The sequence below is a fragment of the Petaurus breviceps genome, unplaced genomic scaffold (assembly GCF_028583685.1).
Source record: "Petaurus breviceps papuanus isolate PSGF00001 unplaced genomic scaffold, PetGlider_PUasm1.0 189, whole genome shotgun sequence".
NCBI lineage: Eukaryota > Metazoa > Chordata > Mammalia > Diprotodontia > Petauridae > Petaurus > Petaurus breviceps.
The window spans coordinates 4,196,418-4,268,506 of record NW_027185809.1 but is presented as its reverse complement, the minus strand read 5'-3'; the positions used below and the strand labels follow the sequence as shown (position 1 = coordinate 4,268,506).

Sequence of the window (72,089 nt, the reverse complement as noted above, 5' to 3'; positions counted from 1 at the left end):
GGAAATGAAGAAAGGAAGAGAAGCAAAGGGGCTTAGGAAATGTGTCTACAAAGAAAAATATACTCAAAACTGCAGCCCTTAAATTTGATGTTCATTCCTCCTATCACTTTCCTGGCATCTCTTAGGGTTTGATGATGACATAGCACCTGTTGCGTATTGTGATCTTGTGTTGGTTGGCAATATATGACAGACATACAAGTTGGATTCAGGGTCTTAGAAAATTAATAAAATAAGTAGATGGTTACACATGATCTGTTTAATGGAATAGGGACCTTTATGTTATGGATGAAGAAGTCTATGATACTGAGATGAGGAATAACCAAATACGTAAGTAGCATCCAGAAGCACTACTTTGTAGTAGGAAACATATCACATGTTATTTCTGTACTCTAGTCCAAAACTCTCATCATCTCCTTTTAGTGACAGCTCTTCTCATGTACTTTTCTAAGATTAAACCAGAAGCTTGGAACTGCTTTGTAGAAGGATGCATTTTTTCAGTTACTCGCATCATCTTTTCAATTTTTCAAATTCTCCTACCTTAAGGTTAATAATTTAAAACTGAAGAGCATTTAGAATGAGCATCCTGAGAATTACAGTGGGTATATTATCAAGGGACAGATTCTATTAAAATTATGCTCCACTTAATGTTGGTTTTGAAAAATCCCCTTTTTTTCATTCTGCCATCTAATCAAATCAAACAAATTATTTATTTTTTTTTAAAGCAATCGGGGTTAAGTAACTTGCTCAAGGTAACATGGCCAGTTATTTCTGGGTGTGGTGCTAAGTATCGGAGCCCAGATTTGATCCCCAGGTCATCCTGACACTGGAGCCGGTGCTCTTACTTGCTGAGCCACCTGGCTGCCCCTAAAGTATTTATTTTTAATATATTTTACAGCATTCTTTTTTTTGCCTTTTTTTTGAGGGGCAGTAGGGGTTAAGTGACTTGTCCAAGGTCACATGGCTTCTTTTTATGTTACGTTTCTGAGGCTGGATTTGAACTCAGGTCCTCCTGACTCCAGGGCCAATGCTCTATTGATTGTGTCACCTAGCCACCCTTTTGCTTTTCCCTTGCCTCTATTTCTCCCCATATTTTCCCCATACTGAAAGACTATTTTCTTAAAGCCAACTCTTTCCTTAAAAATTTAAAAAAAAAGACATTTGAGTGAGAATAGCAAAGTTTAGTAGAATAGACTGGTACATTGAAAAAACTCATCCTATTTGGAATGCCCCAAATTTGTTGACCTCCTAATTTTTTTAAGGAGTATGGGTTTAGTTATCTTATTCTATCTCTTTGGAATGGAATAATTTATTATTGCCTACTATGTGCCAAATTCCTTGATACATCCTTGGCAAATGAGAATAAAAAAAACAGTCCCGTCCTTCAAGCATTATTTGCAACTCTATAAATGGAGTAGGTTAAATATCTATGAAGACTTAGAATTAATTCCCTTGAATGGTAACATGTGAATATAATTTTAGTTTCATGGGAAAATCTTTATAAAATTTATTGCTGCCTTATGAATGCATTTAGTATATTTTATTTTGGTAGGTCTTTTTAGAATAGGTGATTTCACATCCCCAAAATTCAAAAGCCAAAGTTGTATTCAGTGTAAATATGTGGGAATTTAGACATGCTGTGAAAGGTGATAATCCTTTCTAAGCTGTCAACCTAGTTAAATATTGTGGTATAACTTAATTCCTGTTAAAGATCCCCTTACATATTTGTTGGGGATTTTCTCAAGCTATGTTGCAGAGGAGCCTAGGGAGAATCTCACCTGGAAGATATTTCTGCTTATTAAAAGTGATCAAAATCTTCAGATTGAGTGAAAAGGAAATAATTCTCTTGAAAGGTAATTTAGGAGCCACTTGCTAAAAAAATGGCTTCCTCCTCCCAGTGATGTGCTACTTTATATTTATTATAGCCTATATATTAGCTCAGACACTTACTAGCTATGTGACTCTGGGGAAGTCACTTAACCCTGTTTGCCTCAGTTTACTCATCTGTAAAATTAACTGGAAAAGGAAATGGCACAATACTCCAGTATCCTTTCCTAGAAATACCCAAATGGAATCATGAAGAGTCAGATATGACTTAAAAATGACTGAATAACAACATACATTTTTGCCTATACTCACTTGCGAAAGTTACATGGCCAACATACAACATTCCTGAGGTATTTAGAAACCAGTAACATTTAGGTGGTTTGGTGAATAGAGTGCTGGGCCTGGATGGAGTTAGGAAGATTTGACTTCCTGAGTTCAAATCTAGTCTCAGACACTTACTAACTGCGTGACTCTGAGCAAGTAACTTAACCCCATCTTCCTCAGTTCCTCATCTGTAAAATGAGCTGAAGAAGGAAATTACAAGCCTCTCAAGTATATTTGCCAACAAAACCTTAAATGTCATCACGAAGAATCAAACACAACTGAAAAACAACAAAAATTACCATAGAATGTGTATGGGATAAGTTCATTAAAAAAAAAAATATGAGTAATATGTATATGGCTGGACCTGGGTCTAGATGAACTAGAGATAGAATAGTTGCAATTAACTTTCTTTGATGGAACTTGCATAGGAATGATGGCACTATTAATGAGGCTTTCTTTATTATCACTGTTGGTTTTGTACTCTATGGCAGGAAAACTTTTTCAAAATGACTTCTCAAAATTCCTCATCATTCCAACATTTAACACATTCATTTGAAAGATTATTCCATGAAATTTTTTATCTATTATAATGTTTATTAATTTTTGAAAGCCATATAGATATCATTATTTATATCTTTATATCAGTGTTCCATCTAATAGAGAGTGTCCCACATCTCCAATTCTTACAAGTTTGGCAGAATCTGTCTGATGCAGCAGGGAGATGCAGTCATTACTGGATGTATAATTTTCGATTTGGAGTTGGAGCACTGGGTTTGAATCTTAACTCAGCCAATATTGCCTGGGCTTCCTTGAAATGTAGTCTGCTTAATGATCCAACAAGGTTCAAGGAATGATTGGGTCAACATCTATCCAAAACTGTAACTGGAGTGTCTATCCATTGCTTGTATTTCCTCAGTGGCAGAGATTAAGACTGAGGTATGTATGATGCTTTCATTGTATATCCTCAGCAGCTATCATAATTTTCATGCAGATTATTACCCTGTGGCTTTACTTCAATTAGAGGAGACAACATGGAGATACTGACTTGTAAGTCCTTCATTTTTCAGCTATACTTTAATAATATTTTATATACATTTAATATATTTTTATAATTTAATTCCTTACACTACTTTATAGTATCATAGATTTAAAGTAGGAAGTATCCAAGGTTACCTATTTCAACCCTTCCCCAACTGCCCACCAACATACATTTCTCTAATGATTAACTTTAGCCTCTGAGGGACTGTGAACTAACTTCTTTTAATCTGGGACTAATATTGGTTGTCTCAGAACCTACCACAGTGCAAGCCATAGAATAGTGGTAACTAGGAAGTCAATTGCTGTCCAAAGTCACAGAAGGATCAAGTATCAGAAATTAGACGCTACACTGGCTCCTCTTACTCCAAATTTATCACTTTTTATCTAGTGTATCTTGAAGGATCTTGACCTTGAGGCTGTCAATTATCATTCCTGCTCCTGTTTTCCTAACCACAAATCAGCAGGTTCATCTAGACAAACCATATCTAAACTCCCTTCTAGTTAATGATATGTTTCTGTGAACTGGTTGCAATAATTTCTTGAACTGGTATTATGAACTTTGTTTGGAAGCTTTTATACTATTATCATTAATAATTTGTTATATACAATAATGGGCTTTAACTTGAGTAATGGAAATGAGCAAATGAATTCTCCATGTCTTCCAGCTCCCTCATGATCAGATGCTGAAATTCCTGCATTGAAGAAATGGATAATTAAATATTACTGTGGTCAGCTACAGACTATAAAACTATATTCCTTTTATAAATAGCATTAGAATATTTAGTGTGGGGACAGCCAGGTGGCACCTTGAATAAAGCACTGGCCCTGGAGTCAGGAGAAGCTATGTTCCAATCTGGCCTCAGAAACGTGATACTTACTAGCTGTATGACCTTGGGCATGTCACTTAACCCCAACTGCCCTGCCTTCCCCCCTCCAAAAAAACAAAGAGTATTCAGTGCATATTGTTTTCAAATTTCTGAGTTCTAAGAGTTCAGATTGTGTGCAGTCACAGATCATACTATCCCATGCTCAAAAACACGTCATGGTCAGTGATTAAAACTATTTCAGATTCAGTGTTGTTGAGTCTGATGTATAAGAGATACCATACAAGAATTTTGTATTCTCTTGAGATTCCCAAACATTAATACCAGAATTTTAAATTTAGCTAATAGTCATTAGTCCATATTCTATAATGGCATGAAGAACATTGTAAATTATAGAGTAACATTTTGTTCCTTATTATTAAATATATTTTCTGATACCTTTATTCTGAGAAAATTAGCTATCTACATGTAACTTTATTAGACATTGTGTGATTTGAATATCTTAGAACTTTAGATTCACACTTCACTTAGAGTGACATTCTCTTAGTTCATATATTAACCAGAACATTATCTTCACCATAATGAGCTCCTCCTCTGCATGTTATTAAATGTCGTCTGGCACATATTTATAGAATAAAGACATGATAAAAATGACATTTTTGATCCATTATCAAGTATTAATTAAGTGCCTACTATTTGTCATGCACTTTTCTAGTTAGTAGGAATAAAAAAACTAGCTCAAAATAGTCGGGTCCTTCAGGAACTCATATTTACTTCTGATTCCTCAGTTTTGGTTTTACTTCATTATATAAACTATGCCAAAATGTATAAATATGCAAAGTAACATTTGGCAGTAGAGCTTAAATAATTCATTAGGGGAATTAAGAAATGTTTTGAACTGATCCTTAAAGGATGCAAGGAATAGTATAAGATGAGTGTAAGTAATAAAGCATTGCAATTATGGAGGAAAATCTAAACACTGGTATTGATGTTGGAGTTATATAGTATGACATATATAGGTTGCAGTAAATTAAAAGTTCCTATAAAATATCAAGCATGTCAATATGGATAATGTGTAGTAATGCCAGAATGGTTGGTGGGATCCATATTGTGAAGGCATTTTAGTGTCATATAGAAATGTTTGCATTTCATTCTAGAAATCAAAAGATACTACTGCAGCTGATTGAGTAGCAGAATCACAGAGGTCTGGCCACTATATTACAAATATCATTTTGGCAGTTGTGTGAATCATTGAAACTGATCAGGACACTATTCTAATAACCCATATATGAGGAGAGGGAATTCTTAATTAAGGGGTCAACTCAATGAATGGAAAAAAATTGGACCAGGTGCAAAATATTTTGTAGAAATGGAATTATGATCATGTGTCACGGGTGAGGGAAATGGATGCATGAAGGATGAATCCAAAGTTGTTAACCTCAGGATGGGAGTACCCTAATCTAAAAAGAGCAATTGGAAAAAAGGATCCTTAGTGAGAGATTGAAACTTATAGAAAGTGTATGTATGGAAAGATATAAACTTATTTGAATTTGCAATTTACCTATAGGATTTCCAGTCTGCATTTTCCATCCATTACTTTTGGAGATATGAAACTTGAGGTCAGATAAGAAAACAGGCTTACAATTTTGGATCTAGGTGTTCAAGAAATATACCCAAAGTTAAGCAATATACCATGGATACTGAAACAATAAAGCACATTTTCAAATAGCCAAATGGAAAGGATAAAGATTAACAAAAAGTAGAATCATAAACATCTAAAAGCGAGAAAGCATCCAGGAGGGCAATATGGTTAACAATGTCAAATATTGAAGAGAAGTGAAGAAAAAGAAGGTAAAGAAAGCCATCAGATTTATCATTTAAGGGAAAATTTATAATCTTGCCTTGATGATTTTTTTGCTGTGAGGAAGCCAAAATATCAATTTCATAGATTGAGGAAAAAGTAGAAATTAATTCAAGGAAATTACCCTGACGAGGAGGAGCTGGATAAGATAATGGGGTCATAGGACCACAGCATAAAGTAAAAGTTTTGTTGTTGTTAAGGATTCTGAAGGCATTATTTTTGTAGGCAAGTCGATAGAAAAGAGGATATTGATGGAGATTGAAAATCAGAGAGAATAGACAGGAATGAGGGGGTGAGGTCATAGAAAAAATGTATGTGATAAGATTTATTTCAAGTAGAATTGTACGATATACATCATAAGGAATAAATAAAAAAAGGACCCATACAAAATTTCAAAGCTGCCTTGTTTCTGGTAGAAAAATTTTGAAATAAAGTGCCTATCAAATAACAGTTGAAGAAATTGTGGGATAATAATATAACAGAATATTATTCTTTTGTAATAAATGAACATGAGGAATTAACAGAAATATGATAAATTATTTCATGAACTGCTACAATGTGAAGCAAGCAATAGGTTAAGAACAATATATCTTAGTCATCAAGTCATGTAAATGAAAAACAACACTTAAGATGTACCTGAATTTAGATGAATGGTTGTGATACATCTCATCCCTGCAATACACATGATACAATGCATTTCCCTTTTCTTGGTAGCAAATTGTAGAACCACAGATACACATTATTTCCTTTCAAATCAGATATAGTTATTTTCAGGGTTGGTTTTACATAAGTGTTTTTCTTCCTTACATAGAGAGTTTAGCATGAACAGAGAGAATGTTGTACATCTTGAAAGTATTGTTGTGTTAAAAAAAAAAGATCATGCACTAATAAGACTCTACTTTTTTTTTTTAAAGCAATTGGGGTTGGGGCAACCAGGTAGCACAGTGAGTAAGAGTCAGGCCCCAGTGTCAGGATGACCTGGGAATCAAATCTGGGCTCAGACACTTAGCACCCACCCAGAAACACCTGGCAGTGTAACCTTGAGCAAGTTACTTAACCCCAATTGCTTAGGGGCAGCCAGGTGGCTCAGCGAGTAAGAGCACCGGCCCCTGTGTCAGGATGACCTGGGGATCAAATCTGGGCTCAGATACTTAGCACCACTCCCAGAAATAGCTGGCCGTGTAACCTCGAGCAAGTTACTTAACCCCAATTGCAAGTAACTCGCTCAAGGTTACATGGCCAGTTGTGTGTGTGTGTGTGTGTGTGTGTGTGTGTGTGTGTTAAGTGTCTGAGGCCAGATCCAAACCCAGGTCCTCCTGACTCTGGGGCTGGCACTTTACTCACTGCACCACCTAGCTGCCCCTGAAGATTTCTGCTTTTTTTTGAGGGCAATTGGGGTTAAGTGACTTGCCCAAGGGCACATGGCTAGTTTTTGTGTCAAGTGTCTGAGGCTGGATTTGAACTCAGGTCCTCCTGACTCCAGGGCTGGTGCTCCATTCACTGTGCCACCTAGCTGCCCTGACTTTACTTTTGTTTTGAGGGGCAATTGGGGTTAAGTGACTTGCCCAAGGTCACATGGCTAGTTTTGTGTTAAGTGTCTGAGTGTTTGAACTGAGGTCCTCCTGACTCCAGGGCCAGTGCTCTATTCCCTGCACCACCTAGCCACCACAAGACTTTACTTTTAAGAAAGGATACAAATAGCATTTTTTTTCAATTTTTTTCCTATTACATTTTCAGTTGGTATCATCATCCTATCATTTCTTCAAGTCTCACCTTCTTTACATTTTGAAATTTAGCTCTGTCAAATGGATACAAATTCCCCTTAATGTTGCAAAATGTTCAGAATGTTGTAAAAGGGTGATTACCTGTAGATATCCAAAACTACCTTAGTACCACATTGCAAATAAGATGAGAATTCATTTCAAAGTGCTGCTTTCAGCCTTGAAGATTGTGCTGTAACTACTCCTCTTTGCCTTTATTGATTTGATCTTTATTTATTTGATGTTATCTAGGTTTCATTTTGAATTTTCAAAATATTTTCTCAGTTGGAAATATCAATACTAGTAATAAAAATATTGATGTCTATGTGTATGCAGTGAGTTAGCTCTAGAAATAATTGCTCATGGGATTTCATTGCTTAGCCATGACCAATTATACTATTTCATCTAGGCTCTCTTTGTTTTCTAAGAATCATTGGGTGCTTTGAAAATTCTTATCATTCCTCACATTTTGAGCCCTAACAAAATGGAACATCCTTGGGATAACTTACTTTTAAAAAATTGAATTTGAGTGATAGTGCCAAGATAGGATATATAATTAGATATTTCACAGCAGGGAGAAATCAAATTAGAAAGAATATATCTTTAACGATATCTTCCATCACTGTTTTAAACATACAGGAAAAAAACACATTTTCCCCTTAAAGAAATTCAGTATGTTGAGGATGTGTTTAAAGTTGAAAAAAAAACTAAATACACCTTTATTTGGTGGATTCATATGGCTTCTTGTATTAATTCACCATACTGAATACTTACTGAATAAAATGTCATGTAACCACTTTTTATTATAGCAGTTTTTGTTTTTAAGTATTGTATGTGTTGCTATAAACTTCTTTTATTTATAGAGTTTTCACAACCATATAATAACTTATCCAAGATGATCATCCTGTTTGTTCCCAAGCACACTTCTGAAATTCATTTCCATGTATTTATTCAGACTTTGTTAAAGATATGTTATTATTTCCATTGTTGTAGTCAGTGAATTTATTTTTCTTCTGGTCTTGATTTGTTCACTCTGTATTTTTTTGTAATCTTCAAATTTATTGTTTTCCATGATGTTCTTATGTTGGAATTTTTTTTTTACCAATTCTCCAATCACTTGACATTTAATTTTATGTTTGTTTTTATTTTTTAATCAGAAATATTTTTTAAAACATAAGTTGTTGGTTCCTGTCAATAACACCTTAGGCTGCATTTGTCTTCTTCCATTCCCATTCTTTTCCTATCCAATGCATACACAGTTGCCAAAATACTCTTTCTTAAGTATAGGTCTAAACATAGGTGCTCAAGTGCTCAAAGATTTTCACTTGTTCCCTCTTGCATCTAGGAAAAAAATAAAAATCCAAGTATCATGCTTCTCTACTTGGCATTCAAAGTCATTTATTTTATGTTTCCACATTTTATTTTCAGACTCATTTCACATTATTGCCTTTCAACCCCTACAATTCTTTACTTTTTTCTCAACTTTGAAATTCATCTCCCATCTCCCTGCCTTTGTACACATTGCTTTACTTAGGATAATGGTTTTCTATTCACCACTATCTATTAGAATCCTCGATCTTCTTCCAATTTTATCTCAGTTACCAATTCATAGTTGTTAATGTTTTGTCCTGAAGTTCTTTATCACATTTTTAAAATTTATTTTTTGTTTATTTTTAGTTTTCAACATTCATTTCCATAAGATTTTGAGTTATAATTTTCTCCTCATCTTTCCCCTACTCCCACTCCAAAATAGTGAGTCTACTGAATACCCCTTCTCCCAGTCTGGTCTCTCTTATATCTTACCCCACATCCAGTCCAACTTTCTAGTAGGGCAAGATGGATTTCTATACCCCAGTGCCTGTATAACATTTCCCAGTTACATGTAAAAAACATTTTTTTAACATTTGTTTTTAAAACTTTGATTTCCAGATTCTTTCCCTTCTTCCCTCCTCACCCACCCCCACTGGGAAGACAAGCAATTTTTAGACTGTACACATGTAATTATGCAAAACATTTCCATGGTAGTTATATTGGGAAAGACTAGCTATATTTCCCTCCATCCTATACCACCCCCCAATCCACTTATTCAGTTTTCACCTTTCACCCTGTCCCTTTCCAAAGGGGTTTCCTCTTAACTAACCTCTCACCCACTCTGCCCTCCCTTTTATCATCCCTCCCTCTAATCCCCCTCCTCCATACATTCCTGTAGGTTAAGATACCCAATTGAGTGTGTATGTTATTCCTTCCTTAAGCCAAATTCAATGAGAGTAAGGTTGAAACATTCCCTTTCACCTTCCTGCTCTTCCCCTCCATTGTAAGTTTTCTCTTGCCTCTTTTATATAAGATAATTTACCCTAATCTATCTCTCCCTTTCTCCTTCTCCCAATATATTCACCTCTCACATTATATTTTTATTTTTAGGTATCATCCCTTCCTATTCAACTGATCCTGTGCCCTCTGCTTATGCATACATGTCTATATACACACACCCTCCTATGCATGCATATATATATGTATATATATATTATATTATATATTTCCTTCAACTATCCTCATACTGAGAAAAGTCTCATGAGTTACACTTATCATTTTTCCATGTAGCAATATAAATAGTTCAACTTTAATAAGTTCTTTATGATTTCTTTTTCCTGTTTACCTTCTCATGCTTTTCTTGCTTCTTATATTTGAAAGTCAGATTTTCTGTTCAGCTCTGGTTTTTTCATCAAGAACACTTGATAGTCCTCTGTTTCATTGAATGATCATATTTTCTCCTGAAGCATTATACTCGGTTTTGCTGAGTAGGTGATTCTTGGTTTTAATCCTAGCTCCTTTGACCTCTGGAAAATCATATTACAAGCTCTTCTGTTCCTTAAAGTAGAAGCTGCTAGATCTTGTGTTATCCTGATTGTGTTTCCACAATACTCAAATTGTTTCTTCCTGACAGCTTATAATATTTTCTCTTTGACCAAGGAGTTCTGGAATCTGGCTATGATTTTCCTAGGAGTTTTCTTTTTGGGATCTTTTTAAAGAGGTGATTGGTGAACTCTTTCCATTTCTATTTTGCTCTCTGGTTCTTGAATATCAGGGCAATTTTGCTTAAGAATTTCTTGAAGGTTGATTTCTAGGTTCTTTTTTTTTATCATGCTTTCAGGTAGTCCCATAATTTTAAAATTATCTTTCCTGGATCTATTTTCCAGGTCAGTGATATTTCCAATGAGACATTGCCTTCTATTTTTTTCATTTGTTTGGATCTGTTTTTTAGTATCTTGATTTCTCATTAAGTAATTAGCTTCCATTTATTCCAGTCTAATTTTGAAGGAATTGTTCTCTTCACTGAATTATTGAAATTCCTTTTTCATCTGGGCAATTCAGCTTTTTAAGGCATTCTTTTCATTGGCTTTTTGGGCCTCCTTTTCTATTTGAGTTAGTCTATTTTTCAGGGTGTTATTTTCTTCAGTATTTTTTTGCATTTCCTTTAGAAGGCTCTTGATTCACTTTTCATCATTTTCTTGCATCATTCTCATTTCTCTTCCCAATTTTCCCTCCACTTCTCTTACTTGATTTTCAAAATCCTTCTTGAGCTCCTCCATGGCCTGCAAGCAGTTCATATTTTTCTTGGAAGCTTTTGATGGCAGAGTTTTGGCTTTGTTGACTTTTTCTGGTTCAATGTTTTGGTCCCTTTCGTCCCCAAAAAAGGATTCTATGGTCTGATAGTGCTTCCTCTGCTTGCTCATCTTGCCAGCAAATTCCTTGATTTTTGTGCTCTTTGCCACAGTAGCACTCTGCTTCCAGAATGGAAAGAAATTTGTCCCAAATTGCTGGGATTTTTGCAAATGGTGTCAGAGGTCTGAGCAGGGCGCCCTCTCTACAGGCACCACAAACTTTGGTACACTGGTATTTCTCACTCCAGGACCCCTGCCCAGGACAGTGACCCAGATCCAACCAGGTCAAAGCAAGAGCAATTACATTCTGAATTGTCACTTGTTCGCCCTACAATCTGCAGGCCAGGAGCTCCGGAGGCAGCCATGCAGCAACAGCTGCATCTACATGCGTCCACCACCGCTCACCCCTGGGCCAGGAGCTCTTCTGTCAACCATGCTCTTCTGTCACCCAGTTCCAACAGAATTCCCCACTGAACTTTTACTTTCTCTTTGGCGTTTATGGATTGAGAAGTCAGGAAACTGCCACAGCTACTGGTGATCCACTCTCCTGAAGTCTGCTCTGGCCAGTCTGGGCGGGTGGTTGGGGCCACCCGAGGGCTGGGCCCCAGGCAGCTCACCTCCCAGCTTGGTACAATAGCCACTTCCTGTTGGCCTGCCAGGCTGCCTTCAGCTGCAGATTTATTTCTCTTTGTTAGTTTGTGGGTTCTGTAGCACTGAAATGTATTTAGAGTCATATTTTACAAGTGTTGTTGGTGATTGGGGTGGGATCTCATGCAGTTTCCTGTTTCTATTCAACCATCTGGGCTCCATCCTGTCCATGTGTTTTGTGTTGTTGTTTTTTTCCCACTAAAATATTGTATCACCTAGAACAAGGTGAGTCACTCAGGACAAGGTTTATTTTTTCACTGAATTATTAAATTTTAGGGTTCAAAGCTACTCTAAATTCATCCAGACCAATCAATTATCTAAAAGAATTTTCCTTTAATTTTCCTTTAACTCAAAAGTTGCACGTTTTGCCCCTTAGGGTGTGCTTAGATTATTTGAATCTCCTTTTTGATTCAATTGAACAAAATTATTATATCATAAGTCATATATAGTTTTGCATCCCTTATCAAATAATCTCTTACTACTTCCTTAAAGGATTTAACCAATGGACACTCTTATCACTACTAAAAAAGCAGCCCTACTGTTTTCCTTTGTCAAGTCAAATTTAGTTTTAATACTCTAAAGTTTTTATAATTCTTTAACTTTCTTCTTTGAATTTGGATTTTAAAAATTATTTGCTTCCTTTCAAAATGATTCCTTTCCTTTTTAATCTGATGTGTTCTATCCTATGCATTTAAAAGCAATACTCTGATGCTTCATTCATAGATGTCATCAAAGTGCCAATGGGATCCAAGAGACAAATAAAAGGAAACTTCATTTTGAATAATGATTCCTAATTCATTTGGTTATAGTTTAGAGTTATTTCCATTTATGACACCATTAGAAATTTGAAACTTGTGGTTTTAAAAAAGTAATTGACTTCAGAATTTTATTTCTATACCTTAGGATTACATTTTTATTTGGGAAGTGATATAACTTCTACACTTATCAAGTTGTTATCAATTTTGTATGTCAGAGTTTTCACTTGGAACTTTTTCCATTTTTGTATTTTCATTCTGATGATATTGCTCTTTGTTGTACAAATCTATTAGAGATGAAATATATTCATTTCCTTAGTACTTTTTTTTTGTTTTAAAAAGATGCTTTCTCTTTCTCCACAACTGCAAAGGATATAACATTCCATTATCTTATTTATTTTTTTGTATTTTTTATCATTAATCTATTTGGAAGGTATTGTATAATATAGCATTGTATAATAATATAATATAATATTTCATCATCATTGTATAATAATATAATACAGTATTGTATACTAGAGTAATCCCACTGAATATCCCCTCCCCCAATCTGCTTTCTCCCATATCTTCTCCCATTCCCCCTCCAACTTTATTGTAGGGCACGGTGGATCTCTATGCTGCAGTGCCTGTATATATCATTTCCAAGTTACATGTAAAATATTAGTATATATATATTTAATATATATGGCATAAGTGAGATATTACCTAATTTTTTTTCTTTTTTCAATCTTTTTTATTTTTTAGTTTACATCATTCATTTCCACAAGATTTTGAGTTACAAATTTTCTCCCCAATTTTCCCTACCCACCACCCAAAAACAGCAATCCCACTGAAAATCCCCTCCAACAATCTGCTCTCTCCCATATATTCCCCCATTTCCCCTTCAGTTTCCCAGTAGGGCACGATGGATCTCTATGCCCTAGAGCCTGTATATCTCATTTCCCAGTTACAAGTAAAATATTAATAATAATATGTATATATATTTTTAGACATTTGATTTTAAAACTTTGGATTCCAAATTCTTTCCCTTCCTCCCTTGTCACCCACCTTCACTGGGAAGATAAGCAATTCAATATAGGTTGTACATGAGTAGCTAAGAAAAAACATTTCCATAGAGGATATATTGTGGAAGACTGACTATATTTCCCTCCCTCATATCCCACACACCACTTGTTCTATTCTCTACTTTGATCTCGTCCCTTTTCGAAAGTGGGTGCTTCCAACTTCCCTCCCCCTAGCCTGCCCTCCCTTCCATTATTCCCCCTTTCTTCCCCTTCCCCTCTATTCTCCTGTAGGGTGAGATACCCTATTTAGTATGTATTTCATTTCCTCCTTAAGCCAAATTCAATGAGAATGAGATTGACTCATTCCCTTTTGCCTTCCTGTTCTTCCCCTCCATTGTAACAATTTTCCCTTGCCTCTTCTATATGAAATAATTTACCCCATTCTGTCTCTCCCCATCTCCTCTCATTATATTCCTCTCTTACCTCTTAATTTCACCTTTTAAGTATCATCCCTTCCTATTCAGTTGGTCTTGTGCCCTCTGTCTATGTATATATGTAGACATATATACACACACTCACATATGTATTCATATGCCCATATACCCTCTTATATAGACATATATGTATGTATACATATACATACACACACACATATATGCATTTCTATTCCCTTCAACTATTCTCATACTGACAAAAGTTTCATAAGTTACAATTATCGTTTTTCCATGTAGGAATATAGGAAGTTCAACATTGATAAGTTCCTTATGATTTCTATTCCCTGTTTGCCTTCTCAAGTTTCTCTTGCTTCTTGTATCTGAATGTCAAATTTTCTATTCAACTCTAGTTTTTTCATCAAGAATGCTTGAAAGTCCTGTATTCCACTGAATGACCATATTTTCCCCTGAAACATGATACTCAGTTTTGCTGGGTCGGTGACTGTTGGTTTTAATCACAGCTCCTCAGTCACTTGACCCCTGGGCTTTTTGCCACAGTAGGACTCTGCCACCAGACAGGGAAGCTTTCGCCCCAAACACTGGGGTTTTCTCAGCTGCTGGAGGTATTAGATGGGTGCCCTCTCTGAGGTCTCCACACGCTCTGGCAAGCTGGACACACCCCAAGACCTCTGCCCTAGACTGCAATCCAGATTCAAGAAGGTTAAAGCAAGAGTGATTACCCCTTAGACTGGTGCTTGGTCCCCCTACACTCTGCAGGCCAAGAGCTGAAGCTGCCACGTGGTGCTGGCTGGCTGTGCCATCTCAGCGGCTTCTTGCTCTGGGGGGCAAAAGCCACACACTCCCAACTACTGGTCCCAAAGTCCAGACTGCACTGACCTCTCACTTTGTCCTTCACATCTATGTGTTGATAAATCTGGAAACGTCCACAGCTGCTGCTGATCTGGAGTCCCTCTGGCTGGTGGCTGGTCAGGTTCACCCTGGGGCTATAGCCTTGGGTGTGGCTGGGCTTGGTTTCCAGAGCACTGTGCTGGCCAATTCCTGACTGCCTGTTGGGCTGTCCTCAGCAGGAGGTTAGCTTCTCTGTGTCGTTTTGTGGGTTCTGCAGCTCCAAAGTTTGTTTAGAGTCCCCTTTTTACATGGATTGGAGAAGGTGGAAGCCAGAGCAGCGGGGAGGTCCTGCTTCTACTCCGCCATCTTGACTCTGCCCCATCTAATTGTCCTTTCATAATATTTTTTTTTCATTTCCTTTTATTTCTTTACCGATTTTTTCCTCTAAGATTCTTTTTTGATTTTTTAATTTTAAACTTAAATACAAAATGAGAAAAGAAAAAGTTGCCATGTACACAGCAGATCATTAGAGATGATTCAATATAAAACAATATATTTGCATTTCAAGAAAACCTGTTTCATAAATACTATACATAGTTTTCAAAGCTTCCCAGTTTTTCTTTGCTTCTTGTTGGTTTTCTTTGTTCTCTGTTGTTCACTTTTAAATTTTATTTTTCCTCTGTCCACCAACCACCCAAAGAAGGTTACAATGAAGCATGTGTGTGATACATATACATATAGATCTATAAATAGGTACATATATACAAATATAAACTCATACACATGTGTTAGACCATCCATCACATGCTTATTTCCTCCTATCATCTATATCTCTAAAGGTGGATAGCATTGTCCTTCATAAGTCCAAGTCTTTCCATGTTTTTCTAAATCAACCAGCTCTCTGTTTCCTATACCACAGCTATATTCCAACCCAATTGTCTTGTCTGAGAGATTTTCTATGAGAACCACCCCCCCGCTGAATTTTCTGCATTCCTGCTACTTTTGTCTACATAAGTTTTATTTATTCAAGACAATTTTAATTTAAAATAATCAAAATTTTCCTTTTTATATGTCAACAATCCTCTCACTTTTTAAGTAATTTGAGGTCCAAAAATGCTAAACCCACTTCCTTTTCATATTTTTCCCTAATTTCTTTGAAGATCCTTACCTTTTGTTCTCCAAATAAACTTCATTAATATTCTTTCTAAATCAGTAAAAAACAAAATAGTAATTTAATTGGGATGACATTGAATAAATAGATTAGTTAGGTAAAATTGTCACTTAAAAATTATATTGGCTTTATCTACCAATGAACAATAAATATTACTTCACTTATTTAGATCTCAATTTATTTGTCTAAAAAGTACTTTATGTTTATGTTCATATAGTTCCTGCTTCTGTTTTGGGTGATATAGGCTCGGGTGTTTTATACTGTTTAGGTATTTTAAATGGTCTGAAATGATATTGAATAATAGCATTCACACAATGTATTTTCTCTATTTTCACTTTTCATTTAATCTATTTTAACTTTAACTTTGTCTGAGAGCATGATTATTATCCCTGCTTTTTATTCTATTCGTGTCCTTTATTTTATCCTTGTGTGTCTCTCTCAGTTTTTATAATTTTTCCTGAAAGTAACATATTGTTGAATTCAAATTTCTAATCTGCTATTCATTTACATTTTATAGGTAAATTCATCCCATTCACATTCTAAGCTACCATTATGTGTTGTATATTTCTTCCTCCCTAACCTTCTCACCCTATATACCCTATCCCTCCTCAATCCTCTACTTCACTTCTACCCACTACCTTGCCCTCCTATTCCTTACCTATCCCCCTCTCTAAGAGTCCTTCCCTTATGCCCTCTCCCATCCCCTCCTAAATTTTAATCTACACACCCTTCTATCACCCCTCACTCTACTTTGTTCCCTCACCCTCTTATTTCTTTATAAATTTAGAAGATTTTTATACCCTTTCAAATGAATATGTCATTCTCTCTTTAACCCAGAGATAATGTGAGTTGGGTTCCAGCACTACCAGCCTTCTTCCCCAATCTGATTCCTCTGTATCAGTTGTTTCTCTCTCACCTCATTTGTATGCAATAATTACTCTTTATCTTTTCCTACACAATTTTACTTTTTAGTCACATCATACTCAGGTCTGCCTCAGTCTTTCTTTTGAAGTACCCAATTAATAACAATCTTAGGCATACAGTTTACACTTCCATGTCTAAAAAAAGTAAACAATTTGTCCTTGAGTCGCTTTTAATTGGTCTGTGATGTTTACATTATATTTATCCTGGATCTTGTATGTCAAATTTTCTATTATATTCTGAGATTTTTTTTTGCAATAAAATCCTGAAAGTCTGGCAATTCATTGAATATCCTTTTTTTCTGTTCAGTATTACACTGAACTTTCCTGGGTACAATATTTTTGGCTTTAACTCCAATTGTTTTGCTCTTCAATCTATAGTGTTTTAAAGACCTGTGGTCTTTTAATGTAGCCCCTGCTAGGTCTTGTGTAATTCTAATGGTGGCTCCATGATAATTGAACTTTTTATCTTGTTGTTCGTGATATTTTCTCCTTAAACTGAGGGTTTCAGAATTTGGCTATGGTATTCATGTAGGTTTTCATCCTGGGATCTCTTTCTGGTGATGATTGGTGGATTTTTTCTATTTCTACTTCGACTCTTGTTCTAAAACTTCAGGGCAAATTTCTTTGATTATTTCTTATCTTAACTGTATCAAGGTTCTTTTTTATATTTTTTTAGGTAGTCCAATTATTCTTATGTTTTCATTTTTCTTAGTCTTTTATGATGTTGTTGGCTTTCCCTTACCCAATGCTTGTTTTCAAGAAGTTACTTTCTTCCTTAAGACTCTGAATCTCTTTTTCCAGTCGATTTACTTTCTTTTCATTATCTTCTTGGATTGTTCTTATTGTGGTTTTTAAAATACTTTTTCACCAATCTCTCTTATTTTTAAAGTGCTTTTTAAGTTCTATGAATTCTTTTTTGGCAGGTTACCATTTGAAATTACTCTTTGGGATGGGAGAGGCTTTTTTTGCTTCAGTATTCTCCTCTGAAGACAAACTCCAGTCTTCTCTATTCCCATAGTATCTGTATTCCTAACCTCTGTACTCCTTCCCCCCTCTAAACTAAAGCGAGTGCCTCTTGGCAAACTTTGCTGAACATCTTCTTGCTCTCTGAGGGCCCTCCAGTGGCTAAAACCTTCAGTTCTCCCTTCTGGCCTAGAACCAAAGCCAATAATGCAACTTTCCCACAGTTAGTGGCAAACCCGCTGCTTCTGCCCTCAAAAGATATGTGCTGGTTCGTTTTTGACTTCTGCCCAGCCTGGAGCTGCATCTCAGCAGCACAGTTGGTCCTGGAAACCCTCAGCAGCAGAGGTTTCTTCAATCTTCCCCTGATCAGATGAATGACCCCACTCACCCACCCCCCCACAGGCAAACTGTCTGTGAGGTGAGAATTCCTATGACTGAAGCTCAGGCTACCTCCCAACCCAGATGCCCCCAGGACTACTTAGTTATTTCAGCAGAGATAGCCTGGAGGTGTTTATACTTTATCTAGGCTGAAACTCCATCCTGGGGCCTTTCTTTGAATCTTCTGCAGTTGTCCTAGAATCACTGCTCTGCCCCAATTTTTGTATATTTTTGCCACTCTGCAGTAAACCAGATGTGCTATTTTGTCTTGTTTGTGAAGGAAAATTGGAGAGGCTGAAATATTTTGACCTACCGCACCATCTTCCCAGAATCCTCTCCCTCTTATTTAATTTTAAAAATTATTTTAACTCTTGCAGGAATTCTTTTTGGCCTTTTATTGAATTCATATTCTTCTTTGGGACTTCATTGTAGTTGTTTTGACTTCATTGTCTTCTCAGTTTGTTTCTTGATCTTCCCTCTCACCATAGTAGATTTTTAAGATTGGGTTTTTTTATTGTTTGCTCAGTTTTCCTTACTGTTTCTTTATTTTTGAATTTATATTAAAATTGGCTTTGCTGTCAGCATTGGGGGTAAACCAAACTCTTTCAAGTTTCAGGCCTTTTCACACTGTTATTTTCAGGTCTAATTCTGTGGTTTTTGAAGTTTTCATTGCTTTCTAAGTGGTGTAAACTGGGTGAAGTGTAGTTAGTTACTGCTCTTTTTGTCTGTGCTCTGATACTTACCCAGGATGGGTCCTGATTCCTGACAATTGCAATTGATGGTGCTGGCCAGGGCCCTTCCTCACTTTAGAACAGAAGCCAGCCTGCTCCTTAGGTCTCCTTATCCCTTTAGAGCAGAAGTGATACTACCCCTCAGAACTCCCACTCCCACTTGACCTGAAACTCCTCTTCTCTGGCCTTGAATTATGATACTCAAGGGGTAAAGGAGCTGCCAAATATCATCTGCTCCTTTGTCCAATGCTAGCACAGCCAGTTGTCAGGACCCCTTACTATTTCTGGCTGGAGAGCTCCTGGTGCTGCTTCTGCTTCTGTTTCCTCCACTTAGTCCAACTGTTGCCATTTCATTGGTGTGGGCTCCACGCTTGCCTTCTCTCCTGTGCATAGATTGCTCTTTCCGATCTTCTGAGTTACTTATGCTGGAAGAATTTTTCACTGACTTTGTGTTGGTGCTGACACTCTAGGATTAGATTTCAGGAACTGGAGGAGCATATTGTGAGAGCTCTGCTGTGTGTTACCTTACTCTACTTTATGATCTGTAACCACACCTCACCTCCCAGAAGTCAAGAAATGCATTTTTTTTATTGCTTTTTGGAGGACAATTGGGGTTAAGTAACTTGCCCAAGGTCACACAGCTAGTTTTTGTGTTAAGTGTCTGAGGCTGGATTTGAACTCAAGTCCTTCTGACTCCAGGGCCAGTGCTCTATTCACTGTGCCACCTAGCCGCCCCTAGAAATGCATTTTCAGCCATTGCCAATGGGAATCAGTTTTTGAAATATGCAGACATGTATTGAGGACTTTAATTTTTGGTGTTTTGATTTATCTTATTTTCAGGTGAAGTCCTGATTAATTAAAACTAAATAAAGGAAATATGAAAATATCAATTGTATTTTTTACAGTGTAAATTAATGTCTTACTATTCTGTTGTTCTAAATTACAACTCAGGTACTAATGCACTATGGAAAATAAAAATGGTGCAAGTAAACTCCATCGTATTGGTGCTTAAGAAATTTTTCATTTCCATGTTTTAATATGATAGGACTGCTATGTTAATCACTGTAATTTGTAATGATGGAATTGCATTAACAGAAAAATGCATCAAGTTCACGAGATTTAGTTTTAATATCATTTCTATGTTTAGAAGGATTGATATGCTAAAACATACAAGCTTTTTTTTAAAATAAAAGGATAATGATATTAATTTTCACAATGTGTAGCTTAAAATTCCTATGAGACAATTCATTTTGAATTATAGATTAGATAGTTGAATGGGTGGTGCTTGGGAGAAAGAATAGGTAAAGTTTAATATATTGCTTTGCTAGTCATAGACATAGGAATCAACCCCTTGGAAATGGGTGTATTCACCAAAGCTCTCTATACATTTTCCACCTGCATTTCTTTGTTTCTCATCATTTTGATCCTCTTCTCAGACAAAGGACAGCAACCAACCAACTATGGCCTTCATCTTTTCTTTTTATAGTTTTATTAATTAATTAATTTATGTTTAGTTTTCATCATTCACTTCCCTAAATTTTGAGTTCTAAATTTTCTACCCATCCCTCCTCTCCCCTCTCCCAAAGACTTCTTGCAATCTGATATAAACTATACATATACATTCATATTAAACATACTTTCCCATTAGTCATGTTGTAAAGAAGAATTAGAATCAATGGGAGAAACCATGAGAAAGAAGGAAAAAAAAGGGAGAAAGCAAATAGTATGCTTCAATCTGCATTCAGACTCCATATCTTTTTTTCTAGATTTGGATGGTATTTTCCATCATGAATCTTTTGGAATTGTCTTAGAGCCTTACATTGCTTGAGAAAAGCTAAGTCAGTCAAAGTTAGTCATCAAACAATGTTGCTGTTACTGTGTACAATGTTCTGATTCTGTTCACTTCACCTAGCATCAGTTCATGTAAATCTTTCCAGGTTTTTCTGAAGTCTACCTGCTCATCATTTCTTATGGAATAATAGTATTCCATTATACTCATATACCAGAACTTGGTCAGCCATTCCCCAATTGATGGGCATCCCCTCAGTTTCCAAAACTTGGTAACCAAAAAAAACCTGCTATAAATATTTTTTGTCCATGTGGGTTCTTTTCCCATTTTTATGATCTCTTCAGGATATAGCCCTAGAAGTGGTATTACTGGGCAAAAAGTATGCACAGTTCTATTGCCCTTTAGGTATAGTTCCAAACTGCTCTTCAGAAAGATTGGATCAGTTCATAACTTCACCAACAATGCCTTAGTGTTACAATTTTCCCACATCTTCTCCAACATTTATCATTTTCCTGTTTTGTCATGTTAGCCAATCTTAAAGGTGTGATATGATGTCTCGGGATTTATTATTTTTTTTTTTTGCTTTGTATTTCTCTAATCAAGAGTGATTTAGCATTTTAGCATTTTTTCGTGTGACTACAGATAGCTTTAATTTCATCTGAAAATTGCCTATTCATGTCCTTTCATCATTGATCAATTGTGTAATAACTTGTATTCTTGTAAATTTGACTCAGTTCTCTATATGTTTTAGAAATGAGGGGACAATTGTGGATTAAGTCAGAAAAGTGCAAGCTCTCAAGATTCTACCCTGCAAAAGTGTTTAAAAAAGTACCTTAGAGTGAAAAAAGTGTAGGTAGAGATAAATAATAATAGGGGCACAGCCACTGTCTTCCTGGGACAATTTAGGAAGATCTGAAGAAAAATCCCAGGATTAGGTAAACCACCTAGACAACAGGTGTCAAGTCCTGGAGTTAGTTGGTTGGAGAGCCTGCCTCAGCCTTAGCCACAGGACCTTTTTCCCTGGGAATAATGAGGGGAGTTTGAGCCCAGGAAGATCAAGGGAACCTTTGCTGACAAGGCAGTCCAGGCCCAGCTGTGCTGCCAAGAGCAGTGGGGGCAAGAAGGAACCAGCACATACCTAGTAACTGCAGAAGCATTCGGGACAGAAAGTCCCTGACTGTGGGCACTTATAAGAGTTGGAAGTTTGGCTTTAGTTCCTGGTTATAGGGGATAACTGAAGATCTGGGGCTAGAGACTCCATTTTCCATACACCAGGGCTAAAGGTGATTACAATACTTAAGCCACTATTGCAAAAAAAAAAATGCACAGCAAAAGAGAAAGAATCCAGCCGTAGAAAGCTATTATAGCAACAGAGATAACTGGGGTTCATCGTCAGAGGAGGTTATTGAAGTAAAGAAACCCCCAAAGAGGGGCAGCCAGAGTCGGGAGACCTAGGATTGGTTCCAGGCTCAGGCTTAACACCCACATAAAATAACTGGCCGTGTAAGCTTGAGCAAGTTACTTAACCCCAATTGCTTAGGGGTGGCCAGGTGGTGCAGTGAGTAAGAGCGTTGGCCCTGGCGTCGGGAGACCCAGGATTGGGTCCAGCCTCAGATACTCAGCACCCACACAAAAATAACTGGCCATGTAACCTTGAGCAAGTTACTTAACCCCAATTACTTTTTTAAAAAAAGAAACCTCCTAAGAGTAATGTCAAATGAACACCTGCCCAAGGAATTCATAGAAGATATTTTAAAAGACTTTAAAAATCAAATGACAAGAGATGGAGGGAAAACTAAAAAAAAAAAAAAGAATCCAAGAAAAACAAGATTATGAAAAGAAAGTCAGCTAACTAGAAAAGGAGATCCAGAATCTTAAGGAAGAAAATGACACTTTAAACATTAGAATTGGGCAAAGTGAAGCCCATGAAATTATAAAAGATCAAGAAATAATTAAACAAAATGTGAATAATGAAACAGTAGAAGAGAAAATGAAACATAAGAAAAACAACAGATTTGGAGAATAGATCAAAAAGAGAAAATATAAAAATAATCAGATTCGCTGAAAGTTGTTTTTTCACTTCAGCTGAAGAATAAAAGATTCTACTCCAGCTCATTGTATGTACTATGTGTGTATGTCTCTGCTTCCAATGTGTTTCTTGTAAACAACATATTGTAAGATTCTGGAGATCTTTCCCACTCTGTTATCCATTTCTTTTTTATGAGAGAGTTCATCCCATTCACATTCTTAGTTATGATCACTACCACTGCATTTCACTACATCCTATTCTTCATCCTGTCTGTACTCTCTCCAGTTTCACTTTTTCCCTCCTCACCGTTATTTTGCTTCTGTCTACCACCTTCTCTGATCTACCCTTCCTTCTGTTAGTCTCTACCCTGCCAGCCTTACTTGATCTCCTCCCATTCTACTCCCTTGTCAGGTAAGACAGGCTTCTATATTAGGTGGTGTTATTTTTTTTTTTGCTTTTTGGAGGGCAATTGGAGTTAAGTGACTTGCCCAAGGTCACACAGCTAGTTTTTGTGTTAAGTGTCTGAGGCCGGATTTGAACTCAGGTCCTCCTGACTCCAGGGCCAGTATTTTATTCACTGTGCCACCTAATATTATTCCCTTTTTGAACAAAAGTTCAAGCAATGCTCACTTTTTTCTTCCTCTCTAATAAGTCTTTCAGGCCTCTTCATGTGAAATCATTTACTCTACCTCTTCCTTTCTTTACTTCCATTTTACTCCTCTTCTGCAACCCTTAATTTTTATGTCATTCTCTCAGATTAACCTTTTACCATAGCCTCTATCTGTGTGTGTTCATTAAAGTTGTACTGTCACTGGAGCAATTTGTAAGAATTGGAATTATCATCTTTCTGTGTAGGGATGTAAATAGTTTAGCTCGACTGAATCCCCTGTCTTTTCTTTTCCTGTTTTCCTGTTTGTTCTTCTCTCGGGTCTTGATATTGGAGGTCAAATTTTTGGTTTAGTTCTGGTTTTTTCCTTATGAAAGCTTGAAACCCTTCTATTTCTTTGAATTATTATTTTTTTTCCTTGATGTATTCTGCTTAATTTCACTGGGTTCGTGATTCTTGGTTGTAGTTCTAGCTCCTTTGTGCTCCAGAATATCATGTTCCTTGATCCATGATCCTTTAATGGTGTACCTGGCAAGTCTTGTGTAATCCTGATTGTGACTCCCTGATATTTGAATTGTTTCTTTCTGACCATGTACTATTTTTTTCCTTGACCTTATGTATTTCCAGTGCAATATTTACAGCACCAACTGTGACTATAAATAGTCCCAAATAATGTTAGATCACAAAATATAAGAAACTCTCCATATAGACGACAGAACCGAAGCATTTATTTAGACACCAGGAAACTGAAACCCCCAAACCAGTAAGCCGATTCTATCATAGTACCAAAGATATTAAGAAGCCATAATAACACTGAGAGCCACAGCATCCTTTAGCCTTCCCACAAACCAATATTGGATCTATATTTATTCACAAACTTCTTTATCTCCTTGCCTGAACCTCCTTTCTTTCCCATGGTCACTCTGGCTCTTATTCCCAGCTTCCTGTGGGCTCTGATTCCCTTCAGCAAACTCCTCCCACCACAAGCTCCATGTGACTACATTTAGCTTGTTAGGGGGCAGAGTTTATCTTCATAGCAGGTAAGCTTCCTGTGGGCTCTGCTCCACCCTTCAGCAAATTCCCTCCATCACAGACTCCATGTGATTATATTCAGCCTATTAGGGGACAGGGTTTACTTTCAAAGCAGGGAAGGTCTTCAAATTCCCATTTGTATTATACCTTATTGTTCTGAAATTTGGCTATAACATTTCCTGGAGTTTTTTCTTTGGGATCTCTTTCCTGAAGGGATTGGTGCATTCTTTCCATGCCTATTTTCCCTTCTGGTCTACTTTGGTTGTGGTTTGTCCTTCATTCTCAAAGAGGACCGTGACATGAGTGAGGACCATGATGACATGACTTGCAATTGAACGGGATTTGAGTGTGTGAGGGTTGTGCAAAATTACTACTTTCACTTTCTCCTCCAGAACCATCTTAGTCTAGTGGCCAGATATAGATCAGAATGACTGGAGATGGCCCAGGATGTAGAGGAAAACCCAAGTTGCTTGAATGGGGATACAACTCGCTAGTTCTAGTTGGGAAACTCAACTCATCCTCTGCTCTCTCTTCTCCTGTTTCTCTTTTGACCAACAACCCTGAGGGTCTTCATCTTCCAGTTTGATTTTTTTTTTATTAAAGAGGCATTCTCTTGACTCTCTTGGAGGCCTATTCACTGAATGGACATTCCCTCACTCAAAGTGAGAACTCAAAAATACCTTAGCTTGAAAAGGACAAAGTCTCCCACTGCATCCTGAGCCATCTCCAGTCATCCCAATCTATAACTGACCACTGGACCCAGATGGCTCTGGAGGAGAAAATGAGGCTGGTGACCTTTCACAGCCCTCCCTCACTCAAATCCGATTCAATTGCAAGTCACTTCATCATGGTCTTCCCTGATGTCATGGTCCTCTTCGAGAATGAAGGCCAAGCCACAACCTGTGCCCTCTGCTTTCTTGACAGCAGGGAGTTTTCCTTGATAATGTCTTGAAAGATGCTGTCTGGATTCTGCTTTTAATTACCATTTTCACGTAGTACAATGATTCTGTTATCATCTCTCCTGGATCAATTTTCCAGGTCAGTTGCTTTTCCCATGAAGTGTTTTACATTTTCTTCCATTTTTTTTTATTCTTTTGATTTTGTTTGATTGACGCTTGTCAGAGTCATTAGCTTCTACTTGCCCAATTCTAACTTTTAAGGTGTTGTTTTCCTCAATTAGCTTTTGTACTTTCTTTTCCATTTGTCCAATTGTACTCCTTAAAGACTTGTTTTCTTCAGCGGATGTTTGTATCATCTTTTTTCCATTTAGCCAATTCTACTTTTTAAACAGTTTTCTGAACTGTTGACTCTTATTCATAATTCTCTTGCATCAGTCTCATTTCTTTCCCCATTTTTTCTTCTACCTCTCATGATTTTTAAGCTCCTTTTTGACTTCTTCCTTGCATTCTTTCTGGGCTTGAGATGATTCCCATTTATCTTTGGGGTTTTGCCCATAGGTGTTTTGACACTTTTGTCCTCTTCTAAATTTGTGTCTTGATCTTCTTTCTCTCTATAATAATTTCATGGTCGGATTCTTTTTGGAGAGTTTGAGGGGAGTTTTTCTTTCTTTTTCCTTCTTTTAAATTTGATCTCTGCTCCCAGTGTGGAATATCTCAGGCTTCTTGTGCCAGCAGGTACAGCCCCTGGCTATTTACCTGGTGCTGCACTAATTTTGCTCTGAGGTACCTGAGGGACCCTTGCATCTGGTGCTGTGCTGTGGGGTGGTGGGTGGCTGGTGCGACTGGAGGCTGTGGGAGTCTGGTAGCTTACGTGGTGCTGAGCTGGGGTCCTAGTGGTAGTATCTTGCATGTGCTGAGGTCAGCTGTAGAGTTTCTGCATTTCCCCAGTGCTACACTCAAGCAAGGGGAGATCTGGCCAATGGAGGGTTCCCGTTTGCCCTGGACTATGGTAAAATGCATGGGGGCCTGGCTGCTAGAGCATGCCTATTTGCTGGGAGCTACACCAAAGCACATAGTAGTTTCCCAAGCTGCAGTCTGCCAGTTTCCCTGGCTTTGTGATGTCCTGGTATTGGCATTTGCCTGCTTCATCACACTGGGGCTCAGGACCTCCCACTGGTTTTCTGGGACCTTTCCTGTCCTGAAAGGGACTCCCCCTTTGCCCAAGTGAGATAGACCTTTCTTGCAGATCCTCCTGGTCTCCTCGGCCCATCTTTCCATTGGTTTCAGTGTTCCAGGCTTTGTTCCGGGTCACTATTTTGTGGTTGTTTGGAGGTGAATATGGGAGAGCTGCAGAGATTCACTGCGTGCTCTGCTATCTTTGATACTGGAAATAGCCTCTGCTTCTTGATCAGATACTATAGAATTTTCCCCAGTTTGGGCTCTTGATTTACTTTGTACTGATTCAAACTTTCCTTTTCTTTCTATTTCTTTCTATTCAACTTCTTTATCACCCACCCCTTACTACCTTTTGAATGAGTCTAAGAGAAGATTCTTGTCATTTCTTGGCCTCTAGGCCAACAAAATATAAGAAGTTCCTAAACCCAATTCTACTTTCCTATGGGTAAGCCATTTATTAAAATCTGGCCATAATTTTCACTACCTTTTGTTCAGATTTCTCTGAAAAATAGATGAATCGACAAAGTAGGAATTATTTAGCATTTAGGGCCTTCTAATAGAAATGTCTGGAACATGCTCTTTCCCACCCATTTTTTTTTTCCTTCCAGTAAAATTTTATTGTTCAATGAGGGAAGAACCTGGAAATTCTGATACTTTCTTGTTCTTTTGCCAGCATCACATTCACAAATTGTAGCTGATTGCAGTAAACCAGGGCAGAGAGGACATACCACTAAGGGAATAAGCCTTAGTTCTTTATAGATGCACAAATGTTCCATTATATAGGAACATGTATATCCTTATGAGGAAATATGTCCTTATAAGGCTATTGAAGGTAATGGTCATGGCTTTTTTTGAATATTTAACCTCTATTCCCCACTTTAGTACCATCAATTATCTAGTCCATCCCATATTAAGACAGCATTATCAAAGGATATTTAAAGAATATAAATTGCCAATTTCAACATTGGACTATTGAGCTTGAATTTAGATTCATTCGACTTATATTCACGTCTTGAATCTGCTTTTTGCTGCCTGTGTATCCTTTTTGTATATCCACATTCGACCTATTTATAAAACGAAAGAGTTGGACTTGAGTATATGTAAGGTTTCTATCAGCTTTCAACCCTAGGATCCTAAACTATATATTAGACTTCTGTGTTTTTTTCTCTTTATTTCTCTTTTCACTAATTTATCACTGTCATTGCAACAACAATGCTTATAGATGGGTTTAGAACTTAAACAGCCTTTAGGGATCATCTGTTTGTCAGATTTTACAGATTAGTAAATTTAGCTTCAAAGGGACTTTCCCAGGAGATAAAACAGGTAGGAGTTAGAGTTTGGATTTGAATCTTGGTTTTCCTCATTGGAAGTTCAATACCTTGTCTTTTTCTCTTTGCTGCTTCACATACTGTAGGAAATAATTGTGAAACTATTTACAATATTTCACCGCATAATTGTCACCACCGCATAATTGTCACAAGCTGTTTTTTGAGTCCAAATATTGGTTTATAACCTTTCATCGTGTGGTACAGTTCTGATTGTCCCGCCCCTTAAAAGGTAAACAGAGTAGGAAAGTATTCACCAGTTGCATATGGATAAGCGTTTTTCTTTCATGCATTGTGAGCCGGAGTCTAGAATTCTCAGCACAGGTACATTATTGGTATATTTCTAAAAGCTGACTTGCATGGTTTGTTTAGAGTGCTGCAGTACTAACAGTAGTCTTTGAACCCAATGAAGAGCTGTAGGTGCAAGGGGATCCAGGAGGCAAGAGAAGCTTCTATGAGTAGGTCACAAGATATAGTAAGACATATCTTCCCTATTTTAACATATATTCATGAGTATTCCGTGCAGCCTAATCTTGCACCAAAGACAGTTTTATAATAAATGATTTTTAAGTAATATAGGCACAGTTCTTTAAAACTTCACATAATGGTCACACACCACTTTTTTTTCACAAAATCTGCAATGATTATTTAGTGAAATACAAATGAGTCTATATGTGGCCATGATTAAATCAGCTTGATATCTTTCAAGCCTAGAGAGAAAAAGATGTTCCACATCTAATCACTGACCTCAAATGCCTGTATCACTCCTAGTCAATATATTTTCCAGTTAGCCTCAGTTTCTCTGTTCTGATGAAAAGGATGCCCCCCTTTAACACTCTTGATTATTTTTTAAAGCTTTTAATAATCAATTTAAGAGTTGCAGGTACTTACATTTAACATTCAGTTTATTAATGTAATGATATTAGATGGAAAACAAAATTCTCTAGAAATTGATGGAATTTTAAATGTTGTTATTAATCAGCCTCCTCTTTAGCAACCTAGCTTTCTAGCCATCAGAGAGCTTAATTTTATCTTCAATTTTTTGTGATTCCATTATTATGTCATTTAAAAGCTATAATAAGTGCAATTTCTGTAGGTAGTCTGAGGTTCAGCTGTGTGCAGAATAGTACCAGTTTCCTTCAAAGTAATGTGTTCACTTACATGTCATCAGACTTACATGTAGTTATATAGACATATCAAAGCAATGAATTTTATTTAGCAACCTTTTCTCAAATTAGGTTTTATGAATTATGTTTAATTATGGACAATTCTTAGCTCTTCTGCATTAGTTGAAAATGCACCTTTGTATTCTCAGCCCTGAAGCTTATTTCCACTCATTTGTCATATATATAGGAAAGCATGCCCTTATGCCAGATAACATTTTGCATTTGTTCATTAAAAATAAATGGTCCCCGCATCACTGGGGAGAGGCCTGAGTGCCCGGGTAGGAAAACACATGGGTTATGGGTGAGTTGATGGACTTTCTGGAGAGCAGCAGAGGGCGATTGAGTGAGGTTCCAGTCAGCAGGTCGGCTGCAGCGAATGCAGCATGGGGAACAGCACCCTAGGTGCCCTCCTGAAAACGGTACAGAAAACTTGTGTGATTTAGCTCAAGGAGCGTGGCATGATGGAGTTCCCCAATGAACTGCAGAGACTGAGGGGCCATTGGATCTGGACCATTGATCTGGCCAAGATAAAGCACCTCCCACCCAACCTGTTCTAGAGACTGCCCCTGAACCAGAAACTGACTGTTCTGCCAGAGGACCTGCACAAGTTGACAAAGCTAGAGACCCTACACCTTAGCAAGCATCACCTGACTTAGCTGCCAGTTGCCTTTGCGCAGTTGTCTGCCCTCAAGTCCCTCAGCCTCTCTGGGAACCAGCTTGGAGAAGTACCATCTCAGCTCTGTGGTCTGCAGCACTTGGATGTGGTCGACCTCTCCAAAAACCAGATTCAAAATGAAACTGACCCAGTAAGAGAACTGCAAGCTTGGAGCTGAACGTCAACCAAATTCGGATTTCTCAGATCTCACCACAGATAGCTCGCTGTCCAGACCTCAAGGTCTTGCGCATGGAGAACTGCTTAGGGCTCAGCATGCTTCCATGAAGCATCCTCAGCAATTCCCAGATTGCTCTTCTTGAGATAAAGAAACTGCAAAATGGAATGCTAAGAGAGTGCAGGGAGAGGTTCAGAGACACCAAGACGTTTGCATGATGTTGTCTGGGAGCAAGGCACCTCACAGGAAAAACATTCTGAACCTAAGTTGGGAAGTCTGACTGAATAGAAGACTCATGTCATTGCTAAGGAGATCTGCAGAGAGGAAATGACTAAAGGAGGAAGGAGTGCTTGAGTAACCAATGGTGTCTCCCAAGAGCAGATTATGTTGCATCTGACTTTCTCTCCTTTGGCTATAAATAAGGACTTCTTGTAAATAAAGCAGAAGGGAAAGAGAAGGGGAGAAGGAAAGAGAGCATATTAGAGAAGAAGAAAGGCCAAGTCTTCAGGCTGAGGGATAACTACAGCTTATATTTTCACAACTGTGGCCAGTTTCACTTTAAGAAATAAGTATGTAGCTGCTGTTTTGTGCACTAAGGTGGGTGGTACCTGAGAACTACCCTGAGGTTGTGTCATTAGAATAGCTCCACACCACAGCTTGAAATCCCATATGCAGTTTTGGTGTGTGAGCTGCCGTAACAACTACAGATGCACCTATGCATTTAACACTTTGTATTTTGGGGAAACACAAAATAGTTCATGAGAGGCTGCTATGATTAATCACAGCATTGAGTGCTTTGTTTATTCCAACACATCAGTTCAGTTTCTGCTGCTTTGAACAAAAGGGCTTTTTCTGCTTGGAACTCAATGTATGATAGGTGACAAATGTATCAATTTAAAATGTGCTTTGCTGGTTTAAAGAAAACAAAACAAAACACAGGAGATGAGTCCCAAGCTGCAACAAGTTCATTATTTCTATTGTAGGTGTCTCACTGGTGAAGGTGCTTGTATACAAAACACATAAGATGAAAAGCATTGTAATAACCAAGATTTTCTAAAGCTTCTTTAGAAATGTCTAATTTCCTATAACCTTTTACCCCTTTTATATTATACTTTTACAAATCAAATTACCTACCCAAAAGCTATTGCTACAACAGATTTTCAAAACATCCCATTATGTATATTAGGTGTACACTCTGCATAAGATGTGTGTGCACCCCAAAACTGTGTGCAACAGAGGTCCTTACCCAAATAATACTCAGAGGCTTCTCAAGTTAGGAAGCAGAAAAGAATGGTTTATCACAAACTTGAGAAATAGACAAATAGTCCGGGAGGAGAAGCAATTTACAAAAGGAAATGGCAAAGTTATAAAGCCCTAATGGGGAATTATCCCCCAGCCCCCTACTGACCCTTTTCTTCCGCTGGCTGGAAGTCAGGTGCACAATCTAAGCATGGCAATCTACCTCAAGTACTGGAACAAGGAAACAGATGACCACCCAGTGTACACTTGAGAAAGCTCTTCTGTCCTTATTTGGCATATCTTATGCTGAGGTGTCACTGAGGAGAGTGGTGACTCCCTACTGCTCTGAGTTTTGAGTCCTTGTAAATCATGTGATTTCCGGTGAAGGGGAACTTGGGCCTGTTTCCCATGAAAAGCCTTACTAGATTTTAGAGTATAGTCTGAGAAGTTTTTACTTCTTCCAGTCAGATGGAAAAAAGAATATGAAAAATAAATAACTTTTTAAAAGAAAATAATAAATGGAAAAAATTTATTTTATCATGTATTGACATATGATAAATAGTCTAGTTAACTCTGGAGGGAATGGGTCACCCCTTCTTCCTGAAGCTATACTAGCTTAAATTAGGAGTAGTTTTAATTACCTGAAGTCTCAGGGAAAATCAAATGTGTTAAAAATAACAACTAAACCAAGTACATGAAACCTATTTCTGTCCCACCCAACAAAATTTAAACTCCTTGAGGGCATGCAGTGTTTAGATTTTGTTTCTGAATCCCCATATCCTGGGATGGTTGCTGTTACATTGTGGGATTAATAAATGCTTTCTGAGCAAGTAAATATTGAATTCTGTGCCCCAGTGTAATGAGCTTCCTTCACTTCCAACATTAACCCCACTAATTCCTGGAACTAGTGAACATAGAAAAAAAAACAATTTTTTCATTTTATTTATAGTACATATAGTAGAAAATTAATTCTCTCTCATTGGAAAAGTTTAAGTAGAGACTGGATGGTTATTGTGGGGGATTTTATGGATGTAAGTCATAACTTAGAGTGAAGATAAGATTATTGGCCTTCTGAAGCTTCTTCCATCACAGAGTTGCTGTTGCTGTTTTCCTAAATGGGTATTTGCAGGGTCAAGAAGTATAGGAGATTCTGCCCTTTTTATCTCAGCACAAAATGATACCTCCCTCTTCCACTGGCCTTTTATGAATCAATTAAAAAGAAAGTAATTCCATCTATTCCTGTTTTCTATTGTTCTGTTCAAATAGCCTAAATTCAATTCCATCATCTGTCTTCCTTATCTAATAAGTCTATGACCTATTCCATGGCAAAAATGGCCATTTTTCCCCTTTTCCACAGCATAAATCTAGGTGTACACATAGAGGAGTTTAAAAAAAAAACAGTTAAATTCAGTTTAACAAAAAGTTATGAAGCACTTAATATATGCGTAGTATTGTACTAGGTTGTAAACAGAAAAACAAAAGTAAATATAACTTTCTCTGCCTTTACAAAGTTTACATGCTACTGAGGAGAAAAGTAGATATATAGGAAATCATTCAATGTCATGGCAGAGATATGAACCAATGGCCGCCAGAAGCGCAAAAGACTCTCTTAGGAGCTGTCACCTGAACCCAAATATTCTTATTGACAGGAACTCTTGAATAGTATTCTTAACCTCAGGTTTTATCCACTAGTTCTCTGCCTTGTAAGTCTTAGAATAAGAGGGTTTTTCTGTTTGTCTGGCTGTAGAGAAAGTAAGTACCATAATGGTTCAGGACCTGGTGTCTGTTTTGCCATTTGTGTGAAATAAAGGCCATACTGATTGTGCTCAGTAATGAAGCGCACTGGAAAAATAAGGGATGATGTTGTTCCTGTAATTTTTCTCTTTTTGTCTCATAGCCTTTAGGTAAAGACGTTATATAACACTTTGTCCCAAATATTTCCACTTTCCAGTACTTAAGCTTAAATTATAGAGGGACTAAAACCATATAAATAAATCACAGCATCCACTGGCTCCCGGGACAGGAAAGAATGCCTCCAAGGCACCTTATAGAAAGAGATATTCACTGAAATGATAATGTCAATGACTGTTTCTTCCCATAGGATCTCATCAATTAGTACCAATCTAATGGTAGTTTTCTGTTGTATGCTAGCTATTTAAATTATTTTTACTAAGTACCCCCAAATCTGGGTAGGATTTTCCATGTATATATACTCTAAGATAGTATTTTCACATTTCAAAAATCTGAATCTTCTCCAGCAGGTAGCATTAAAAGCAGACCCCTCTCTCTCTTACAAAAGCCTTTTTTAAAAAATTCTTTTCTATTACTAAAGAAGAGGAGCTTGGAATATCTGGGAGCATGTCACTAACTTATAATGACTAGTTTCTTTTCTCTCTTTTCATGAAACATGTTCATGCCACATACCACTTTCTTTTATTCACTATAGCTATATCCACACACTTACATCTTCTCTGCTTGGCATTCTCCATTTCTATTTGTGTAATGGGCAATTAGCATCTGTTTCTCCTGGAATAGATGTTTGTGGATCCTGTTAGCTATGAAAACCAGACATTTCTCCTGGGTTTTCCAAGGCAGGGCCAAGATGGAGTCTCACTTATGAGCTCTCATTCAATTGAAATATAGTCATTTAAAATCGATAGCTTATTTATTTTGAATATCTCTTTTTAAATGATGAATATAAATAAAATTGCATTTGGCAAACATCCTAGGAAGTGTTACCAAGCTTCTTCAGTAGGACAGTCCCTTAACTCCATCCAAGTTGCCATTTCCAGCCTTGCCTCTCCCACTAATTCTACACTTATAGCCTCTGTGGTGTCCCATACACACTCTTCACTATCCCTAGACAGCAAACACCATAAATGTACATGCTTCTTGACGTGTATAAAATCCTCTTAGAATTCTCTTCCTATCAGATACATTTTCCAATTTATATTAAAATTGATTATATGTATGCATTCTCCCATATCTTTGTTTACATAATTTCCCTGTCCTTCATGACCTCTTTACTTTTCCTTTCACCTAAATATAGCCCTATAATGATGATCAGCATGACTTTGGTGCTTTTACCAACTTTTACCAAGTTCTTTTCTTATGTTGTTTTCCAGTAGAGAATAAAAGAATTATACTCTTCAATTTTACGAAGCTAGCAAACAGGCTTTGTGAGGGGGATGAGCTGCTGCTCCTTGCTTGTACATTCAATCCTATACCAGGTTTCTTAACTCCAAGTCTTAACTCCCTAGCTTTCTAGGTTCTATTCAGGTTCTGCCACTATAAAAGTAGACACCACATCCATTAGACTAAGATCGGCAGACGTTAATGCTATTTGGGGAACAGTGATCTATTTGCCTATTTTCATTCTTGTCCTCTAGTTTCTGCTCACTTTACTCTGCATCAGTTTATGTACGTCTTTCAAGGTTTTTCTCAAAGCATCCTACTCATCATTTCTTATAACACAGTAGTATTACATTACAACCATATACCACAACTTGTTCAGCCATATCCCAATTAATGGGCATCTCCTCAATTTCCAGTTCTTTGTCATGACAAACAGAGCTACTATAAATATTTTTTATATAAATAGATCTTTTCCCCTGTTTGAGATATTAACATAGTATTGATAATGTTGGATCAAAGAGTATGCACATTTTTATAGACATTTGGGCATATTTCAAATTGCTCTCCAAAATGGTTGTTTTAGTTCACAATTCCACCAACAATGCATTAGTGTCTCAATTTTCCCATGTACCTTGTCATTTTGTTTTCTGTCATATTAGATATTCTGATGGTTGTGAAGTGGTACCCAAGAGTTGTTTCAATTTCCATTTCTCTATCAATAGTGATTGAGAGTGCTTTTTCACATCACTATAGGGAGCTTTGCTTTCTTTGTCTGAAAACTGCTTGTTCATTTCTTTTGACCATCTGTCAACTGGACAATGACTCATATTCTTATAAATTTAACTCAGTTCTTTATATATTTGAGAAATAAGTACTTTTATCAAAGAAACTTGCTGTGAAATTTCCCCCCAGTTTTCTGTTTTTCTTCTAATATTCACTGCATTGGTTTTTTTTGTGCAAAACCTTTTAAATTTAATATAATCTAAATCATCCATTTTATATCTCATAATTCTGTTTCTTGTTCATAAATTCCTCCCTTCTCCATAGATCTGACAGGTAAATTATTCCACGCTGTCCTAATTTGCTTATCATATCATCTTTTCTAATATACATTTTGACCTAATCTTGATATATGGCATGAGATGTTGGTCTATGCCTAACTTCTACTAATTTTGCAATTTTCTGAGCAGCTTTTGTCAAATAGTGAGCTCTTGTCCCAAAAGCTGGGATCTTTGGGTTTATCAAACACTAGATTACTATAGTATTTTGCTACTGCATCACTTTCTTTCATGCAGACTATAAACAGAATAATAAATCAAACCTTGATTTTGTGGTGTCTGAATATTTCTGAAGGAATTAATGTTCGCACTGCAAGTTTCAGTTTAAAATCAAAGAACATCTATCAGGAAGGAACAAAGGAGTGTGGTGCAAGAAAAGAATGCTGGATCTGGAATCAGAAGACTTGCATTCAAATTCCTCCTCTGTCTCTCTCTATATTACATGATGTTAAACAAATTACTTAATCTCTCCAATGGAAACTTATGAGTCTAATGGTATGAGACTTGGTTTGAGGAGTCAGCTCATTTCACTAAGCATATATTAAATGCTTTATATGTGTCAGGCATTGTGCTAATTCCTCTGGATACAGTGGCAAAAAATGAAAACAGTCCTTTCCCTGTTGGAAAATAGATGTTTGAATTCCTCTTGTAGAACAAGTTTAAATTTTTCTGATGTGAACAGGACGGTCATACCTATTAATTGAAGGAGAAAAATGGTCTCTATTTTCAATATAATTTCCCCTTCTCCACCCAAATGAAATGTGCTTGGAAAAAAATTTTAAATTAATGGACAATACACATAGGGAGGCAATTTTATCATATTAGATGACAATAGGAAAAAGTTAATTATGAAGACTATACACAGGTTGTTGGAGAGGGTTAAGAGAGCATAATCTCAATAACCATTTAAGTTTCAAGCCTGTCATTGTATGACTTCTGCTGAATTCCTCATTGTTATGAACTCCGCCTCACTTCTTGAAGCCTATTTCAGATGAACATAAGTTCTATCAAACTGCAAATCCAATGCCTGTCGATCTCATTATGATTTGAATTGTTTTTTTTTTTTTATCTGAGGACCAGCCTCACTAAATCTTCAGCATCTTATCATCAAGGCAGCCTATTTTGTGGCCTCTGTAATTCTCTGACTCCATTTACATTGGAGTGGTGTAACATCGTAACTATTATCATGCTGTATACAGGTTCCTTTGAGTATTTCAGTTTGTCACAACATAAGAAATGTTTCCACCTGTAAATACTATTTTTCCTCTATCCCCTTTCTGAACTGAAATGTAATCGCTTCTCACAATAGCCCGGATTTCCACCTTAGTCCATGAGTGAATTCCAGACACTCTGCTAAACCTTTTCCAGATGATTTGAGAATATAAACCAGTTTATCCCAACCGGGTATGCACATCAGTTATTTTACCTGAATGAGTGTTAATTGTTGTAGTATCTCATCTGGTCTCCATCCCACCTCACATTTATGTTCTTTTCCTTTAAATTCCTAAATGAATGGTTTATCCGAACTTCCAGGTGCAAACAGGTGGGGGGGGGGGAGTTGTCAATGCAGTATGATAGCCACATTTTCATGTTGAGTTTGATATAATTTAGAGCTGGAAGGGACCTTAATCTCAATGTAGTATAATGCTCTCATCTTATCATTGAGAAAATTCATCCGAAGCTTTGAAAATTGCAGTTTCCTTTCTGATGTCACCACATTAGTGATTTTTGTAGCTGGGACTCATTCATGTCCTTTGCCTACGAATCAAGCCCTCCTTTCACTTTACCATGAGATGAGTGACAAGTTATCGTTTTATCTCCAAATCGTTTAGGAAGAATAGAGAAAATGAGGATGGTAGAAAAGCCATATATGTTAAGAGAATTCACTGCCAGGAACGTACTTAGTAAAAATAAGTGAGTGAGATAAATCAGGTTGCAGAAATAGAAAGTAAAAGCTATCACCTTTCTGATCGCAGCATGGTAATAATATAAATTAATTTTGTAAATTCTATGAAATTGAACAAAGTTACAAGAAGCTTGAAAACAACCCATTTGAAACTAATAGAAATGGGGAAAAAACATGATAGGAGGAAACATGAAAGGGATTTTTAAAAAATATTAAAAACCTGTACTTGATTTTAAGGATTTCCTAATGTACTGTCTTCAGTTCCTTTTTCTCAAATTTTCTCCTTGTTAATCTTAATAATTTCCAATATTTTAGACTCTATTCCTATTCACATGACTTCCATATTCATATTTTACATACTATGTGTTCTCTCTCTCTCTTTCTGTCTCCCCCCCCACACACACATACTGTTATTTATCATGATTTCTGTATAATAATTGATTTTACTATTATTCTCCTAGCTAACCTGAAATTTGTGGGGAGTGTCATTCATTTCTTGCCTTCCTTTGCTTCCAATTTGCTTCTCAGTCATCACGTACTTTCAATTCTGTCTTGTCATTCATTCTTCAAGATCCCTACCTCACTTCCAACTTATACTTACCCTATCCTAATTCGAGTTCTCGTTTATGCTCTTTATTCTGCCTTCCTCCATTTTCTTTCCCTGTCCTATCCATCTCACTCTTTATTATACTATTATTCTTCTTATTTCATATAGCTCTGTCTCCTCCTGCAATGTCCAAAAAGGCGTGCATTGCAACCCAATGTCTTATTCTTCCTTCAATCTGTCTTTCCATTCTTTTTTTTCCCTAAATTCCTCCTCTTTACTTTAACCATTCTGGATCTAGAATGGTTTATTCACCATTCCCTGCACTTCTGCTAAACTTTTAAAAAGTACATTTCAGTATGCCCTTTCTTCATATGTTATGAAGTTTTTTCAAAACCTTCAAAACTCTGACCCATCTTTCACTGTCTACTGGATGTGCCCCCTTTCACTGATACCTTCATTCGTAGGTCCTTAAGCAGGCATAATATTTCACCTGCCTGTATTCTGATGGCACCTTCATGATATCTGTTTCAATATTTAACATTTTCTGCCTGTTAAGCTAATTGCTTACATCCCTAATATATCTCCCTTAATGAAATGAGATCTTGCTGACTATGGAATTTTAACTCTAATATCTCAACATCTTGTACGATTAAATATTTCTTTAAAGAATGAGCATCAAAGTAAAATAATAATGTTGGTGGAAACAAATTTGAAAAATCCTTAGAAAACTGACAAAAACAGAGAAAAGTCATAACTCAGAACTGTAACGTGGAAACAAATCCACCATTTCTTGGTAGAAAAATGATTGACTAGAACTACACTTTCAGACATGAATCTTCAGACATGATCAAAATGTTAAGTTTTTTTTTTTTTTGGCTGAAATGAGCATATTTCTTGCAAGTGATAAGCTTCTGCCTCACTCAGTTTGGGAGGTGAATTAGTGGATAATGATGTCACTGGCCCAAAGAATATGTGAAGTTTTGTAACTTCATGGGCTGTTTTAAAAGGCCACCTGGAATCATGTCCTTAAATTTACTCATATATATATATATATGAGTATACATACATACATATACATATCCCATTGCCATTTTGTACTCATACTAAATCTTTAGCCAAAATAAATGAAAGAATAAGAAAAAAGATGCACGTATACAAAAATACATAGAGATCTTTTATTATAGTAAAAATGCAAAATAATCAAGTACAGAGTGGAGAATCATTAAACACATTATTGAACATTAATGTAGTGAATGGTATTGTGCAATTAAAGTTATGAAATGGACAGTTTTAGAGGAAATCTAGAAGAATTCTATGAATTGATGTTCTCAAGTGAGAATGATTAATAAATGATGACTTTTTTCTATATGCAAAAACTTTGTAAGGCTTTTGAATTCTAATCAGCGCAGTGATTTGCCCTGAGGCCAGAAGGCTGCATATGAAATATGCCACTCCCCTTCTCCTAGGCTGGTGATCCATTTAAAATGGGGGACAAACCTTGGAGTTTGATACATTGCCAAAGTATGAATTTCTTTTCCTCAGCTTTGCAATGAGATTGAGATAATGACTTTTTTTCCCTTTTCTTCTTTTTTTCTTTCCTTTTTTTCTGGGAGGGAAATAGGAAGGATAGATCAGAAAGCCTTATAGGATAAATTAATGGTAAGTAATAAAATCAAAGTCAAGTTTAAATAAAGATTCTGCATAAAGTATTTGCCTGTATGTAAGCACTGGCTAAGTGTAGACTAGCCATCAGAGACAAATAGGGAGGCAGAGAGAATGGCCACCCTGAGCTTAGGTCTGCTAGGATAAAATGAAGCCCCCTAAAGACCAGTGTCTGGGAGGTAGGTCTGTGCAATAAGTACCGGTTCTGAAGTCAGGAAGACTTATATTCATCTGTCCTTGGGCAAGTAAATTAACCTTGATTGCCTCAGTTTCTTTTCTGTAAAATAAGCTAGAGAAGGAAATGGTAAACCATTCCTGTATCTTTGCCATGAAAGTTGCATATTTGCCACGAAAACTGCACAAAGAGATCACTGAACAACTGAGCAGCAACAAATACTGGTAGAAAGAGTGAGGGTTACCTAAGTTTTAAAAAATTCCTACGTGAAATTAATGTTGAAAGAGAAACTGGGCATTTGGGGACGGGTCAGGCAATTATTTCTGGAATCTGAATATTTCCAAGGGGAAAAGAAATGGTTACGATCTTGTACCTCACATCAACTAATGGAAAATGAAACAAGTGTGTTGGCATCCAGACCTGGAAGGATTTTATATTTTCTGTTGTTATTTTAAATTGAATTTGTGTTCCTCTGTTTTCCTGCTATATTCATTTGATAATATAGAGAAATATAGATGATTTCAGCAGACACCTAAAGATAGGTTGAGGTTAGGCATTGAATTGTTTGGAATATTTTGTCTTCTTTCCCATTAAAGCCCTCCTCCAAATCAGAAGATTTAAGTATTGAGCACACTTTTTTTGCACCTTTTCAAGATTTTAAAAGAATGGGAGGAGGGGCAAAGTAATATCATTTTAACATCAGGAAAACCTGAAACTTTTCAGAATCTGAATGACAGATATAGAAAGTTAAAAGGAAAAAGTAAAGTTGCAAAATCAACCTTCCTAACCCTATAAAGGAAAATGGGCTTGAATACCTTGGGTGGACTTTTTTTTTTGGCTTTTTGGAGGGCAATTGGGGTTAAGTAACTTGCCCAAGGTCACATGGCTAGTTTTTTTGTGTGTTAAGTGTCTAAGGCCGGATCTGAACTCAGGTCCTCCTGGCTCCAGGGCTGGCTCTCTACTCACTGAGCCATCTAGTCCCTCTTGCGTGGACTTTTGAAAGAGGAGGAACTTGTTGATGAGAGAGAAGAAAGCCTTTTACCATCTCATACTGGGATTTACAAAGAACTTTAAAATTGAGGATCTGAGGAAGTCAAATGGACCTTGCTCCTATTTTTCCTAAGCCATGGGTCATTGCCCTGGATATAATAGCTTTATACTATTGCAGGTGAAAAGAGCATTGTAACAGGCTGGCTGAAAAGAGAGCAATACCGTTAACTCAGGAAGTGCCTGAAGGATGAAAAAGATGGGGGCTTACCACTGAGGAAGGAACCCAGAAGATTAACTGATTGCCACATTTACCAGTGTGGTACCAGAGAAGTTAGTCCTGTAGCCAAGTATCTTGCAGCCTCTAATCTAGCAGCAGCTGCCCAGTGGCAGAAAAAAAAATTGCTTAGATTCAACCAGTAGCTACATCTTTACATATGAATGTCATCCTTTCTTCTGTTCCAAAGTCTTAACCCAGTAGCTACCTATCTCAGTGCAAGAGCCATAGAGCCTGGTGAAATCAGCTTTCCCACTTTTGAAATTGATTACTGTATGTAGTAGCACATTGGCTTATCCAGTTGTGAAAACATAATTCTTTTAAGTGAAGTTAGTCCAGGTGGGTAGCTCTTCCATTGGAAACAATATAAACGGGAGAGGTCATGGTAGTCAACGTTGTGAAGATCTTCTGGAGCTAGAAAAGGCAACATTGTTTGCTAGTTGCTCCTGCCATGTGTTTCCTCATCATGTATAACTCACCATCGTTGCATTGTAAATCTATACCTACTCTTCCACCACTCAATTCTGCATGTATTTATTGGAAAGTGTGTCTCTCATGTCGAGGGAAATGATTTACAATTATTGTTTCTGGCATGGTAGAAATTAATATAGACCAACATCTCACACTGTATACTAAGGTAAGGTCAAAATAGGAATATGATTTAAACAGAAAGACTGATATAAAAAAAATTATGAGAACATGGGATAGTTTACCTGTCAGATCAATGGATAAGGGAAGAATTTAGGACCAAAGATAATATAGGGAGAATTATGAAATGTAAAATGGATAATTTTGATTATACATAACTTAAAAGGTTTTTATGCAAACAAAATCAATGCAACCAAATTAGAAGGAAAGCAGAAAACTGGGAGGTGGGGTGTCGTGCCAACACAATATTCACAGCACCAATGGTGACTATAAATATGCTGGCATATATCTCAATTTCAAAATATAACAGACTCTCCATAAAGAAGACAGAAGCAAAGCATTTCCTCAGACACCAGAAAATAAAATCTCAACACCAAAAAGCCAAGTCCATCATAGTAACAAAGAAATTAATACACCAAAGCACAACAGGGAGCCCCACCATCTCTTAGCCTTCCCAGAAACAAACACTCACAAGCCTAGTTGTTATAGGATGGGGCAAACCAACACTCACTAGTCTAGTTATCTCCTTGGGTTTGTCCTTTCCTCCCTACAGCTCTAACTGCTCTGGCTCACAGTTTCCTGTGGGTTCTGCTCCACACTTCAGCAAACTCCTCCCACCACAGGCTCCATATGATTACATTAGGCCTATTAAAGGGTAGGGAAGATCTTCAAAATCCCATTATCATTATAGGGGGGTTGGGAGGTGTTTAAAGCAAGTATTTCTGATAAAGGCCTGGTTTTTCAAATATATTGAGAACCTAGTCAAATTTATAAGAGCACAAGTAATTCCCCAATTGATAAATGGTCTAAGGATATAAACAGGCAGTTTTCAGATGAGGAAATCAAAGCTATCTATAGGCATATAAAAAAATGCTCTAAATCACTTTTGATTAGAGAAATCAAATTGGTTAATATGAAAAAAAAAGGAAAAGGCCAAATGCTGTGAAAACTGGGACACTAGTGCCCTGTTGTAGTTGTGAACTGATCCCACTATTCTGGAGAACAATTTGGAGCTATCACCAAAGTTCTATCAACTGTGCATATCCTTTGACCCAATAATGCTACTCTTCAGTCTATATCCCAAGGAGATTTTTAACAAGAACCTATTTATATGAAAATATTTGTAGCAGATCTTTTGTCATGGCAAATAATTGGAAACTGAAAATCTACCCATCAACTGGAGAATTGCTTAACGAGTTGTGGTATATGATTGTAGTGGAATAGTGTTTTTCTATAAGAAATAACAAGCAGGGTGATCTTAGAAAAACTTGGAAAGACTTTGATCTGATGCAAAGTGAAGTGAGAAGAACTAGGAGAACATTGTAGACAGTAATGGCAATGCTGTGTGACGAACAAATGTAAATGACTTAGCTACTCTCAGCAATACAATGATCTAAGACAATCTCAAAAGACTGATGATGAAAAATGCTGTCCCCTTCCGGAGAAAGAACTGATGTCATCAGAAGCCGAACCAAAGCACACTATTTTCCCTCCCACCCTTCTTTCCTTCCTTTCTTGTTTTTGGTTTGTTTTCTGACACAAAGTAACTAATATGGAAGTGATTTGCAAGATGGTACATGTATAAAGTATATCAAATGTTCACAGTCTCACAGAGGAAGGGAAAGAAGGGAGGGACATATAGAATTTGAAACTCAAAACTTCTTTTAGAAATGAATGTTAAAATTGTTTTTACATGTATTTGGGGGAGAAATAGGTATTATTTTTAAATATTGAACTAAATTGAATCTCCTTTTATTCCATCAAAAACTCTGATTGTCAGGGCAGCTAGGTGGCGCAGTGAATAAGGTGCTGGCCCTGGAGTCAGGAGGACCTGAGTTCAGATATGGCCTCAGACACTTAACACTTACTAGCCATGTGACCTTAGGCAAGTCATGTAACCCCAATTGCCCTGTCCTCCCCCTTCCAAAAGGCAAAAAAAAATCTTTTTTTTATTTGTTTGTTTGTTTTTGCAAAATCAACTGCCTAAGAACTAAGTGATTCTTTTGCTTGTTTTTAGGGGAAGCACATGGGTTATTATCATGAACTAGCATTAAAGTGAAAACCTATTGCCAGATATAGACTACAACTCTTAGAAGTAACAAAATTCACTCATGTAGAGACCTGTACAGTCAGTACCTTTGTTAATTGTGCTAGTTATCTCTAGAGGGGGAAAAAGGGTGGGGGGAATGGCAAGATCAAATTGGACAATAATGAGATCATTGGTCTAATGCAATTCATAGTTGTCCACACAGGCATTTCCAAAGGAAAATACAAACTGGAAGTTATTCACATTATTGACTACTCACTAAAGGAGTCTGATAGTGTCAGTCATCAAAGACAACAAAAAGTGCTCAGGTTTTTGTGCTATGTAATATGTTTCAGTCGTGTGCAATGGAAATAGTTCTAGTTTTAGATAAAGAGGAACTCCTTTTTAAAGTCTCAGTTGAGAATGTTATACCCATGTAATTGGGAGCTTATCACCTAATCCAGTTTATCTCATCTACAAATTGTGGGGGTTTATCTGCTTAATGTCCAAGGTACCTTTTAGTTTTAAGTCTGTGATCTTATAATTGAGTCAGTTCTTTAGCGATATGATCAAGGATGGCCTAGTAGGACATATTTATTATTCTTGCATCTACATCATTCTTTTAATCAGACAAAAACAGAATTTAATCTGCATTCTACTTTTTTGTTTTCTTCTATTTGCCAGAGATGGTGGTAGACTGTGACAACATGAATAATAGTCAATGTTTTGAATAGGTAGTGAAATTTTTTTTAATTAAAAAAAATTTTTTTTTTTGCTTTTTGGAGGGGGGAAAGCAGAGCAATTGGGGTTAAATAACTTGCCCAAGGTCACACAGCTAGTAAGTATTAAGTGTCTGAGGCCAAATTTGAACTCAGATCCTTCTGACTTCAGGGCTGGTGCTCCACGGCCACTGTGCCACCTAGCCACCCCTGGGTAGTGAAATTTTAATGATTCAAATTTTAGTTAGCTCAATGTTGACCTGTAGTCCACTCTGGTCGTATTGTTACATTTCTGCCCAATGGAAGAGAGAGGCAAGAAGTAATGGAGAGTGGACATTTAATTCATGTATCTATAGAATGTCTGAAGTTGAAAAAAAAAAAACAGTATACATCACCCAGTCCCCAGTCCTTAAGATCTTTTAGATAGGGGAGATGAGGCTTTAAACAGTTGCGCAAGAAATGTATTTTGATTTGTCTTGAACATAATGGAAGGGAGCTCCATGAAAGCCCAATGACTGGATTATGTTAGAGCAGACCTGGCATTTTTGTTCCCTTGAATTGCAAGTCAGTGCAGCAAGCTAACTGTACGATGTATGAAGCCTCTCACAAGGAGTGCTCACCAAAGATGAATTAGTGACTTTTAGAAAATTTAAGTTTCTGTTGCTTTTAGCAAGCAGCATTATGAAGAAATGTGCTTAATTCCCGATGTCTTTTGCATTTATTAAAGTTTTCAAACATACGTTCCCTCCAGATCACAAGAGGTATGTGCCAGTCAACCATGAAAGGTATGCCCTGACTGCTTCTCTTAGGATTTTGAACAATTTTCACTCTTTTAATAAAGTATTGTAAATGTCAAATAGCAGATTGTACTGTAATATCAGCTGAATCTGGTAGATGAAGAAATGCTCAGACTAACAAACAAAAAGTCTGTGTGGTTACATTAATCAAAACTACACAATGTTAGGATGAAAAATACTGATGTGATTATTGTTCAAGATTTCAGTAACAAGGATTGATTTCAACATGGATAGGAAGATCCCATGTGTGTTAATATACTGACAGCAAGGCCTCTGGCATGATATCATCCTGTGCAGGGAACAAAGCATTGAAATTATTGTAAATTTTAAAACACCTGGTCTTTGGATTAATACTTCAAATACCCATTATTTTTCATTGTAGATCTTGCCAGTAATCCATACTATGATTCTTATGATCTCATTCAAAGGTCATTAATTGTTCAAGCAAACAACAACGTTGAACACTAGATATTTCATGGAGTTTTCACTAAGCCCCCACATTTTCCCCCAAATAAAAATTATATAGCAATGGAAAAGTAATTCTAGCTCTTTGAAGGCCAAAGACCCCAAGAAATCCACCAAAGTAACAGGCTTGTGATTTAAGTTCACCATTTCTGAACTCACATCATCAGCACTCTTCTTCACTGACTCTCTCCCCTGTTTTCTGTAGAAGTACCTAATCAAATACACTAATTTTTGTTCCACAATCCACTCAGCAATTTCCACTCTGATGATTCTCGCTCTTCCAGCCCATCCTCCAGGTGCCCTTTGGTACCATTCTTTCCTAATAATCAGTAGTTTAAAATTCACGGAACCTACTTGATTAAGATAGACAGATACATGAACACAGAGCTTGTTCTTCCCATTTGGCGGTATGCTCTGTTTACAGCATCAATACCCCCCTGGCTATAACAGAGGTGAACGAAAGAACAGACACTGGGGCATCAGGGCAACATGTGCACATGTACTTGTCCTGCTAGAAAGGGGCATGGCAACCTATTGAGGCAAGTCTTGTGTTCCCGGGAGCTAATTGCCCATAAAAAGTGAATTTCTAAATTGAGATAGAGCTCCAAGGTCCAGCCTTTGTGGGAATCCCTGAAAGTGAAAGTGCCAAAAAGGAATATAAGTGAGAAAGGAATGTAAAGTGAACATACTCTGATTAGGAGGAAAAAACTTATTTTACCTTCTTTTTTTGGAGGGCAATTGGGGTTAAGTGACTTGCCCAAGGTCACACAGCTAGTTTTTGTGTTAAGTGTCTGAGGCTGGATTTGAACTCAGGTCCTCCTGACTTCAGGGCCAGTGCTCTATTCACTGCACCACCTAACCACCCCAAGAAAACTTATTTTAAAATGTAGAACACAAGAAGGTAAATTAACAGTGAAGACATTAAAACAGAAGGGAATATGGTTACCAAGATATCTAAATGACTTCAAATGTCACTAAACAAATATTCTGATAATGGAACTTGAATATAAAACAAATGAGACAATGAACCATTTCAATACCTGAGAAAGTGTTGAAACATAATAGCATATTCCTGAATGGTTCAAGTAGAATTTATGGTTTCCACAAAAGAGATAACAGGAAAAATAGGAACTCTCCAAACTCTGTTGGAAGATTTTTCAAAGAAAGCAAATCATAAAGATCTTATTGAGAGTACAAATACAGAGAACTGAATATTAATTTGGAAGAAGAGAAGCAAAATGAAATAATATTAAAAGAATATGTGTTCTCTATTTAAGGAAATCATATTATTTTCTAAGATGTGTTCTCTGAAAACCACAATAATCAAAAATCTTATGATCATCATACATAAAATGATAGAAAATTCCTTTGAATGTTTTAAGATTTTTTCACTATCTTTAACTTTCAGCGCAATTATTTCCCCTGGAATCCTTTTTCTCTTCTTCACCCAGATAGCTGTGCCTTATAAAAATATTCTTAAGACAGAAAAAGATTGTAAACACCATTTCCTAAAAGACAGTTGTAACAGTGTATGGGGAGGTGATTATCAACTCAAAGGCAATATTAACACTTTATAACCATATATAAGAATGCTTTAAATCAGAATAAGAAAAATGCATATCAAATTACACAACTGTTCTACCTCACACCTTACATATTAAATAAAATGAGAAATGATGAGAATTGCCAGTATTGTTTTGACTTCAAGAAGATACCCAGTGCATTGTTTTTTGTTTTATTTGGGGGGTTTTGAACATGAAACTGCAAATCTCTTATGTATAATTTGCTTTTCCTTTTAAATATGTAATAAAGTTATCATGTAACTTCCTTTTTTCCCTCCTCCATCCCCACCACCCTAGAGATGGCCACCATTAGACACAAATATGTGTGTATGTGTTATGTGTGTGCATGAATGTTTGTGCAAATGTGTGTGTACGTGTATGTGTATAAAACCATACTATTCATACTTCTATTTATCAGTTATTTCTCTGGATGCAGATAGCATCTTCCTTCATAGATCCTTTGTAGTTAAGAACCTAGTGCGTTGTTAATGAAATTATAAATCAGTACAAACATTATAAAAAGCAATTCGGAATAATGAAAATAATTTGTCTTAAATGTTCATACTCCCTTTTCCTCTGATATTCTGCTTCTAGTCATAGAGTCTCACAAGGTCATTGATAAATAAAATTTCTACTTATGTCCAAATATTTATACTTTTTTTTAGCAAAGAATTCTAAAGAAAGGAGATGTTCATCTTTGGAGAATAATTAAAGTAATTGTGATATAGGTAGGTAATGTTCAAAATGAGTTAATGGAGTGTACTTAGATGTGAATTCACAGTATCCAAAACTGAACTCCTATTTCCCCCGAAAACCCCATTACCCTAACGCCTCACATGTGGAGGGCGTCACCATCATCCCAATCCTTCAGGCACATTAACCTAGGAGCTTTTCTTGCCCCCCTCACTGTCTCTCACCAGCCCCCTCCTATATCCAATCTGTTTCCAAGATATGTCAATTTCACCTTTGCAACCCCTCTCTGATACCCTCCTGTCTCCTCTCTGACATTGAATTTAATGTGATGTAGGTCCTCATCACCTCCCCGTACACTGTCCACTGGTGGGTCCTTTCCCCCCTCCAACCCATGCTCCATTCAGTCAATAAAGTGATTTTCTTAAAGGACAGTTTATATCATATCACCACCGCCCCAACTCAACAAACTCCAGTGTCTCCCTATAACCTCCAGCTGTTTTTTTTAAAGACCCTCCACATGTTGTTTAAAGTCCTTTACAACCTAGCCTCCCTATACATTTCCAGTCCTTTAAGACCTTACACGTCAATACTGTTACCCTGTTCTTCCAAATGTTCCAGGAAAAAGACATTTCATCTCTTAAATATGGGCATTTTCTCTCTTTGTTTCCCAGGTCTGGAATGTTCTCCTTCCTCACCTCTGCCCATTGACATCTCATGCTTCCTTTAGGTAACAGCTAAAATCCCATCTTGTAAGAAACCTTTTCCAACCTCTTCATCCCCAGTATTATACACAGTATTATGTATCCCCCTGATACATAGTAGGCACTTAATAAATGTTTATTGATTGATTGACTTCAATGGTATATTGCTTTGATGTATGTAATAATAAATGTGTACAATAGAGAGAGAAATATGGGAAGACATATCAGCTTTTGCAAAGTGGCATATCTAATGCTATAACCACTATATAGAATGAGGATATTAATGTATATGAAATGAATAAAAAAGATAAAACACTCAAATTTGAATATTGCAAAAGCATAAAGAAAAATGCGTGATTCTTAAGGAGAGTTTTTAGAAGACACATTTTTGCATAGAATGGATTCTACAGGTATGGAATATTGCAATTATTTTTTAAAATCTATTCATCAGTTTTTCAAATCTTTTTTCTTCTTTTTACTATTTTCTTTAAAAGATATTCACTGTTCTATGGAATACCACTTGATGAGACAGAATAGGGACAGAAACATATAATTGGTATTAAAACCAACGATACCAACAAAATTTTATTTCAAAGCAAAGATTTCACAACCAAAAATTGTACCCCCCTCTGCCTCACTGTCACGCATTATCCACATGGTATTAGATTGACTGCTCCTTCTATGAGCACTTGTCAGTTGCCCTATAGCTGATGTCTTTCCAGAATTTTAGGACCTCTCACTGGACCTTTAGGTCCACTATGATAGGCTTCTATTGCCAAATATTCCTTTCCTACCCCACTGAGATATTCTGACCCAACTAATTGTTACTTTTTTTTAAGCTAAAGTGGCGCTTTTCAATCTTAGAAGTAACAAAGTCTTTTTCTACAAAATGACTGCTACTGAGACTGCACAAAACAAATATCTCCCAGCAGGCAATGATTAAAAGACTTAGAAAACTATTTAATAGATTATTGTATTGTTGGAGTAAGATGACACAATAGAGACCATCTAGAAATGCCCTCTTTGGGGAAAAAAACAAATTAAACTTTAACTTTTATTGTTACATACATCATAGACGTTTTTGTTCCCTCTCACTTCAATCACCAACAAATAAACTGATGTTTATGTCAATAAAAACCACCTAATGAAAACAAATTAACTAAATTCATCTGATTATAATGTAATGGAAACAATTATATATGTATATGAACACTTTCAGTGCCTATAGAGTTCTTTATGTCTAAAGAAAGGAGTAAGTTGCTTCCTTATCTCATCTCTTAATAAGACAGGTCATCACAACATTTCCTTGTGACTGTTAAATTCTGTCTTTTCTGGGCATCTTGTTTCTGTCTTTCTAATACCAGGTTTCACTTGTTTATCCATTAATGAGCAAAATATAGCTATCAGTTTCATTAAACAATGAATAAGCAATGCATAAAAGCATTAAGTCTCTATTTTTCCAAAATACCTGTAGACACTTCAAATTTAGATAGATTTTGTCCCTTTTATCATTACACTCAATGTCTCATAAAAGGATAAGATGCAAATGTAGGTAATTATATTACACAATATGAAAAGATAAGAACATTGAGTGTAAATATGTAAAGTCATTACAGATGAGGAATTTCAAGGAGGGGTTCATTCAAATAGTTTGCTCTTGAGTAGACTTTCACAAGATAACTCTATATACGCCCTGAGTATACAATTGGTGGAAGTTTTTCCTTTCACTGTACATATTGCTGGTGCTGTCATATTTCAGGTCCAGTGAGTGGAAGTGTGTTCTAGTGACCACCATAGAAACAAACATTGCATTTTGAAATTTTCTTTTTAACCTTTGCCCTCTCACTTTGTGTCACCATTTTCCTTCTGCAAAAAAAAATATATATTTGGAATCCACAAGAAGCGCCTCTCTGGAATGATAGGGCAATGGAGTCAAGATTCGGGGGCTGATCCCGATGCTGGACTGAAAGCAGGCCCCTGGGCCTGGGACCTCGACCCTGCCTGTGTGGGGGAAGCTCTCCCTACACCATGGCAGCCTCCATGTCCTTGGAGCCTTTCAAGAAGTTGCATGAGATCTTCCACGGGTTCTACGATGACCTGCGAGGAGTCCCCGGCAGGCTCCTGGGGACTGAGGGGACTGAAGAGAAAAAGAAGTTAGAGATTTTGATGAGAAGCAATAGGAAGCAAATGAAACATTGGCAGAGATGGAAGAGGAGCTGCGCTATGGTCCCCTGTCTCTCCGCAACCCCATGATGGCCGAGCTTGGAAGCTACCGCAGAGACCTGGCCAAGCTCCAGAGGGAGGTGAGGAGCACTCCACTGACAGTGCTGCCTGGGGGCCGAGGAGACAGCAGATATGGGGCATATGCCATAGAGAGTGAGCACATGAATTGGCAGCAATCTCAAAGGGTGTTACTTCTACAAGGCACTGACAGCCTGAACCGAGCCACTCAGAGCATTGAAGGCTGTCACTGGATTGCCACTGAGACGGATCAGACTGGTTCTGAGGTAATTGAAGAACTAGCGGACCAAAGAGAGAGACCAGCTGGAACTCAGAGCCAACTGTTGAATACAAATGAAAACTTGAGCAGAAGCCGAAAGATCTTGGTTCAATGTCTAGAAAGTGAGTTTGAAACTGGAGTGTTAATACTAGTTAGATTGATTACATTCTATTACACTTATAGTTACACTTCCCTACTCCTGTCATTATTAATAAATTCATGATGACATTAAAAATAGATTTATATATATATAAACAAGTTTCCTGGTGGATTAGTAGCACAAATATTTGCTATGTTTCATGTTCCAGTTTATCATTTACCCAATTAGCACATACTGTGATGATCTAAAACCTACTTAGACTTGGTAACTCACTCCACCTCTTACATGGCAAATCCTACAGATAACAAGTGATATAATCAGCAATTTGATTCTTTAATCTCTATTTTTAAACACTTAGTAGACTGAACATGGAGGAAACTCCAGCAGAAATCTTCAGATCTCATTATAGTTTTCTCTCATTGTTCATCAGCTTCTGGAACTAACCTGGATGATGTCCCATGGAAACTTAGAAGCCCAAAACAGAAATCCTTAGAAAGTTAATTGTGTCATATTCTAGTGGAGAATCCTAGTTTTAAAAAAAAAATGCAACCACTAAGTACAGGATTTTGGCATATGGTCCATTTGTGTTGTCATCACCATGGTTCAATGATCTACTCAATTGCCCCCACCTCTGTGAAGTGGGGGGCAATACTCAAATTCCCAACTTGAAATGATCATTTATGTCTCTGTGGTGTCTTTAGGGCATATCAGAGTATCTTAAATTAAAATTATTTGTCCTAAAGACCTCAGCCTCTGGGATAAGAATTCACTATTTGACAAAAACAGCTAGGAAAACTGGAAAGCAATATTGTACAAACTAGTTATAGACCAACATCTTATACCATATACCAAAATAAGGTCATGTAGTTACATGATTTAAACATAAAAGGTGATATCACAAGCAAATTCAAAAAGCAAGGAATAGTCTACTATCAAATCTATGGGGGATGGAAGAATGTATGACCAAACAAAAGACCAAAACCAAAACAGAGCATTATAGAATATAAAATAGATAATTCTGATCATAGTAAATTTAAATAGTTTTTCCCAAATGAAAACCAATACAACCAAGATTAAAAGGAAAGCAGAAAACTGGGAAACATTTTTTTTTACAGCAAGTGACCCTGAAAAGGGCCTCATTTCTCCAATATAAAGAGAACCAAGTCAAATCTGTAAGAATACAAGCCATTCCCCAACTGATAATTGGTCAAAGGAAATGAACAGGCAATTTTCAGATGAAGAAATCAAAATTATCTATAGGTATATGAAGAAGTGCTCTAAATCACTTTTGATTAGAGAAATGTAAATTTAAAAAAATCTGAGGTACCACCTCAAACTTAGATTGGTCAATATGACCAAAAAAGAAAATGATAAATATTGGAGAGAATGTGGAAAAACTGGCTCAGTGATATTGGGGTTTTTTTTGGTGCCAATCTTAAATAGATTTTATTCTCCTAGACAATTGCATTTCCACTTGTTTACAGTACTGAATAAGTGCAATGTTGTTCACTTCTCTCCCTCTGTACACATTCAAGTATTCAGAATGCCCAGATGTACAAAGTAGCTTAAATGTTACTCTTAAACTGCCACTGCCTTGGCTACAAATTTGAGTCCTTCAATTTTTGGAAAGCTGTGGAATGCTCTTTCTGGTGTGTTTAGTCGACCTCTTCAATGATGGGTCCAGAAGAAGCCCCTCCAGATGGGGCTGCTCCACCCCCTGGAACCCACCAGGCATGCCTCCTGGCATGCCTCCTGCACTCTGGTACAGCTTAGTAATAATGGGCTTGCAGACCTTCTCCAATTCTTTCTGCTGATGCTCAGATTCTCCCTTATCAGCAGCCTGGTTCTTATCCAGCCAGTTGATTATTTCATTGCATTTGTCAAGGATCTTCTGTTTGTCTTCATCACCAATTTTGCCTTGCAGTGTTTCATCCTCTACAGTTGCTTTCATGTTGAAAGCATAAGATTCAAGAGAATTCTTGGAAAACACCTTGTCTCTCTGCTTTTCATCCTCAGCCTCCTGGACCATACGCTCAATGTCTTCTTTGCTCAGACGTCCTTTATCATTGGTGATAGTGATCTTGTTCTCCTTGCCTGTGCTCTTATCCACAGCAGAAACATTAAGGATGCCATTTGCATCCATGTCAAATGTTACTTCAATCTGAGGAACATCCCTGGGTGCTGGAGGAATTCCAGTGAGCTCAAATTTGCCAAGCAGATTGTTATCCTTTGTCATCGCTCTCTCACCTTCATAAACCTGAATAAGCAAACCAGGCTGGCTGTCCAAATAGGTGTAAATGTCTGTGTCTGCTTGGTGAGGATGGTGGAATTGCGTTTGATCAGAACGGTCATAACTCCACCAGAAGTTACAATTCCAAGGGAAAGAGGAGTGACATCCAACAAAAGCAAGTCCCACACATTCTCAGATTTATCTCCAGACAAAATGAAAGCCTGGACAACTGCACCATAAGCAACAGCCTCATCAGGATTGATACTCTTATTGAGCTCCTTGCCATTGAAGAAGTCTTGCAGAAGCTTCTGGATTTGGGGGATTCGAGTGGAATCACCCACCAGGACAATGTCATGAATCTGAAACTTATCTAGGTTGGCATTTCTTAAGGCCTTCTCCACAAGGGCCAGGGTACCATGGAAGAGATCAGCATTCAGCTCTTCGAAACGGGCTCGGGTGATTGATGTATAGAAGTCAATACCTTCATAGAGGGAATCAATCTCAATACTGGCCTGGGTACTGGAAAAGAGGGTACGCTTTGCACGTTCACAAGCAGTGTGCAGACGGCGAACAGCCCTCTTGTTCTCACTGATGTCCTTCTTGTGCTTTCGCTTGAACTCGGCAATGAAATGGCTGACCATTTGGTTGTCAAAGTCCTCCCCACCCAAGTGGGTGTCCCCAGCTGTGGACTTGACCTCAAAGATGCCATCTTCAATGGTAAGAATGGAGACATCAAAAGTACCACCTCCAAGGTCAAAGATCAACACATTTCTCTCAGCACCAACCTTTTTGTCCAAGCCATAAGCAATAGCAGCAGCAGTTGGCTCATTGATGATTCGAAGCACATTGAGACCAGCTATGGTTCCAGCATCTTTGGTGGCCTGACGTTGGGAATCGTTGAAATAGGCTGGTACTGTGACCACAGCATTTGTGACACTCTTCCCAAAGTATAGAAGATACTTCCTCTGGATAGAAACTTTTGGTCTCCCCTTTGTACTCCACTTGGACCTTAGGCCTGCCAGCATCATTCACCACCGTAAAAGGCCAATGCTTCATGTCTGATTGTACAACTGCATCATCAAATCTGGGACCAATCAGATGTTTGGCATCAAAAACTGTGTTGGTGGGGTTCATTGCAATTTGATTCTTTGCAGCATCACCAATAAAAAGTTCTGTATTGGTGAAGGCGACGTAGCTTGGGGTAGTCCTGTTTCCTTGGTCATTAGCAATGATCTCCACTTTCCCATGTTGGAAGACTCCCACACAGGAGTAAGTGGTGCCAAAATCAATGCCAATTGCAGGTCCCTTCGATATGGTTGCTGGGAAGTCGGGGGAGTCGTAGCTGACCACTGTGGAGAGAGAAGGGCTGCTGCTGCATTGAGTAGACCGCACTGATGCATTGTTGATAGAGTTGTAAGCTGATCCAACCATTATAGAGAGCAATTCTGAAATATGCCCAAAGGCCAATCAAATTGTGCCTACTCTTTGAAGTACAATAAAACCAGTACTAGGCCTGTATTCCAAAGAGATCATAAAAAGGGGGTAAGGATCTACATATACAAAAATATTTATAGCAACCCATTTTGTGGTAGTAAAAAAAAGGAAATCTAGAGGATACCCATCAATTGGAGAATGACTGAAGAAGTTGTGGTATGTGAATGTAATGGAAAATTATTGTGCAATAAGAAATGATGAGCAGGCAGATTTCATAAAAACCGTGAAGGACTTGTATGAATTGCTGCAAAATGAAATGACCAGAAGCAGAAAAACATTGTGCACAGTAACAACATTGTTATGAATGACATAGCTCTTCTCAGAAATAAAACAATCCAAGACAATTTCAAAGGACTCATGATGGAAAATAATATCTATATCCAGATAAGGAACTGATGGACTCTAAATACAGATTGAAGCATACAATTTTCACTTATTTTATTTTATTCATTTCTTTACCTTTTGATGTATTTCCTCTTTCACAACTATAACTGATACTTAAATATGTTCTACATGATTGCACATTTGTAACCCATATCAAATTGCTTACCATTTTAGGGAAAGGGGGAGAGAAGAATAAAAAGAGAAAATTTGGGAACTCAAATATCTAAAAATGAATGCTCAAAATTGTCTTTACCTATAGTTGGGGGAAAATAAAATACTATTAAAAAAGAAAGTGTGAAGAAGATTATTTTGAAAAGCAAGAACTCAGCTCTTTTTCTTCATGTTTCCCACAATCTGTGGATGCAGTTATTCTGGAAATGCTTTCTAAATGACATGAATGAGGGACTCTATCAGCAAATGAAGCAATGGATCAGAAAAATAAATTCTATCCTTAAAAACATTCTTTGAAGTGTTGCCAGAAGGAATTATATACAACTCCTCCATGTGATTTCAAAATAAGACCCCAGAGAATCAGATTTAGCTGTCTGTTTACTCAATATACCTTTTAGAACACTGACTTCTCAATAATCAACAGCTAACCCACATTGTCTCTGAGGAACCCTTTAAAGGACTATAGGATTTTAGATGCATGAAAAAGAAAATAAGACCAGAATTAAAATATTCCCCAAATAGCAGTGAGATGACCCCACCATAAATGGTTGATGGAATATTCATAATGTCTGCTTTGCTTTTCTTTGTTTGAAAATGGATACTGTTCCTTTGATGGACATTTAATTCCAAAGGTTGCTACCTGCTTCCCATCTCTCTTTGCTCAGAAATTAAATGAGTATGTGACTGAACTCCTGGTATAATAATCTCCTTAAATGCAGAGAGTTAGTGTTGGAATGGTAGAATATTAGAATCTTCAAAGAGGGACAATTATTGAGTGAACTAGATTAATGAGATGTCATAACAACTTAGCTAGATTCACTGCTGACCTTTCTCCTGGAGAATGGGCTTGATAAATGTAGTTCATTACCAAGTTCTGACATGAAAATAGGAACACACTATGTTTCTTGGCAGGCTCATCAATATTTTTTTCTGCCAAAGCACATACAAACGTTGAGTAAAAGGTCCAGAAGTTGCCTGATCTGGTCAGAAATAGATCCCTGCCCCTGTGATGATCTCAACCTTAAGGACAGTTGAGACACTTCTGTGAGATGTCAGATATATTGCTACTTTACCTGTCCTAAGAGAATAAAAGGATGACTAAAGAGGTGCCACGGGGGAAAGACTTATTATGACATATCCCTGAAAGCAGGGAAAGAAAGGTTGTAGATTTTTGGTTTTTGCTTTTGTATACCTGCAGAGGAGGCCAACTAAATCTTCCCAAAAAAGAATTAGCCTTTTAGGGATGAATTTTGTGGATTTTCTTAGTAGTCAAATCTTTCCATCTGGTAAATATGAAATTGTTTATCTGGTGCCACTAGGAGGGAATTCACCTTCAAGATTCCCTCATGCTACGAAACCTCTGGTAAGGGGACTTTCGAACTCTTTCTTCATCTAACCTAGGAAATATTTTGTGATCTTTGTTGTATTTAGGCTAATTGCCACTTTCTAGTCATTAAATTTCTAGGAATCCTCATAGGAACTGAACCTGTGATTTCATTAGTAAAGGGAATTCCTAAGGCATCACACTCCTCCCTCTGCTAATGCAGTTCTCTGTATCTCTTCCAAAACTTACAGACTTTGAAATTTGCTTATGCCACTAAAGCATTAAGTGATGGACCCGGTGCCCCATGACTAGTATTTCTCAGAAGCATGTCTTTAAGTCAGGAGTTCTGAATTGCAGGACAGTTCTCTACCCTCTGGACTATGCTACCTCGTGAATTAATATTATAGAATAAAGATTTGTTTTTATAAACAAAAATAAGACAAAATAGTTAGTCTTAGAATGAACAATGCCAATCCCAAAGAGCCCAAAAAAATTATTTTTGGCTCTACTATTCCCTCTAGCTCAAAGAGCTACCATTTGTCCTTTCCTCTTCCTTCAGTCTCTCTTATCTCACAATCTATCTGCTTCTGAGTTCACAGAGCCTGCCAGATTTCTATTATATAGTCTTCTAATTTTTCATATAGCATCTTCCAGTTAATCATATTGAGTTCTCCAATCATCTATACACCATTTGAAGTCTACTTGACATACATTATGTTTATAATCAAACATATGCTTTATATACATTGTCTCTGTTGTGACTCATAACAAGCATATGAGCTAAGTACAGCAGGAATTTTCTCCCCATTTATAGATAAGGAAATCAATGTCAGAATAATCAATTGATTTGCCCATGGTCTCGCTGCTCAGAATTTTCAAAGGATGGGTGTGAATCAAGGTATGAGAATGTCAGTTACTTTTCATTGTACCACATGCTTTTGTTTGACTTTTTCACAGTGACATTGATAAGAATATAAGGACATTTGCAAACTAATTGAACATCCGTTAATTACTTTCATATGTTTAGTTCATGATGATGTTACAAGTATAATCTCTCAACTTAAGCTTTTTGTGATCAGAACTATTTCCAAATCATTTATTAATTCAACAAAGATTTAATGACTCCCTTATATACGCTTAAATATGGAACCGTTCCTCCTTCTGGCCAATGTTTGAGAAGGCTTCTTCAATTTATAAGACTTGAGTTAAGCTTTAAGGATGGGCTTTTTTGATGAATGGAAAAGTGAGGCAATCTAGAAGATGGGGGAATTCCAGACAGAGGGAACAGTGAGAGTGAAGGCATAGCAAAAGCGTGTGTGTGTGTGTGTGTGTGTGATGTTTTATCATTATATACATATACATACATACATACATATGTTTGTGCATATGAAATGTTTACATATATAAATATATATATATGTAATGGTTGTGGGGGAAAGAGGTAATGACTTAATATACAAATAAAGACCTTCAGTAAAGAGTTCAAACTCAGCATAAGGTAGCTGAGTTGCATGTGGCATGTCATGTGGCACAGTCAGTATAATGCTGTGCTGATATTCAAGATAATCTAAGTTCAAACCAGCTTTCCAACACTTAGTAGCTGTGTTAACCTGGGCTCATTATTCAACATCTTCCTTCCTTTACTTTCCCTACTCATAGCATGGGAAAAATTATAGTACCTATTTACCAGGGTCACTGGGAAACTCAAATGAGGTGTTTGTAAATTACTTAGAACAGTTTCTAGTTCATAATTGATACTTAATGAATTCCCGTACCTTTTCTCTTCTTGTCTCTGTGTCACTATTCAAAAACCATTCATTTAGACTACACTACTGTAAAATTTGTGGTTTTTCAGCAAACATCTTAATAAAATGTACAAGGACTATTTAATTTTCATAAAATAATTGACTTTTCAAACACCGTCACACGTTTATGAAGCACACATTTATACACACACACACACACACACACACACACACCAGTTGCTATTAGTTCTGCCATAAATATGCTATAGTTGACCAGATGTCTGATGATTTAATCACACACACACACAATTATAATAATTTGCTGTCTCTAATTTCAAAGCAATATAATAACCCCTCAGTTATACATGTCATTTCTACTGTCCTCTTTTCTGTGGTGTACATCAAAGTTAATATTATAATCACAGTAGCTCAGAGACCCCACTAAGGAAAATTCCTCACATTCATGCAGAAGTTTAGTCTCTTATTCTAAATAAAATAATATATTTATCTCTAGATAATCCCTGACCTTTTCAGATTTGAGCAAAAAACCAGGATATACGATACATTTAATTATAATAAACTAGATGTGTTTTAGAGTATCTATTATTGGACATAGCAGAATTGGCTAAAGAGTAGACTTCTTTTGGGATTTTCCTCATCATTGAAGAAGTTGCTATACCCTGTGATTTTATATTTCTACTCTGAAATGCCCTAAGTCAGGCCTAATACACATCCTTTTACATTTTCCCTGTGTCTTTTGCCTTTCTGATGTCAGTTCTTTTTTTTTTCCCTCTCCTCCCTGATTCCTTATTGGGGCTACACTGACTGTTCTCCACTTCTGCTACTTAATGCATGAGTTCCTTCCTGGTTTCTTCTAGTGTCTTTTGCAGAGTTTATTTCTCACTTTAAGAACTTCAGCCCCTGACTTCATTCTGCCTTCTGCTTCAAAAAGGTGTGAGAGTGCAGTCATGGCAAAGAGGGCAATGTCCTCCATACTGTAAATACTAGTACACCAGGAAGTACTCACCTCATTTCAGTATCTGTGAAAAATTGTCATATGTCACACTTGCCTGTCCCTTCAAACAGCTTCTCTAAGAGGAACAACTTGGGGGTTTTTCCTTAACCTTAATAGTTACTATATACAAGGGAAGATAATAAAACTTTTTCATTAAAAATATTTTTGTTTTGCATATTTCAAACTAGCTTTCTCCTCTTTTCCCTGAGCTCATGAATGAGTCTTTACTATTTCCCACTCATTTTCACTTGAGGGTTGCTTGAAGATCTCAGGACAAGGAAACCTTCTTCTTTGTAGCCACCTACCTTTCATTTTCAACTTGCCAATATGTCAGTCAAGCAAGGGGCTTTTGAGACCTGTGATTTTCTGAATAAATATAGAGTCACTGCTTTATTGAATATTTGTTCTTCCTCTTGATTTTGCCCTAAAGTCAGTCACTGATAATTAGTTAATAAATTTTTAAGTCTTTACTATTTGTCAGTCATTGTGATAAGAAATAAAAATTGAAAGGTAGCTCCTGCCCTCCAGCATCTTATAGTTTCATTGAAGAAAACAGCACCTGACTGGGAGTTCAATGATGGGTTTGGTGTGGGGGTGGCATGAGTCCTCCTGTAGTCATGTCAGAGAAAACGTCATACAGATAAGTGATCAATGCAGACTGGAGAGGAACAAATACGTGATTGGCCTGGTCCTCTTCATTAAATTGAAATAAAGATAGGAACTAGCCTGTCAGAAGTAGAGCGTTAAGGGGAGGTTACTTCCACTCTGATAAGTAACATAAGGGGTAGAGTTATCTTTGAAGGTGAAAGGGTTTTTATGTCACAGTCTCAATGAGAAAGTCCTAACGAGATTGAAGTAATGGCTCAACCTGTAGAAGAATGACCCAATTTCTTTATTCTTTATTCAATTTAATTATGTCTCTTCTCTTTTACTTACCTATCATGGAATCCCAAACAGTTCATTCTTCTAAAGCATTTTCATTATTTCTTTATTTTTCATTATATTTTTTTATTTTATATATATTTCATTATATCTTTATTTGTCATGGATGTTGATCTGGCCTCAAATCTAGAACCTAATTCTCTTAGAGAAAGCAATTTAACTTTGCTAAATGAATATCAGCTGATTTTTACACATATCCCACTATTCCCTCTTTTCTCCATCTTCATTCAGCAAAGAATGTTTCCCTACTTCATAGAAGGTCCTATGCTACAGTGTTGTAAGATGGGGGCGAGTGGTAGCACAGTGAATAGCGCCAGGTCTGAAATGAGGAAGACTCGTCTTCATGAGTTCAAATCTGGCCTCAGGCACCTACTAGCTGTGTGGACCTGGGCAAATTATTTAACTTTGTTTGCCTCAGTTTCTCATCTATAAAATGACCTGGAGAAAGATGTGGCAATCACTCCAGTATCTATGGCAAGAAAAGCTCAACTGGGGTCACACAATGGAGCAACAACCACAAGATAGAAACCTCTGCTTCACAGAGCTTACAGGATAGAAATTTTCTTCTGTTTTTACAATAATCACTTAAATTTCTAGAGAATTTTATGACTTATAATTTACATTTCTAAAAACAATATTAATGAAATGGGAAGTAATTGATACTCTTATTTTATAGATGAGACATCCAGCACACAAAGAATTTAAGTGACTTGTTAAATTCTCAATGTTAAATGCCAAATTCCAAATTTTCTACCCTGACTTTGTCTCCTCTATTACATGAATGATGCCCAGTACAGTACTTGTTGGTATTTACTGGTGGTGATATTAATCTTTTAAAACAACATGGGGGGAGGGGGGTAGAACCAAGATGGTAGAGTAAAAGCAGGGAATTGTATGAACTCTCCCATAAACCCTTCCAAATATCTGTTAAAAATGACTAAAAAAATTCTAGAAGTACAGAACCCACAAAAAGACAGTCAAACAAATCTCTAGTCCAAGACATACTGGAAGGTTACAGGAAAGGCCTATGACACCCAGCTAGGAGCAGAGAACAGTCCAGATTGGGCTGCATGGGTATAAACAGGGCTGGAGCAGCCCTCAGCAGACTAAATCACTGGCAGCTGTGGCAGTTTCCAGACATTTACACCCACAAATAACAAAGACAACATAGAAGGTCAGTGGGAAAACTGTCAAACCTGAGTGAGAGAGGAGTGTGGTGTACATCCTGCCCTGGGGCAGCGGAGATAGCAGTGGTCAAGGTGGCAATGGCAGCAGCAGCAGTGGCTGATCCCAGAGCTTCAAGCCCACAGATAGTGGGGGGATCAAGTGGCGGCTCAGAAGGGGATTGCAGATCTCCTTGCTAACACTGAGACAGGATTCTCTTGTGTTGCCCTGCTTGTATCTGGGTTGCAGTCCTGGGTGGCAATCCTGCCATGAGGAGGAGTGCTGATGTGTCTGAGCTTGTGGCTGCGGAGAGAGAGAATCCTCCTTATAAGTTGAAGGCTGAAAAGAGTGCTTGTGGTCACTCACAGACCAGAGAACATGCCAGGAAAGGAATAAACACCTTTCTTTGATCATACATCCTTGGAAAAACTGAAAATTTACAGGTCCCTGGAGGTATCTATGAGAATAGATTCATAAAACCTCTGAAGCTTGGGATGGTACACCCACTCTGTTCCCTACTCCCATGGGAAGCAGTCCTACCCTGACAAAGAGTTAGAAAGTCAAATATTTGGCTGGAAAGATGAGTAAACAGCATAAAAACCTCAGACTATAGAATCTTATTTTGGTGACAGAGAATATCTAAACATACAACTAGAAGAAGACAACAAAGTCAAAGCTCCTATATCAAAAGCCTCCAAGAGATGCTGAAGCAGGCCCGGAAGGCACAGCCGGCAGAGGCAGGCCGGGAAGGGGCCTGATCAACTCGGAGGGCAAGTCTTCCCACCAACCACAAGGGCCACTACCAGGCCTAACACCAAAAGGCTGGGACTGGAAAGAGCAAGGTAAGGACCAAATGCAGGGGCCCCTGTCCTGGACAGCAAACACTCCTGGGGCTACCACTTCATAGTCCAGAAATTTAAAAAAAAAGCCCCTATCAGGACCTCCATAGACCAGGATGACAGAGTGAACCTCACCTGCTCCAAATTCCCCTCCCCTTACCCTGAAAACATAGTAACTCTTGCCCCAGGGCAAAACCCTCTACAGTAAAGGCTTGGGATCTCTAGAGGAAGGGCATGGCTAGGGCCCTGCCTCAAAATGGGTAGAAAGCAGACTACAAAGACAAAGACTCTGGACTCCTACTATCCTCAGAGGGAGGAACCACACTCAGAGGGTGACAATGTGGACTCCACACCCACAGCTGAAACATCAACAGGGAATGGGTCCCAAGCACAGAAGGCTCTCCTAGATGAGATCAAAAGGAACTTTGAAAACCGAATGAGAGAGATAGAAGACAAAATGAATAATTCTCTCAAAACCAAAATAGCAGAATTAGAAAAACATTATAATGAAGAAAACATCTCTCTAAAAAGAAAAGTGTATGATATGGAAAAGGAGCTCCAAAAATTAACCAAGGAAAATGATTTGCTAAAAACTAGAATCAACAAAATTGAAACAAATAACTCTATGAGGAACCAAGAATTAGTCAAACTAAACAACAAGAATGAAAAATTAGAAAAAGAGGTAAAATACCTCAAAGAAAAAATAACTGACCTGGAAAACAGATCCAAGAGAGATAATCTGAGAATCACAGGCCTACCAGAAAATCATGATGAAAAAAATGAGCCTGGACAACATTCTCCAAGAGCTCATTAAGGAAAACTGCCCTGAGATACTAGAACCTGAGGGTAAAATAGAAATCGAGAGAGTCCACCGGACACCTGCTGTAAGAGATCCCAAACTGAAAAGTCCTCGAAATGTTGTGGCCAAACTCCAAAACTACCAGGTCAAAGACAAAATACTTTGAGTGGCCAGAAAGAAACAATTCAAATATCGAGGGTCCACAGAGAAGATCGCACAGGATTTGGCAGCCTTTACACTGAAAGATCGGAACCAGTGGAATACAATTTTCCAGAAGGCAAAAGAGCTCGGGTTACAACCAAGGATCACATACACAGCGAGATTGAGCATATTCTTCCAGGCAAAGAAATGGTCATTCAATGATATAACAGAGTACCAGACCTTCCTGATAAAAAAGCCAGAACTCTATGGAAAATTCAACCTCCAATTACGAGATGCAACAGTGATGTAGAAAGGTAAACAAGGAACACACACACACACACACACACACACACACACACACACACACACACCCTGATATTTGATGAGAACAAACTGGTGATAGACAAGTAGAGGGCATGAGTATAAAATACAGAAAATAAATGACTAAAAAAAATCTTATTAAGGGCTACAAAGGTACTGCAATGGAAGAAAGGGAATGAATGAAGTGGAAAGGGGTAAATTATTCCACACAAAGAGGCATAAAAACTGTATAGCAGAGGAAAAGAAGGAAGGGAAATTGAAATCATATGAGCTTTTGCCTCATTGGATCTGGTGCAAGGACGGAATAACAACCAGTTAAGGATAGGACTCTATGGAGAAGAAACGCAAAAAGTATCATTTTAGAGGGAAAGAGGGGAGGGAGAGCAGCTTCACATTAGATTTGTTCCTGTCACTCTTGGTGCGAAGAAGAAATAACATATTTCATTAAATATAAAAATGTCCTACAGGCAGTAGGAGGGGGAAAGGGCTACGAAAGGAGGGTGGTGGTTAGTAGGGAGGGAAGAAGTAAGAGGAAAGTAAAGGAAAAGGAAGGGGGGGCTGATAAGGGAATACTGAGGGAGGCAGTGGTCAAAAGGAAAACTATTAATGGGGGAAAGGGAAAAGGGGGGAAAATATGAACATTAACAGGGGCGGGAATAGGATGGAGGGAAAGAAACAGATAACAATCATAACTGTAAATGTGAATTTAATGAATTCTCTCATAAAACGGAGACAGATAGCAGAATGCATTAGAAATCATAATCCTACAATATGCTGTTTACAAGAAACACATCTGAAACAGAGGGATATACATAGGGTAAAGGTAAAAGGCTGGAGTAAAATATATCATGCCTCAACTAAAGTAAAAAAAAAAAAGCAAGAGTAGCAATCCTTATCTCAGATAAAGCAAAAGTTGACCTAATTAAAAGAGATAAGGAAGGAAACTATATCCTGTTAAAAGGCACCATCGAGAATGAAGCAATATCATTACATAACATATATGCACCAAGTGGCATAGCATCCAAATTCCATCTGATACATTCTGTCTTTATAACCTGACTAATGTATAATGTGAAAGTATTTGCAGATCCTATACTTGACTATATGCCACCATGGGGGAGAGGGAGGGAGGGAACAAAATGTGAAACTCAAGGAATTGTGGAATTGAATCCTGTAAACTAAAAGGAAACAAACAAATTAATTTAAAAAAAATAAAAGAATTTTTAAAAAGCCTCCAAGAAAAAATATGTATTGGTCACAGGCCATGGAAAAGCTCAAAAAGATTTTGAGAATCAAGTAAGAGAAATAGAGGAAAAATTGGGAAGAGAAATGAGAGTGATGCAAGAAAATCATGAAAAACAAGTCAACAGCTTGCTAAAGCAGACCCAAAATATACTGAAGAAAAGAAAACCTTAAAAAATAGACTAACTCAAATGGCAAAAGAGGTCCAAAAGGCCAATGAGGAGAAGAATGCCTTAAAAAGTAGAATTGGTCAAATGGAAAAGGAGGGCCAAAAGCTTACTGAAGAACATAATTCCTTAAAAAATAGAATGGAGCAAATAGAAGCTAATGACTTTACGAGAAATCAAAAAAATATAAAACAAAACCAAAAGAATGAAAAAAATAGAAGATAATATTCATGTTTTTGGACATGTCATTGGAAAAATAACTGATCTGGAAAATAGATCCAGGAGGGAGAATTGAAGAATTATTGGACTAAATGAAAGTCATGATCAAAAAAAGAGCCTAGACATCATCTTTCAAGAAATTATCAAGGAAAATTGCCCTGATATTCTAGAATGAGAGGGTAAAATAAAAATTGAAAGAATCCATTGATATTTTTTAAAGACATCCCAAAAGAAAAATTCCTAGGAATTCTGTAGCCTAATTCAAGAATTCCCAGGTCAAGGAGAAAATATTGCAAACAGCTGGGAAGTATTGCAGAAGCACAGTCAGGATAACACAGGATTTAGCAGCTTCTACATTAAGGGATTAGATGGCTTGGAATATGATAATCCAGAGGTCAAAGAAGCTAGGATTAAAACCAAGAATCACCTACCCAGAAAAACTGAGTATAATGCTCATTGGAAAAAAAATGGATATTCAATTAAATAGAGAACTTTCAAGCATTCTTGCTTAAAAGACCAAAGTTGAACAGAAAATTTGACTCTCAAATACAAGAATCAAGAGAAGCATGAAAGGCTAAACAAGAAAGAGAAATCATAAGGGACTTAGTGAAGTTGAACTGTTTACATTCCTACATGGAAAGATATTTGTAACTCATAAGACTTTTCTCAGCATTATGGTAGTTAGAGGAATATATATATATATATACACACAGATGGCAAAGGGTGAGTTGAATATGAAGGGATGATATCTAAAAAATAAAATTAATGGATGAGAGAGGAATATATTGGGAGAAGGACAAAGAGAGAAATAGAATGGGGGTAAATTATCTCACATAAAAAAGGCAAGAAAAAGCTTTTACAATAGAAGCGTAGCGGGGGGAGGTGAGAGGGCATGAGTGAACCTTACTGTCATTGGATTTGGTTAAGGAGGAATAGCATACACACTCAATTGGATATCTTACCATGCAGGAAAGTAGGGCAGATGGGGATAATAGGGGTAGAGGGGGGAAGGGGATGATAAAAGGAAGGGAAGATTGGGGGAGGTGGTAGTCAGAAGAAAACACTTGAAAAGGGACAAAGTCAAAAAAGAAAATAGAATAAATGGATTGGTGGGCTAATACTAATGGATGGAAATGTAGTTAGTCTTTCACAACATGACTTATGGATTTGTTTTGCATAACTATACATGTATAACCTATATCAAATCACTTACCTTCTCAATGAGCGTGGGTGGTGAGGAAAGAAGGAAGAAAATTTGGAACTCAAAGTTTTAAAAACAAACATTAAATTTTTTTTACATGCCACTGGGAAATCAGATATAGAGGCAATGGGCTGTAGAAATCTAGCCCTACAAGAAAGTAAGGGGGAGGGGGATAAGGGATGGGGAGGGTTATAGAAAGGAGGACAGACTGGTTGAAGGGATAATCAGAATATATACTATCTTGGGGTGGGGAGGGAGGGGAGAGATGGGAGAAAATCTGGAACTCCGTATCTTGTGGAAATGAATGTAAAAACTAAAAGTAAATTAATTTTAAAATCACAATGTCTACACTTTTTTCTTCATTTATCAGGAATGCTAAAGTTGAGTTTTGGATTTAATATCTTTGCCCCATGTAATAGATTTTGAGGGGGGGAAACCTACAGCCTGTTAAAACCTGCTGAGAATCATCATAGTATGGGATACCAAGAATTGGTTTAGTAGTCAAAAGACATGAATTCATAAAGTGTTTCTGACACTTGCTACTTATTTGACCTTGGATAGGGGGGAGGGGGAAGGGAGGAGGAACACAATCTTAGTAAGATTTGGTTTCCATACTTCTAAATTCCATTCTTACTTCAAAATTACAATCCTCTCTCATATGCCTAGAAAACACTCTTTCCTTACCTCCACCTCAAAGATTCTCCCTTCTTCCTTTCAGAAGAACTTTAACCAACAAATGTGCATGAATATTCCACCGATCCCTCCCTCCTAAACTAACTTGTATTCATCTACCTTGTGTCTCTGTTTGCTTCATATTTCTTCTGTATAAACTTTTATGTGTTCTTATTGTCTACCCCATTAGAATGCTAACTCCTTCTTAATAAGGACATTTCCTTCTTTGCAGTTGTATCATTGGTTCTTGGCACAGAGTAAAAGTTAGTTTTTCAGAAATAGTTGTCCATTGTGTGTTGAATGACCCTATGCTATGATCCCTTTCCCCCTCTTATACACTTCAGGTGTGAATCAGGTGGTGAAAAACAAAACAGAGGGACAAAGCTTGTGTGGTGTTTTGTGGTACGCCTTTGTGTGGTGTTTTGTGGCACGCCTTTGTGGGGTGTTTTGTGGCACGCCTTTGTGGGGTGTTTTGTGGCACGCCTTTGTGGGGTGTTTTGTGGCACGCCTTTGTGTGGTGTTTTGTGGCAGGCCTTTGTGGGGTGTTTTGTGGCACGCCTTTGTGGGGTGATGGGAAAACGCTATTCATTTGCATAGCACTTTATGATTGGTAAAGCACTCTTTGCAAATATCTAACTCGTTCTTCCTACTATCTTGCATTTCCTAGCTGAGGACACTGAGGCCATGACTTAACCAATTTGCCTTGGGTCATTCAGCTAGTAAGTGTCTTAGGTGGGATCTGATCTAAAGTTTTCTTGATTCCAGGCCTAAGCCAGGTGGCACCAATTGCTTCCAGACCAAATTTAAAGTAACTTACCCAGGTGGGAATTATAACACAACTTGATTTTAAACATTTGTCTGTATGTGTGCAATATAAATTCAAAAGAAAAAAAGTGAGATCATTGTTTTTAATTTTTTTACCTCAGCATTTTTTGCTCCTAACTTTTTTCAAAATTGTTTAAATTTTGCGATCACTTATTATTTCTTTCTCCCACTGACCTACTTTATTGCAATTAAAATATTTTACTAAAATAAAATTCTCAGAACAAATACATTTTTATTAATCATTAAAACAATTTTCCTTATTAACACATTTGAAAATGTCCCTCTCATTCTTCTTTTTTAAAAAACCTATTGTCCCTCAGGCATCTTTTTGCTTTTACACAGTCAACAAACAGCAGTGAATCCTTAGTAAATGAATTCAAAATTATCTTAGACAGTCAAGAGAATATCAAAATATACCTTTGCTTAAATAAGAAGATCAATGGAAAAATCATCTCTACATTTTTTTTATCCTTTCATAGGACAATATTTTTATTAGTTAATTTATTTTGGTTTTCAACATTCACTTGCAAAAGTTCTAAATTTTACCCCTGTCCTTTGCCATTTCTCACCCCTCCCTCCCCAAAATGGCATGCAATATGATATGGGTTCTATACATACATTTCTGTTAAACATTTTCACATTAGCCATGTTGCATAGAAGAATTATAATAAATGGGCAAAACCATGAGAAAGAAAAAAAATAAAACAAAATTAAAAAAAGAATAGTCTGCTTCATTCTGCATTCCAACTACATAGTTCTTTCTCTGGATCTAACTGGCATTTTCCATCATGTGTTCTTTGGTATTGTTTTAGGTCCTTGAATCGCTAAGAAGGACTGTCTATCAAAACCAGACTTTGCACACTGTGGCTGTTACTGTGTACAATGTAGGAAGCAGTTTTTAATATGAGAATTATGAGTTCAGAACTTTCTTAGAGGTGATCATTAAGTTTAATTGTTTACTTTAACATGCTTTGTCTTCTCTGAAATTACCTGTTGTAACTTCTCAACATATTACAGCTATACTTGAAATTCTACAGTCATTGAATAATAGGAAGGAATTTATCAAAACATAGTTGTAGATTTTTTCATCACAAATTATACAAAATATCTACCTATTCAAATTTATTGTTTTCTACATTCATCTTTTATTTTTCCTCAATATGTGCAAAGTACAGTTATACAGGTTTCACTTACGTGAATAAATCACTTCTCTGCCTTATTTCCTTATTTAATTCATTAATTCATTGGAGTAAATAAAATCTTAAAAGCTCTTCTTTTCACCTTTATACTGTACTGATCATCTGAAACACACTTTTGTTGATTCTGTAGTTGTCTGTGTTATGCTTAAGTGATCCCTTAAATATCAACAATGTATTTGTAAAGAATTTGAATATCTATAGTAAACTTTTCAGATGTCATCTATTTCCCTTACCACAGTGTTTACTCAATTGCAAATACAAGAAAAGTGAAAAGGATTATAAAGATTTACAACAAATCCAAACAACTTTTTATATTGGCCATTTTCTCCCACCTCCCCCACCAAAAAAGAAAAAAAAATGATTCATTCATTTTGAATGCAGTCTTTTATCTCTGTATCAGCTGGGGACCATGTTAGAGAGAATCAGAGACAGGTTATTAGGCCTCAGGAATCCTGTCTGGTCATTATTCTGATAAGAATTGAGCATAATAATATTCTATTACATTTATATAACTTTTTATACATTTTTTCTTGCATTTTCTTACACTTACATTTACATAGTTTTTCATGTGTTTCCCATTTTATGGGCAGTCCCACCCCCATAGATTATTCATCTTCCTTTCTCCTTCCATCTTTTTCATAAGATCATCAATACATAACAGAACCCTTGCCAGGTCTTATCTAAATAGACTTGACCGAAGACCAATGGTGATATTAGGAGTTTCTCTATATTTGAATGGGACCAGTTCATCTTTGTGTAGTCCTTTATCATTTTTTATTCATGTTCAGCTTTGTTTCTCATCACTCTTGTGCTTGAAACTTAATGCTTCTACATACCTCCTGTCTTTTCATCAAGAATGCCTGTAAGTGAGGGTGGAGCCAAGATGACAGAGTAAAAGCAGGGACTTGCTTGAGCTCTCCCCCAAACCCCTCCAGATACCTGTAAAGGAATGACTTTAAACCAATTCCAGAGCAGCAGATCCCACAAAATGACAGAGTGAAATAAATTTCTAGTCCAAGAAAACCTGGAAAGTCAACAGGAAATATATGTTGCACCAGTCTAAAAGAAGAGCACAGTTCAGCTTGGTTCACGCCAGCACTGCCTGGGCTCCCCAGCAAACCTGCATCAGTCCTCAGGGCGCTGAATCACTGACTTCTGTGGTGGTTCCCAGATATCTCAACCCACAAATGCCAAAGACCCCATAGAAGGTCATGGAGAAATGTCTGTCATACCTTGGTGAGGGAGGAGCAAGGTATGCTCCTAGCCCCAGGGTGGCAGCAACAACAGTGACTGGTCCAGAGCTCTCAGCCTATAAATGGTATGGAGATTGAGTGACTGATCAGAGGTTGATTTCAGGGATCTCTTTGCTGGTGCTGGGGCAGGAGTCTGTTGCTTTGCCCATGCTTCAGTCTGGGTTGCAATGCTGGGTGGTGGTCATGGGGCAAGGAAGAGTGCCGGCATGTTGGAGCTTGTGGTAGGAGTGGAGAGGGAATCCTCCTCACAGTTCTAAGAAAGAAAAACATACTCACAGACCAGAGTACAGACCAGGAGAGAAATAAACACTTCTCCTTTGATCATTCAACTTTGGAAGAACTGAAAACTTACAGGTCCCCAGAATGATCTCTGAAAACAGCTGCACAAAACCCCTGAAGCTTGGGTCAGTACATCTTCCACACTAGAAGTAGAGCCCTACTTTAAAAAGAGCTCTTTAAAAAGAGCTAAAAATAAAGGCAAATAATTGGTTGGGAAAATAAGCAAATACATAAAAAATAGACTATAGAATCTTATTTTGGTCACAAGGAAGATCAAAACATACAAACAGAAGAAGACAGCAAAATCCAAGCTCCTGCATCCAAAGCTTCCAAGAAAATTATAAATTTATCACAAGTCATTGAAGACCTCAGAAATGATTCAGAAAATTGGGTAAGAGAAGTAGAGGAAAAATTAGGAAGAGAAATGAGAGTGGTGCAAGAAAAAGAATCAACAGTTTGATAAAGCAGATCCCTAAAATACTGAAGAAAATTACACCTTAAAAATAGACTAACCCATAGGGGCAGCTAGGTGGCACAATAAGTAAAGTGCCAGCCCTGGAGTCAGGAGGACCTGAGTTCAGTTCCAGCCTCAGACACTTAACACCCACACAAAAAAACTAGCCATGTGACCTTGGGCAAGTTACTTAACCCCAATTGCCCTCCAAAAAGAAAAAAAATAGACTAACCCAAATGGCAAAAGAGGTTCAGAAAGTCAATGAAGAGAACAGTGTCATAAAAAGAAGAATTGGTCAAATGGAGAAGGAGGTCCAAAAGCTCACTGAAGAAAATAATTCCTTCAAAATTAAAATAGAGCAAATAGAAGCTAATGACTCTATGAGAAATCAAGGTATTATAAAACAAAACCAAAAGAACAAAAAAAAAAATAGAAGATAATGTGAAATATCTCATTGGTAAAACAACTGACCTGTTAAATAGATTCAGGAGAGGTAACTTAAAAATTATTGGACTACCTGAAAGCCATGATCTCAAAAAGTCTAGACATCATCTTTCAAAAAATTATCAAGGAAAATTTCCCTGAATTCTAGAACCAGAAGGGAAAATAGAAATGGAACGAATCCACCCATCACCTCCTGAAAGAGATCCCAAAAGGAATACTTCCAGGAAAATTGTAGCCAAATTCCAAAGTTCACAGGTCAAAGAGAAAATATTGCAAGCAGCTGGAAAGAAACATTCAAGTATTGCAGAAACACAATCAAGATAACCCAAGATTTAACAGATTCTACATTAAGGGATTGGATAATTT

The 72,089-nt window shown here is 37.2% G+C and overlaps 3 pseudogenes; 2 read left to right on the top strand and 1 right to left on the bottom strand.

The window, feature by feature from the left end:
• The first annotated feature begins 29,555 nt into the window (after positions 1 to 29,555).
• LOC138164127 (leucine-rich repeat-containing protein 57 pseudogene) lies at positions 29,556 to 30,220 on the top strand (annotated as a pseudogene).
• Positions 30,221 to 50,627: 20,407 nt separating this feature from the next.
• On the top strand, positions 50,628 to 51,700 carry LOC138164126 (vesicle transport through interaction with t-SNAREs homolog 1B pseudogene; annotated as a pseudogene).
• A 1,154-nt stretch (positions 51,701 to 52,854) lies between these two features.
• Positions 52,855 to 54,746, bottom strand: LOC138163982 (heat shock cognate 71 kDa protein pseudogene; annotated as a pseudogene).
• Between the last annotated feature and the right edge of the window lie 17,343 nt (positions 54,747 to 72,089).